At 43.9% G+C, this 72,089-nt stretch overlaps 1 protein-coding gene across 1 annotated transcript; it reads left to right on the forward strand.

The window, feature by feature from the left end:
* The first annotated feature begins 515 nt into the window (after window positions 1-515).
* Window positions 516-44,646, forward strand: CNPY1 (canopy FGF signaling regulator 1). The gene is made up of 4 exons (XM_008068422.1): window positions 516-622; window positions 38,761-38,964; window positions 40,784-40,880; window positions 44,609-44,646. The coding sequence occupies exons 1-4, from the start codon at window positions 524-526 to the stop codon at window positions 44,644-44,646; spliced, it is 438 nt and encodes a 145-aa protein (XP_008066613.1). The 5' UTR covers window positions 516-523.
* The last annotated feature ends 27,443 nt before the right edge of the window (window positions 44,647-72,089 follow it).

Here is a 72,089-nt window from a genome sequence, read left to right on the forward strand (position 1 = left end):
CCCCACAGTACACTTCAGCTCTCCCAAGCAGGGCAACTTCATGAACGTAGGGGAGAAGAGATTTTACGGGGACAAAACGAGCCACATTGCCCAAAAAAGTAAGTTTCAGGGGGTCTCCTTTGAATTCAAATCAGCCAAAATGTATGTTGGGGGTCAGGTCCTAACTTTGGCCAACCTTTCCCATAATGTAGAAGCTACTTGGGTGTAATTAATGCAACCCAAAGGGTTTTGAATCACCTGATGGACTCAGAGCAGGAGTATCTCCATTCTTTTTTTTTTAAGCAAAGTTTAAATGCAAGAGTAAATTGCATATGGCTTTAAAAATCACAAAGGGAACAAAAGGGAATACAAAGAAAAGAAGTCTCAGTCTGGCTATCTCTGAAAAATTTGCAGAGGACACGGGGCTTCCCCAGCTCCTAGCTAGGAAATGGTACGGGGGAGTCACTCTGCCTTTTCTGGAGACACCACTTCCTCCTCCCCTGATCACTGCTGTTTTGTGTCTCGTTTAGCATGCAGAGCTCTGATGGATGAGGTGGAATACGACATCACCAAGGCTCGGCAGAAGAAGACCAAGGTGGGCTCCTTCCGAATAAATCCTGACGGGATGCAGGAGAGGAGAAAGGTAGCAGAAAAGAAATTATGTGCCAGTGTATAATTGCGGATATGGGCAATTACCAACCATTTATCCAAACAGCAGTTGGTCTTAATCGTCTAACCTTTCTCTTGTTCAGGGTATCAGCTCTAAATTGCTTCTGAGTCCTGGGGGACCCAAAGTAATCTTTAAGCTTGAAATTGAAGTATCTCTCTCAGCACCTAAATTTGGTGTCTTGTCGAGTCAGAAGACATTTTGGCAGTGTGGTTCATCGGAATAAAAATAGCGCTTCCATGGTTCTTGGCGAGACCAGCAGGGGGCTCAGAAAGGCTAAAGAGGGCAGCCTAGAGATGCTCAAAGGCGGAGCACCCTCCTCCTGGTACCTAACCCCTCCTCCCTCCCAGATCTGCCAATTTCAAGTGCGGGATGCAGAAGGCAAGACCCACCTCCCGGGACAGCTTGCTGACTCAGATGAGGGGAAAGAAGAAATGTTCTTGCACAACCCAAAGAGGGGCTCACCCCAAGGATCAGATGCTGTGGGCGAGGTGCTGTAAGGGTGAGGTTTGAGAAGCCAGGAGGGCTTGGCCAGGGGCCCCTTTGTCTCTAGCACTCTTTAGAAGACATCCTCATCTCAGACAATACATGCACAGAGCACACAGGTTAATTGCAACATCATTCCCAGAAAAATATTGTTAGTTGTTGCTCAATACCATCCAACTCACTCAAAGCCATACAGAGGTTGATTTGGGATTTCCTGCTGTTTTACTTTGCTTGGTGCACTGTACCTGCCTTAGAGCAGGTAATGAGAGGTAGAGTGTCTGCATCTTCCTCCGCTTTCTAGTATCGTGGACCCAGCTGAAGGGATAGGAACAGGAGTGGAGAAAGTCATAGGAGGAGGCCATAGTGTGTTGAATTGTGGGAATGCAACAGAAAGCGCCATGTTGCTAATTTGCCCAAGTTATGGATGATGGAAGAATTTCCATTTGCTGCAAACTCAGGGGTCTCCCTTGGCCAAGAGGCATCTCTTTGACAATTTCACTGGAAGTACTTTGTACAGATCCACTGGCAGCTCCATTGCAAGTCTGATACCTGCATCCAGGAATCCCAAGGGCTTATGTCACCTGAATGCAGGACATGTCCTTCTGCCTCCCAGAACAGTCCTGGTCCCTGACACTGGCCCAAAGCTAATTCCTACTGTCAAGCAGGGCCAGGAAAGATGTGTGTGTGTGTGTGTGTGTGTGTGTGTGTGAGTGAGTAAAGGCTCCAGCCATACTCCATCTCTGGCCCGGGTGGGCAGCAAGATTCTTGGGGAGGGAGTCTCAGCTTTCCTCAAGTTATGACCCAGTAAGACCTACAAATAATCACTCCATATTCAGTGGGCGGTGAGGGGTGCGGGGACCCTCAAAGTCAGACTCTGTTGGCCTTCTCCACCTGATCTAAGGCTGACCCTTAGTCTGAGTGTGTGTATAACTGTGTATGGTACCTGTAAATATGTCTATGTGTTTGTGAGGGTGTGTGTATGTGGTGTGTGTGTGTTTATGTGTGTGTGAGAGTGAATGCATACAGGTGTGTGATGTGTTCAAATGTGTGCGGTGTGTGTATGTCTATGTGTGAGAGTGTGAGTGCATACATATGTGTGTGGTGTGTGTATGTCTATGTGTGTGAGAATGTGAGTGCATATATGCATATATGTGGTGTGTGTGTCTGTGTGTGTGTGGGCATGTAAGTGTGTGTGGTATGTGTGTGTATGTGTGTGAGAGTAAGAGCGTGTGCGTACACATGCGCATGTGCTGAACAGTCTGGCTTTGAAAATCAACCCAGTATTTTGATAACTTAAAATCTGGGTTATCGGCCCATTGCTGTTGCTCCTGGGCCAGGAGAATGACAAAGGAGAGCAAAGGAACTGAGCTGCAGCAGACCATATGGGCGGAGGCGGTGGGGGGGGGGACGGAGAGAGGCAGCCAGGAAGAGACTGGCTATTCTTTAGCAAGAACCTGTTGGCTGACATCCTGTACGTGATCGCTAATCCTGACAGTGACTCTGCAAGATGAATAGTGTCTCTGTCTTGCTGAGGAGAGCAAGAGGAGTCAGGTGGGGAGGGGGGAGGTGGCCGATCCCACATGGGTGGAGGGCCGTGTGAGGATCGGAATTGCACCAAGGTACGCCTTCCATCCCCCTCACGTCCACACTGCATCCTTGGGTATTTGACCCAGGAGTCCGTGTTCAGGAGTCCTGAGCCTTGCCAGTGAGTCTAATCCCAAAATGGACTTAAATTCACCTGGAGAAAATAGGCCACGACTCTTCCCTGCCTTCTTTTGTCTTTGGAGGCATACCACCTCAGGTGATTGAGCTGAAAGAACATTTCCAATTTGGCCAGAAACACTTGGTCTGCGAAGGTATTTAAAAGAGGTCACTCTGCTACATTCATGATGTGAGCAGAGTGATCTCCGAGTCACAGCTTCAGAGAGCTACTGCTGTCTGGGGTGAGCTTTTCTCCTGAAGCTGCCACCCAGCCAAGGCCAGCTTCCCATGGGACCATTTCTCTGTCAGGCCCAATTCACCCACAGAGATGTGGGTGAGTTGGTGCTGCCCAGAGAACTCGTCTTCAGAGCCCTCGTGGTTTGGAACGGTGTGACCTGGTGGTGGGGCATCGATCAGCTTTCCTGCCTTTGGCTAACTTACAGCAGCATCATCCTGATGCCTCCCATGCTTCAAAGAGCTCCATTGCCTTCCCCAGAAAACTTCTAGAAGGTCTCTCATCTTTTCCACTTAGAAAACCTTCCCTTGCTGTGACTCATAGTCCTGGCGTTGCTTTCTTCAGCCAGCAGGCTACTTGGCCAAACTCGAAATGCAGGGGGATGGCACAGTGTGAAGTGAAGGCTGTGGACTAAGCCCACGCCCGCTTGCCCTGTTGGACGGGGGCCAGGCCGCAGGCACGGGTAGTGCAGCGGAGGCATGTCTTTCCTCCTGCTGGATGGCTCCCGAGTGTGAGCTCAGCTCTGCACCCAGCGAAGAACAAAAGAATATGCATAGCTGCATACCAAATGAGAAGGCAGGTTTGGGTCATCTTGCCTGGAAGGGGCCAGCGGTATTTTGCTGGTCCCTGAGCATGGCTGACCCTGGTGGCAGGACACATCTTTCCTAATTTTTCTTCTTTCTGTATCTCTCTAAGAATGAGATAAAGCACTGATCCACACGCTGTGTCTTCGAAGCTGATAAAGCTGACACTGTAGGGTCCCTGAGCATGTATTCCTTCACGGGAGGGGCAAGGAGGAATCTCCTGGGAATCTCTCAAGTACCGTATGGACCACAAACGAGCAAAGTGGACTGTGTCCATGCGGGGCTATTTGCTCATGATCTGGCCTGTTGTTGGGGTTCATCTGGGGAGGGCAATGTGGACGGGGGTTGTGTGAATCAACTTTTCCAGGGCCAGGTAGGTCTCTGGTATTTAGAAGAGTCAGATGAGGCTGATGTCGCTATTTTGCCCCCAGAGGGCGGCCCACAGGAAAGTTGCTCTATGCAGGGGCTGCAGGCAGGCCACTGCTCCAACTGGTCCAGTCCTTAGCCTGGATGTGCGCCTGGGCAGATGCCCATGAGGACCTGTGTGTCTTCTAAGCAGTGGGTCAGTCTAGGCGCTCAGCTAGGCTGAGAAAGCCCTGGGATCATAGGAATTCTGCACACCCTCTGTGAGCACCAGCAAGCCTCTCCTGCCCTCTTATCTCCTCTCTCTGACATCTTTCTACCTTGCATATTTTGCCATTAGCATCATTTGTGGCTTGTAGAGAACTTGCCAGCCCTGGCACCGTTCAATGGCTCTGTCCCCTTGAATTCTAGCAGTGAAGCCCTAGTTTCAGTCAGGAAACTCAGATGAGCCCCTCAGAATGTGCAGAGACCCCGTGGAAGGACAGTTGCCAAGCCCATGCCTAGGGCTGCAAAAATCGGATCCTAGTCTCACGGCTCAACGACGGCCCCGAGCTTCTTCCACCAGCTTGTCCTGTCATCCTGGGCTTCATCCCTGGTCCCACTTGGCCTTTGTCTTGGCCACTCCATCTTGTCCCTCTCTGGCTCTGAGCCAGCCTTGCTTGAAACTCTTGTTCTGGTCCTTTCTCCCTCCTCCATGCTCCCATGAGGAAGGGGTGCCCTGACTACAGAAGGATAACTTGCTGGAATCTAGTGACCCCTAGACCCCTAGGTCCAGGTGAAGGAGTTGGCAGGACTGAGCAGGACTCAGTTTCCCTTGGGCTCCCCTGACTTCCTGCTGCCCAGATCTGCCTTCTTAGCCTGATATTGTTCTCCTGCTTGGCAGGAAGGGAATAAACTCCATCTGGGGAACCCCAGGGATGGGATTTTAAGTACTCCTCAATGAAAGTACCTCTGAATGTGTTCTGCACCAGCTTCTAGGATGACCCCAGTAGAATGAAGCTCCTTCCACCTGGGTGGCACCCTGCTTGTAAATGCAGCCTTCATGGGGTACCTTCCTACAAAACTCCCCTTCCCCTCCCTTGTTTCCAGAATGTCCCAAATAAACTATCCTGGGAGAATCTCAACTAAGACAGTAGCTAAAAGGCCCCTTCAGGCAAATATTCCTTCTGTGGGTCTGAAGTGGTCTCTGAGCTCCAGAGATATGCACCCTCCCATGCCTGTTGGTGGTAGAGGCCAGTTGAGGCTGGAAATATTTTCTGAGAAGGTCAGCAGGGCATGAGGCTCCATCCGCACTCCATCTCTGGCCTCAGTAGGCAGCAAGATTCTTGGGGAAGGAAGTCTCAGTTTTCTTGAGTTATGACCCAGCAAGACCTGCCAAATAGTTACTTCATACTCAGTGGGTGGTGGCCAGACTCTGTTGGCTTCTCCTCCTGATTTAAGGCTGACCCTTTGAGCAGGCTAGAAGAAGGAAGAAGTGGGTCATGTGGTATGGGAAATTATTAGAAAATGAGGCTCATCAACTTGGATGGATTTAGAGTCTATTATATTTAGTGATCCATCCCAGAAACTAAAAGCTGAATACCACGTGTCCTCACTCATAAGCAGACCCTGAACATTTATCATAATACTATAAAAAGGGTGTGACTGCTGGGGGAGGGGAGGCACATAGCATCAATTAGATCTTACCCAATCTCAAACGAGGCAAAATGGGGTCCAAATGGAGGCCCCAACTTTATCTGTATGATGACCTCTTATCTGCCTAATCCTGAATCGCACCTCACATCTTTAAAACAAATAAAAATAAATTTAAAAAAAAAGGCTCATTTATTTAAATTGACATCTTCCTCAAGATAGCTCAGAGATCTTCAATGTACCTGTAGTTCCAGCTACTTGGAAGACTGAGATGGAAGGATCGCCTGAGCCCAGCAGGTCAAGTCTACGGTGGCCATGAGCATGCCACTGCACTCCAGCCTGGGCGACAGAGTGAGACTCCAACTCAAAAAAATATTTTCCTTAACCAAGGTTTTTGGTGGTGTTCTCCTTTTTTCAAAAGGAGAAATTAAATTCATGTGCAGCAACATTTTGTTGATGTTGTTTGTGATGTGCAGAGTCCTTGGCCTCCACTTGCAAAGATTTCTCTCTACAGAACTGGAGAACAGAAAGGCTCTGCAGAGGCATGCTCATTGAAGTCAGAAGTTCAGAGAGCTGCTGCCTCGGCACTGGGCTGTTGGTGACAGGTAAGAGGCCACCCTGCTGCTGCAGTAAGTGGGAAGGTACGAGTTGACATCTCCCCTGCTTTGTTACTAAGCTATGCCTGTTCAGCAAAATACAACCAGCATTTCAGCTCTGAGGTCACTTCTTCTCTGTTTCTTATTTGTTTTTGTTTTAAACAAACTGGATTAATGGTAGCTTTTGTAAAACACAGCTAGCAACACAGCACGGCACAATTTGGAGGCAGTTACTTGAGATTTGCTTTTCCAGTGAGTGTTTATCCACTTTTACCAGTGATGCTGGAAGGCAGGCCTCTGGGACGAGGGTAGATGTGAATTACTGTTCTCAGGTAGGCACCCAGAGTCTGGGAGCCAGAGTTTGGGGGCTCACATGTGCTTTTACATATTGAAGCTCTGAACTCCAGTCACTGGATACAGAATCACCAGTTTAATGTGCTTGTGACCTAGCAGGGACCCAGGAAGCTCAGTGTCCAAGTAGTGAGTGACCCCAAGGAAGGGTCCTTTACCTTAGCTGGGGGTAAAAATAAGACTATAAAATGTGGAGTGTTTAAGTAGAGAAATGCCAACAATTGATAATAGTGATGATGAGGCCAATATCTCGTGTAGAATAGCCCCTGATGCCTTTAGTGTTTAATTGCTTTTGAACAGCTTTGAGAGGTAAATAGGACCACTTTAATTATAGCTTCATTTTAGAGATGCAGATAAGATTCAGGAAGCTTAAATGCTTCACTTAATTTTGACAAATTGGTATTGGTTTAATTTGCTGATATATTAACTTAGACAAATTCCAATGTCACTTGACATTGTTGGGGTGCAGAGAATGATAGGACCAATTATAGTGCTTTGGCATGCTGAGGACTTTGAATTATAAAAAGTTGGAAGAACTTTCTACTCCCCTTGTTTCCTCCCTGCCAACCCACAAGTTCAGGGAACTCTCTATGGGAGTTTTCTTCTCTGACTAAGGAAACTTCTTTCTCAAAGAAATGCAATTGTCTCAAGGCCCCTCCCTAGGAATCTCATCAAATCGTCCAATGTCACCACCAGAGAAGAGTTTAAAAGTTACCACACCCAGACAGAGTTTTCTTCTATTTTTTGAGAGCAGATTTTAGTGTTCCCTGGGAGACTTTATCTACATAGTAAGAGTGCAGCTCTGCCCCTCACCTTCCCACAGCTTGTTGGTCATTCAGTTTACTAACAGAATTATTTACAAGATAATGTCTGCCTCCTGGGTCCATTCTCTCTTAAGAGTCATTTACTACCCCATAAGATGGCCTAGAGCTTCCCCACTTTCCTCTCCTCCTCTATGAAGAGGGTATTTAATCCACAACCAGATGACTCTTCTTCAAATTCGAGTTTCATATTTTATATGGCTCCCATATTTATACACACTAATAAGCTTGTATACCTTTTTTTCTATTTATCTACGGTCAGTCACTTCAGCAACCCTTCAGAGAGGTAGAAAAGAAGCTTCCCCTCTGCCCCTACCCTATTGGCAGAGGTACTCCATCCTGTTACATACTGTTCAACAACAGGGTACTAAGGCATCCTGGAGTTGCGCAGTGCACGATCTAAACAGTTGTACATGGTCCTTGTTTGCTAACAAAATGGGAAGAGTGGGCAATTATGACAGGCCAGCCAGGAGGTGGAGGAGGATTCAGTTTATTAAGAATTTTCCTACCCACTAGTGGGCTATAAAATCTGTTTAGCAGGGTGCATCCAACATGTAAAAAGATACATAAAATATCAGAGTGCATCTTATAGGAAAGGAAGGTATGCTTTGTGACACTTTAGTAATGGGTTGCAATGTAAAAAGTAGGTCACGTCCAAAAAATTGAAAGCCACTATAGCAGATGGCTGTCCCCAGCATGAGACAGTAGCCTAAAGATATTTCATTTGGGAAGATTATTAATGTCTAAACAACACTACAATTCCTGACTTCTTATACAGAAAAAAAAAAATCAGAACATCTTTGAGTTCTGATGTTACTGCAGTAATAGCTTTGGGTTTAGTGCCTTATGCTTTTATACACCAAGGGGCCAAGACTGGGGAAACCAAGGGCAGGGCCCAGTGGCCTGCCTCCTGGCAGCTTCAGCCTCAGGGCTTGGATTCCTAATTACATACTCTGGCACCGGTCTCTCAGGTCTAAGTGTGGTGTAGACTAGAGAAGGAATTCTTACCCCATGAGTGTTTATACTCTGACCCAGAGACTTCAACTGGAACGAATGAATACCATGTAACAGAGACCGACTGGCAAGTTGTGTGTGGTGGACTTAACAGTGAATAAAAATGGGGTGGGCAGTTCAGCAGACAACAATGATCAGAACAGAAACATGAATAGCTGTGTATTATGTTCCTTTTGTAAGAAGTAGAAAATTTGTCCAGGACCTCCCAAATTCCTCCTCATATCTCATTGTTGATCAGGAAGGCCGCATACACCCATGACTAGATGCATCACCAGGCAAGATGAGCACGCCCAAGTGCACCTCCTCAGTTCCATCTAGATCCAGCCTGTCCCAGGCACTTGAGCAGGCAGCAGAGGCTGGGTTTAGAAGGAAGGGGTGGGAAGATGGCTTTTTGGTAGGTGGCCACAGTCCAGTGTCACACACAGATGAGTGCGAAGAGCTCAGGAGATGGTGAAACCAGCAGATTAGCATTTCTAGTGTGTGTCACAGAGTTTGAAAACAGGGTTGGTGAGAATAGTTTCTTGGACTTTCTTGCATTGTCTTGCAAGCTAGAGAAAGAGATGTGCATATGGATTACAGAGCTGGACACTCTGCCTAGCCTTGGAATTCCAGGGACCACTCCTAAATGCTTTGCAGAGGTTGTCGGCCCATGGATATCACCTTAATAAATAAATTACTTTGGTAACATTTGTGAATAAAATTTCAAATCTGAAAAGCAGCATTGTTCTTAATTAATATGGTGAAAAGCGACACATGGACACAAAATTTTCTTTTGCACAAAATATCCAAATAAAAGCTGTGACATGGCACTCTTTTGATTTGTCCAGCTTCATTCTTGGTGGTCATGCTTGATAGCATTGGGAACTTCTGTAGTGTTCTCCTTTTGCTGCATGCATGTGTCTTTTGGTGTTTGGGAGTCCTAGGAAGGTGTGCTGGATGGGAGGTAGCATCTACTTTTATCTCTGGAGCAACTCTCCCTTCTTTCCCTAACTCTTGTGGGCCAAGCACCTAGTCTGCTGAGACCCCTTGGTCTCATGTCTCTCAGTCATCTATGAGGATATGACCAGATGTTAGTGCTGAGTGTTAAATAACCCTGACTCCTTTACTTAGACTCTTTATGTTTTTCCTCTCATAAAAGAAAAATAAGAATGAATGAATGAGTGCTCTCATTCTCAAAACCATAAGACTTGGGGTTGTATACATTTTTGTTTTTAATTCTTTGGGTGGATTGTGTATCATCTTTTACTTCTCCAGTTCTGTTTTTATTTAAAAAGAGAAACACTATCACACAAATTTTTGAAAAGTTTATTACTATTTTTTTATTATTATTTTTGAGTTGGAGTCTCACTCTGGCATCCAGGTAGGAGTGCAGTGACACACTCTTGGCCACTACAACCTTGACCTGCTGGGCTCAGGCAATCCTTCCCCCTCAGCCTTCCAAGTAGTTGGAACCATAGGCACGTGCCACTGTTCTCAGCTAATTTTAAATTTATTGTAGAGACGATGTCTTGCCAAGTTGCCCAGGCTGGTCTCAAACCCCTGGGTTCAGGTAATCTTCTCACCTCTGTTTCCCAAAGTGCAGGGATTATAGGCGTGAGCCACTGCACCAGGCTTAAAAACTTTAACATTCAAAATGCTGGCATAATTCTTGACTGATTGTATTTGTCAATTTCAGTAAAACCCCATGGTTTCAGTGTGACCACACAATAAGGGTCAACTTCTTGCTCATGTCATATGGTTGTCAGAGGAGTCTGCTCCAGTTGGTCATTCAAGAATCCAGGATCTATCTCATATCTCGTGACTCCACTTCTTCCAGTCCTCAGAGTTCCCTTCATTCAGCAGGTGTATGGGGGAAAGGAATACCTGGAGATTTCCTTAGGAAGTTTTTTTTTTTAATTGGAGTCTCACTGTCACCCAGGCTGGAGTTCAGTGGCACACTCACAGCCACAGCAGCCTTGATCTGCTGGGCTCAGGCGATCCTTCTGCTACAGCCTTCCAAGTAGCTGAAACTACAAGCACACAATACCATGGTCAGCTAATTTTTTGATTTATTGTAGAGACAAGTTATCGCCAAGTTGCCCAGGTTGGTCTTGAACCCCCGGGCTCAGGCGACCTCTCTCCTCCACCTCCTAAAGCACTGGGATCACAGGTGTGAGCCCACTGTGCCTGGCTTCCTTGTGAGGTTTTTATGGGCAGACCTAAACGTGAGACCTTACTTCTGCTCACATTCCATGGCTAGGGCTCCATCACAACTCCACAACTAGTTGCAAGAGGTACCCAGTTCAGCTCAGACTTGTCTACTGCAACAAGTGTTCGTCCTCCACAGCCTCACTTTCCACAGGGACTTCATTGCAAGTGATGATTCAAGTATCTGTTTCTGTTTCACCACTGCACGCTGTAAGTTTACAGGGTTCCACCTTAGGTGGTAACCAGATCCCCACGGCCTCTGAATACCACCAGTGTGAGAACAGCCAAGTCCAGATTTTTATCTAGGAGGGTTTATTGCCAGCAGCCAATTTTTTTTAACAAATAATAAACCAGTCAGCCTCCAGTTGCAGATACAAGAATCACTTGAGTTATTTTAAACAGAAAGGAATGTAATACAGGGATTCAGATGTTTCCACACAACACACTTGGGTCCCCAGGGCGCTGCTCTTGCTTCAGCTACCTGGAGAATGGAGGAGGAGGTCAGGACGGGCACTATTGAATTCAGGAAGACTCTGCCTGAGCTCAGGAAGTGCTTCTGCAGCAACTTTGACTTCAGAGCCATGACGTGCCTACTGGGTTTGCACTTGAGAAGAAAGAAAGAAAAAAAGAAAGGAAGGAAGGAAGGAAAGGAAGGAGAGAAGGAAGAAAAGAAAAGAAAAAGAAAAAGAAAAGCCTCACACCCGCTCCTTTATACCACAAATACTCTCCTTGTACCCAGTTCCCATGAAGTGGTAACAAAGACTGCTCCAGAAAACCCAATGCCTGCAGATAGCACTTAACAGAGACAAAGGCAGAAGCGGTGTGAAGTCTGGCTCTCCCTCCCTCTGCCTCCCAGGTCACCTTCCTGGTAAATACATCCCAAATCCCATAAAGATCTCTAGTTGCAAATGAGTCTTGAAGTGTCATATTTTGCTTTCCAGCCTCTGAAGCCCAGTGGAAGCTGGAATGGGTGCTGCTGCCTCCATATTCACAGCCTTCTAAAATCAAATTGGGGTCTGTTTGTAAGGAAAAAAGGGAGAATGGATACTGGGTAGCTAGCCAGCTGGAGCTGCCTCATGGTGTGTGCTCTGTTTATTCAAGTCTTCCTTTATGCCCCCCAATAAAGCCTTTTCATCTTATTCTTGTGGATTCTGTGCATGTCATCTCTTTAGTCCTATACTTCATATATTTCTGGTTGCTGTTGTGCTGCAGGTATGTACCTATAGGCTCTTGGATCTTCCCATCTTTGGATACTTGTTCATCTATGGCCAAAGTGTCCCCTTGCTCCCCTACCAAAGGACGCAAAGGTTGACAAAGAGAAGCAGAGAGAAGGGCCTTGTCTGAACCTTTGCTGTTTTGCTGCTGGTCTAGCAAAACTCACCCTCCTGGAGGTAGGGCTGGTGGACACAGGGAACAGCTCGCATTGACAGCTCCATGATATGTCCAGACACTAGTGCTGGGTCTGTCCCAGAAGTGTTTGCATGTGGACAGGCCACAACAGCAGGGGCCCTGCAAATGTTGACTCTGGCACTTGGGAATCAGGGTTGTTGGGGAGATTTGCCACTTGTTTGTTTGCTTTGCTTTTGAGTAGGAGGAGCATTCTCGGTCGCTTTGAATGCTGCTACACATCCAGTAGCCTTTTCTGCCCACTCTCATATCAGCCAAGGTCACCCCTGAGCTGTTTCAGCCTCCCCTTCCTCAGGCTGACGTCATGTGCTCCCCAGGCCCAGAGAGTACCGACCTCGGGTACATCCTCCCAGGAAGATAGAGGTGATACCCTCCAGCCTCCCTTGCAGGCAGGACACCCAGCCAGGACTCTGACTCTAGCCCAGGCTTTATCAGTCCCCAGGCTTTATCACTTAGGGTCACCCAAAATTTGCTCCCGCAATGCCTAGCAAGCCTTCTGCTCTGTGTGGTAGTTGTGGCCTGTGACCTTCTTCATCTGAGGCTGGAGTTCTGTCACGTTCCAGTTTTCACAGCAGCCACTTGCAGCTGCCACGGAAGGGTGACCTGTCTAAATTGCCACCAGGACTGCCTTGGGCTCAGTGCAGTTGGTCATCCTCCATCAGAGCAGGCTGGGACAGTGTTCCCTGCAGCCAACCCACCTTCCCGATCAGCCTCACGCGTTAAGGCCTGACGTCACCAGAAAGGCCGGATGGAAACACAAACCCCCGGGAAATAAGAGCAAGTATTTGTATTGAGTGCGTGTGTGCGCACGCATTTGTAAGTGTGCACGTGAGTTTGTGTCTGTGGGTATGTGTTTGTGTGCCTATGTATGTGTGTGTGTCTGTGCATGCACAACACAAACACAGGAACTAGAAGTCACTTAGAGCAGAGAGAGCGTTAGACATGGTCACTAAGTCTGATGGTAGAAGGTGCAGAGTTGCTGTGTGGGCTGGACGGCCTCGTGGACACAAAAGGGGGACACCTTAGGCCATCAGGAGACTGTGCCCGGGGACTGGGGAAAGGGAAGACACATTTCTCAGGCTTATCAGTTCTGAGGACCGTAACCCTCCTGCCTGGGGAGTGCACACACAGGATAAAAATCCCCAGCGGCAGCCTGGGGAGACGGTGCTCTTCCCAGTGGGGCCAGCAGGGGGACCTTTCCCCCTGGGCTTCTGGACCTTTGGTTGCCACCTCAACAAGGGGTTAATGACCCCTCCCCCTTCCCAAACCTCAGGGATTAAAAATTCATGCCATCCCCAGGGGAAGCGGAGAGGAGGGGGTGACACGAAATTAAAAGGGAAAGAGATTATTTTTAATGCTCTTGGTGGGTGTTGAAACAATGCAGGGAGAGCAAAGCTGCTGAAAGTTTGTCCCATTGGATTGAGGCATAAAGGACGGACTTTGCCACCAGGAGCAGGTAATTACAAACCATGCGTTTTTCTCCTTTCAATAAGAAATTCTCCTTAATCCCAGAGATATTGCCTCCCTGATCAAAGGTGCTTGGATTTTCATCTTGCCTGACACTGTGGGCGAGTGGAACTCAAACTTGATATCAACTTTTGCCTCACACTGGACCGGGAGGATGCAGCAAAGCAAGCAGTCCTGTTGAGCTGAGGATTTCCTGAGTGGTGGATGGCAGAGGGGGACTCTGTATTTGCAGTGATAGTCACCCTGCTCTGCGGGGACCCTGTGACCAGCTGGTTGTGCAGATCTCCCTCATGCCCTCGCTTGGGCATAGACTTAAAAATAGAATGAACACACATTCACTTTGCTTCGTGAGTCATGGTGATAGTGGCGCAAACTTCCTTGTTTTCCCCTCCCAGGCATGTTCCCAGCCAGAATATCAGAGCAGTCTCATTTGTTCGCCAACTGAAAATGTCAGGTTCTGAATGGGGGTGCCTGGCCCTTCCTTGACTGGTGTGGAAGGGACTAGGAGGCCGGGAAAGTGAGGCCCCATCAGCTTCTGTCCGGGACATTGTGGGTTTTGAGGATGGTGCCAATGAGAAACCCTGTTTCTGGGTTCCCAGTGTGTGATGGGACATGAATGTTGTCACTCTGTGCCCTGTTCTTAGTTTCTCTCACTGCAGTAGAAGATTCTCTAGAGGTGTCCCGAGCTTTTATCGGTAAGAGTCTTGAGTGTGTGTCAATTTGGGATTTTGGGGTGAATAAGTGTTAAAGGAAAGATGAGCACATTTTGTTTTCTGGCTATAGGACTGAGACAGGTGATATTTGAAGGCATGAATTTTCCTGTCTAATTCATGGGATGAACTTATTCATTTATGATGTTTCCCAAGGAATCTAAACACACACAGTCAGAAGGTATAGCATGTGTGTTGCCAGGTTGAACCCCATTAGCATGACAGTGTTTCCATTTTAATGATATGGGATGATTCATAAAAATGTGAAATTTTTACATTCAAATTATTTTCAGTGGGGTTTGATTGAAAAACATTTCCAGTAACCCTTTTTAGGAGGAGGTGATGGGTACCATAAAATAAAGCAACAGATCACCTAGCATCTTAATTCTAAAGAGATGGGGAACGCTGTCAAAGAATAATAGAGAAAGACACAAAGCCCACAAGGACATATAGAGACACGGCTCTCTACCACGAGTAGAATTGATGGAGTTTTCTTTGTTATACATCCGCTACTAAAAAATTGCATGGAATTTTCAGAACCAATTTTTTCCCCTCCAAGTTTCGGTATCATCTTTACTTATGAAGTATTCTCCTAGACATGGATCTGAGCAAAATCCTACTTACTATTTTGAACAGATGTTTACGCATATTCTATTTTATTTGCTCAAGCTGTCAATCTGGGATTCAAGCTGGTTTGGTGCTTCCACTTTAACACAATGGATACAGTGGGTATGAGGATGTTCACAGCCAGAGGGACACTCATTCTTCCGGGCTTCTTTCTCTTGCTCCCAGGCCCTCTAACTTGACGGTGGCCAGAGGCTCAGGGTTTGTGTACCTCTAGGGTACTGATGAGGCAAAAAACCCTGCTCATCACCTTCGAGGCACTGCCCTGGATGTCTGTCGGGGGCCCTCCCGTTAGCCCATCACCCCTTGGGCCTGACATTCTTGCTGGGATTTCCTGTTTGCTGTCTGCCAGGTTTGATTGTGTGAAGCTGAATGCAGCCAGAGCTCCCAAAGGGTCAACTGAGCAGCTCTTAGGAAACAGAAGTACAAATAAGGAATTATCCCCTCTCTGAATGCCGGCTGTGTCTCGGTCGGCACACCCCCATCTGACAGGGAAGTGCCAATATCCTAAGCTGTGAAGAGAGAGAGGGAGAAAGGACGTGCTTAAGCAGCCTGTTAAGTGAGGGCCAGACCGTTAAAAGCTTGCCGATGCTTCGGCATCACACTGTGTGCTATCCAGACCGTGTTTTAAAACTTCTGCATTGGTTATCTAAACCTCCTAAACTTAAAAATGTTTTCTTTTGGATTTTATTTTAGATTCAGAGAGTATATGTGTAGAATGAATTGAAAATGTTCTTCATTCACCTTGTTGCATGGATATATTGTGTGATGGTGGGGTTTGGGCTTCTATTGAACCTATCACTCAAACAGTGAATGCGGTCCCCAATAGGCAGTCCCTGCCTCTTTTAGAAGCCCCAGTGTGTGTTGTTCCCATCTTTATGTTGGTGTGCACCCAGCATTTAGCTGCCACTTGTAAGTGAGAATAGTTGGTATTTGTAGGCATTCCAGATTAAAACTTCATGACTAATTTAATTACCTGTATGTTGTACGGGTTCTATTCTGTGAATTTCTATTTTAAAGACATAAGCATTTAGTGTAGAAGGCAGAGATGATTACTTGGCAAGAATTTTGGCATAGCATGAGCCCAATTCTTCCTTTTAAAAAAGATATATCTAGAATGAGAAGCCTATCAACACACAGAGAGGCCAGAGTGGATGATCATGCATTTTGCAGCATCCAATATCCATCGAGGCCTGGTGATGCTGGGCATGCGTGTCTTAGGGAGTTAGGCAGGTTGTGTCCAGGATAGTCAGATGGGTTCTGGGCTGGATTTATAGCCAAGGATGTCAAGACATGCTGCATAAAAGGTTCAACCCAAACAAAATAATGTGAAAGGCCAAGGCAGGGGGAGACCATCAGACTGAAGAACAGAGAGCATTCTGTCCTGTTCAAATTATTGAGCAAAAGTTTCTACATTTGGAAACAGGCTCTGAGACAGTGGTTAACAAGTAGGGGTGGGTTTGCTCCCCATGAGACATTTGGCAATGGCTGAAGACATTTTTGGTTTTCATAACTAGAGGAGAAGTGATACTTCTGGCATCTAGTGGGTAGAGGGCAGGGATGCTGCTTAACATCCTACAATGCACAGGGCAGCCTCACAACAGAACTGTGTGGTTTTCCATGTCAATAGTGCTGAGGGCTGAGAAACCTTGTTCTACAAAAATTGAAAATTTTCTTCATTCAGATCCAGAATTCCAGTGCTTAGAGAAGGGATGGCTCTAACCACATGAAGAATGACCTTGTGGAAGCTGCATTTCCAATCTGTGTTTGAAAACTTTTGTTGTCCGTTTAGTGCCTCTGACTTTAGTTAGATCCAATTTGGAGAGGTGCATCAACAAGGTAGAAAGAGGTTAAGGTGCATATATTATAGGACCATGCCCCAAATTTGGCAAAACAGTGCACTGGGTTACATAGTGTCTCCCCAAATTTGCATCTACTCAGAAAGACGTGTGTGACCTTATTTGGAGATAGAATCTTTATAGATGTTATCAGTTAAGATGAGGTTGTACTGGAATAGGGAGGACCCTAATCCAATCACTGGCATCCTTGGGAGAAGATGAGACAAAGCAGAGACACACACAAGGGGGAATATTAAGAAAAGATGGAAGCAGAGATTGGGTGGAGTCATGTGTCTACAAACCAAGGAAAGCCAAGGATTGCCAACAATGAGCAGAACTGGAAAGATGAAAAGAAGGATCTTCCCCTAGAACCTTCAGAGAGAGCACAGCCCTGCGTGCACCTTGATTTTGGACTTCTGGCCTCCAAAACTGTGAGAGGATGAATTACTGTTGTTTAAAAGCATCCAGTTTGTGATGCTTTGTTTTGGTAGGTTTAGGAAACAAAATCCAGGCCCAAAGCATCAAAAATCACACAGCATGGGATAGGGTGATTGCCAAAGGCTCCAGCGGTGTGAGGAACTGAAGGCTCAAGAGGCAAATCCCGTCCACATGGTGTATACAAGATTTCATAGAAAAAGCTGTATTCCTGGTTTTTCAAGGAAGACTGGGAAATGGCCACCCTGGGTCTCTTTTATCCCTCTGGCAACACTTGCTTAGAGCTGACTTGTCCCGGTCCCCCGTCTGTGGTCTCCTCCCAAGCCCACGCACTCATTGTGGGTATGAAGTTGTCTTCTTTGTTTTTTGAGTTGGAGTCTCACTCTGTTGCCCAGGCTGGAGTGCAGTGGCACAATCATGGCTCATCGCAGCCCTGACCTCCTGGGCTCAGGCGATTCTCCCCCCTCAGTCACCTGAGTAGCTGGGACTATGGGTGCATGCCACCAAGTCCAGCTAATTTTTTGATTTGTTGTAGAGATGAGGTCTTGCTGTGTTGCCCAGGCTGGTCTTGAACTCCTGGGCTCAAGCAATCCTCCCATCTCAGCCTCCCAAAGTACTGGGATTACAGGTGTGAACTACCATGCCTGGCCCTGAAATTGTTTTCTTATACATGAAGAATTTTTGCTTATATCCAGGTCTCTAACATAAGAGAGTAATTAAAAAAGACGAGGTTGGCACATGCTTTGAGAAAAAGGAATGCTTTGTGGAGGTGAAGACAGTGTCACGTTCTTCAGCTGGGCTCTAGGAAGCCATGACTCAGCCTATCCTGCCTAGGAGCGGGTGGGGTTTAACTGAGTGCTGCCCTCTCTACCACCCATCCCTACTGGACAGAACGGAGAAACAGTGCCAACCTGGCCTCTGCGAATTCTCCCATGGCTTAATGTGAGACAGAGAAGGAAGAGGGACAGTGACTGATAGACGACTTCATCAGAGCAGTGTGAACCCCAAAATGGCTGGGTTTGGGCTCCGGAGCCTGGCAGCACTAAGGTCCTATGCAGTCAAGGAGATGCATTTGAAGTGATTAAAGGAAGTGCCGGCATGGATAACGCTCCTGTGGAGGGATTTTAAATTTTATATTGAAAGGGGTCTTATTCTCCTGCTCATTGTTTAAGTCAAGTGAAAAAATAATTAGCGTCTTTGGGCCTTTCTTTTTTTTTTTTTTTGGAATTGGAGTTGGAGTCTCACTCTGCCGTCCAGAGGCCGCTCCCGGCCACCGCAGCCTTGACCTACTGGGCTCTGGCGATCCTTCCGCCTCAGCCTTCCAAGTAGTTGGAACTACAGGCATGCGCTACCACGCCCAGCTGATTTTTTAAATTTATTGTAGAGATGAGGTTTTGCCAAGTTGCCCAGGTGGGTCTCAAACCCACAGGCTCAGGAAATTCACTCACCTCCACCTCCCAAGGCGTGGGATTACAGACTAAGCCACCGAGCCCGGCTGTCTTTGGGCCTTTCTTATGCCCCTTTTCTTGAACTTTCTGAAGACATCAGAGGGAAGGAGCCCTCTCTGGCCACATAGGAAATCTCCGAGTTTGGGCATTCTGGAGAGTTCTATTCTCCCTTCTGTATGAAAACGTAGAATTTAGGGTTATCATTAATATTTTAGAAGGTTACTGGGTTCCATAAATAAGATCATCCATATAGCAAGACAGCTTTCAAGTTGCCTGATGCTTCAGGGAAAGACCTGAAGCTCTTCACAGGGTGGTCAGGGCCAGACCTCCAGAGAGGCTGGGTATCCTCAGGCATCCCAGCCTACCAGTGGGCCAGGAACCTTTGACTGGTTTTGAGGGCTTTCCAGGTTCTGTGCAAATTGGACTCATAGAATACTTTTTCCCTGATACCCAGTCCAGCTGCTTCCCTTTTGGTCAATTGAAGACAAGAGGCAGAAACTGGGGGAAAAGTGAGTTTATTTCTGTAATCAGGGACAGGGAGATAGGTGGCATCATTACCAAAAAGTTGATCACCGGCAGTATCACTTATTCAGAGCTTATATGCAATAGCCCCTTACTCACCCCGAGGCTAAGTTACCAAGGGCATGACTCAAGATTTCTTTATTCTCCTTCACCCATCCCTGAGACGGAATTAACAAGGCCTTCAGGCTGTTTTGGTGTGATCCAAAATCTTCTAATCATGCTGGTGTTTCCTTAAGCGGGCGTGGGAAGAAACAACAACCAAAGAAACTACCTTGGTATATTCAGATAGACAATCTGGAATCAAACATGAGAAACATAAGAAATTCCCATTCCCAGAGCCTTGGCCTATAAAATACTCACATGTCTAATTACTCTACCTTGGGTTTTTAAATGTTTCTTCATTAAAAATTTTAAGTATCATGTATTTCAAGTAATTTATGGAACCCAGTAAGAAAAATTTAAGTATCATGTATTACAAAGTAATGTTTTTAACTTAACTGAGAAGTGTAGTGAAAAGATTTGTAATCTACTCTGCCCCTCATCGCCACACACCTGGATAGTCAATGAGATAAGCACATCCTTCCTAGTTGGCTCTGTGCTCTCAGATGTGTGTGAATAGTTATGAGTGTTTAGTATTTTTTTTTGTCATTTTAAAATAATAGTACAATCATGCTATGTATATATTCCTCTGAGGAATGTGGAAACGCTAAGTAAGTTTAAATGTTTTCCTCATGCAATGGACTGAATTATGTTTCCCAACATTCATATGATAAAGCCCTAATCCCCATGTGATTGATTGGAGATAGAACCTTTAAGGGGGTGAAGAATGTTACATGAGGTCATGAGGGTGGATCCCTGATCCAGTAGGATTAGTGCTCTTATAAAAGAGGAAGAGACATCAGAGACCTCTCTCTGCCACATGTGAATATTTCTGCACGAAGGTCACTGTCTCTAAGCCAAGAACAACAACAAAAACAACAATAAAAGCAACAACAACAGCAATAGCAACAAAAACAACAAAACCAACCAGCCAACCAGCCAAGACCTTGATCTTGAACTTTTAGCCTCCAGATCTGTGAGAAAATAAATTTCTGCTTTGTAAAAATTAATAATTTTAGAGATGGGTTCTGACTCTGCTGCCCAGGCTGGAGTGCAGTGGTGCAATCACAGCTCACTGCAGCCTCGAACTCCAGGGCTCAAGTGATCCTCCTACCTCAGATTCCAGAGTTGCTGAGACCTCAGGAGCACACCACAGACCCCAGTTAATTAAAAAAAATTTTTTTTGTGAAGATGTGGACCTTGCTATGTTGCCCAGGCTGATCTCAAACTCCTGGGCTCAAGGGATTCTCCTACCTCAGCCTGTCAAAGTGCTGGGATCACTGGCAGGAGCCACCACTCCTGACAGAATTTCAGCTGTTTAAGCGACCTAGTCTATGGTATTTTGTTATGGCAGCCCTAGCAGACTAAGACACTTGCTTTACAAGAATACAGGCTGAACATCCTCCAAGTCGATAGATACAGATCTAACTCATTTTTTAAAAAATAGCTGCATAATGTATGGATGTGCCCAGTTAAGGGAAACATTCTCCTTAAGATGGAAGTTCCCATTGTTTCCAGAGATCTGCTATTACACAGCAGCATTACAACAAATCACCTTGCTTGTATGTCTTTATGTATTGTTAATTTCATTTCTGTAGGACAGATTCCTGAGGGACATGGGTCAAAGGGTATGTACATTTGAACTTGAATCTATGTTGCTGGGTTTCCCTAATTCCCTTTCCCTCCCAGCAATGAATAAGAGCCTGTGTGCTTGCATATGGGCCAACACTGAATAATAGCATTCTTTTAATTGGTGGTAGTCTAGTAAGTGAAAAATGGTATTTTGTCATTGGCTTAATTTCCCTTTCATTGACTAGTAGTGGGGATAAGCATATTTTCTCTAGTGTGTTGTCTATTTAGAGTTCCTCTTGAGTTGTTCCTTTATAGCTTCTGCCTGTTTGCTATCGGATTTTTAACAATCTTTTTCAGCATTTTTATTTTGAAAATTAGTTTGTAGGGTCAGAACTCTCCATAGGGTGTGTGTGTTTTCCCGGGCTGTGGCTGGCATGTGGTGTGCCCCTCTTCTACAAGGACAACTCCTGTTCATGGTAGCTTTGAGTGCCCTGTTGGATTTGAGAAAGTTCCCTGTTTTTTGAATTTTCTTCCAATAGTTCATGCTTTTGTTTTATGTTTAAATATTGAATCAATAATGTGTCACATGTGCTAGTGCCATTTGTTAAATAAGTCTTGCTCCCCTTCACTGAGTTGAAATGACACTTTGTTACCTTTTTTTTTTTAAAGGTGACTTTGTGGGAAATTAAGATATCAGACATTCCCTCATACTTTCTGAATATCAAATGTATTTTTATGGCATTTTAAAGAACATTTGTGAAGTTCTACATTATATTTTAGTTATTTACATACTGTAGTACATTTCTATCCTTAACTGCGTATTTAATCTTGTACCCCCATTCTCCATACAACATAGAACAATATTTTGCTCACAGTACGTCCTCAATTTCTGTAAAATATAAGAATTTTTAAAAAGGTGGATTATAGCTGGGTCATATTAATTCTGTGAGGTGTTTTGGGAATATTTTTGTGAAGCTCATGGGAAAACAATAGAATGCCAAGAACAAAAGAGCAGTTAATCAGGTATTCATCGACTGGGTATTTAATTTGTTGAGGTTGTGTCTATGATATCAGGTTTTCACTGACCAAAGCCAGCATAATATAAAAGGAATTCATGAAATTAGAGTTGGTGTTTCATAAACAAGACATGAAAAGTGTGACTTTGGAGTCTGGGAAAGCCTGTTGAACCAGAGAGTAGCTTCTTTGTACAGTAAGCCTTGTGGTATGGAGGGGAGACCTGAGATGGATGGGGCACTGCCACTACCTTCCACTATGCTCCCCCACACATGGTGGTCTTACTGGTATCTTCTGGGACAATCCTCAACATTGATATATGTGTGTATGTATATATATTGTGAGCATAGGTGGAGGACAGTGGCTCACGCCTGTAGCCCCAGCATTTGGGAGGCCAAGGCAAGAGGCTTGCTTGAGCGAAGGAGTTGAAGATCAGACCAGGCAACATAGCGAGACCTCATCTCTACAAATATGCAAAAAATATGAGCTGGGCATGGTGGCGTATGCCTGTAGTCCCAGCTACTCAGAAGGCTGAGGTGGAAGTATCACCTGAGCACAGCCCAGCAGGTCCAGACTGCGGTAAGCTGTGATCATGCCACTGCACTTCAGCCTGGGCAACAGAGTGAGACCCCAACTCAAAGCAAAAACAAAACCATGAGAAGAGCCACAATGTTCTGATTAGTGAAATATTCTGTTTAAGAAGGGAAACATTGCATTTAGGATTTGGGCATATAGAAAGATTAAATGCTATGCTTTCCTCAGGGAGAAGAAATAAAACAGATGATTCAATACTCCTGAGCAGATAAAAAATAATAATCATGAAGTGATGGGAGAGAATTAAAGATTACAGTAGCTTAGCACAGAATTAAGATTAATTATCCAAGTGCATGTGTTTCATTTTATAAATACACACAAAAGACTCGATTGTATACCTCTATGTGCTAATGGCTATGCTTGCTGCCAGCTAACTGACTTGAATCTTCTCTTGAACCCCTTAGAGGGAAGAAACCCCCTTTTTGTCACTTGACTTTGGAGGAAAAATGAATTAACTCTTCTGCATCTGTGGCTTTTGAAGTGCCTCAGTCTACAACTCTGCCTCTAACCTTGCAGTAGAAGATGAGGCTATTGAATTTCTTTCATTAATTCCTCATTTCTGAAATCAGGCTTGTGTTAATGCTCTTGGGTGGCCATAACAAAGTACTACAAACCAGGTGGCTTATACAGAAGTGTATTCTCTCCCAGCTCGGGAGGCCAGAAATCCAAAATCAAGTATTATAGGGGTGGTTCTTTCTTGGGAATTCAGAGGGAAGTTTTATCTCATGACTCTTTTTAGCTCCTGATGGTGGCAACAATGCTTGGTGCTACCGGGTTTGGAGATGTGTCACCCAGTTTCTGCCTCTGTAGTCACAAGGCCATCTTCCCTCCTTGGGCATCTGTGTCTCTTCTTTTCCTATAAGGACACCAGACATACTGGATTAGAACCCATCCTGGTTGAATAGGACCTCATCTAACTAATTACACCTACAAAGGCCCCTTTTTTGAATGAGGTCATGTTCACAGGTACCAGGGTTAGGACCTGAGCATATATATTTCTTTGGGGGACACAACTTGACCCATTTTACACTCTATGGATGGACAACCCTAGGACCCTCCCCACTCTGATTCCAAGGCTGTGTAGGCTCATTTTTCCCACCACGCCTTCCTTTGGGATGTTCTTAGGCATCAGGGATGTTGGCAGGACCAACACAGCACCCGTTGTCGCTCGGGTCCCTCTGTGGTCTCTTTATATTCTGATACCACTAAGCTGTGGGGTGAGAACTGACTCCTGGGGGCTGGTACTTCCCACCCTTCCCCATAGCCCCAGTGGCCAGCAGTGTGCCCTCCCTTCCCCACCCCCCGATCAATAATGAAGATGTTACGGGAAACAAACCCTAACATTGACCTTTATGGCCCCTCCTGAAACACCACTCCCTTTTTCCGCCATCCCTGACCCCCATCTGGATACGAGACTGAATGTCATTTATCCTTTGTCTCTGATCTTTGAGTCAGTTTCTGCTACATGAGACTGTTCTCATGCAAGCTGGTTCAGACCATTTGGCAAGAATCATTTCACAAGCCTGGTATTAGATGCTGCACAAAAGTCTAAATACATAATGCATCTAACCTCGGATTTTGTAATTCTGTCACACTCAAAACAAGCTGTCAAAACTGTCTGGCATGACTTATCCTTAATAAATCCTTAGTCCTGTTAATTGCTCCTTATTCCACTGAATAAGAATTGTTTGAATCCACAAATCGGGTAAAGAATGGGGGATAATGGGATGTGTTTAGAGGATTGGACTGTTTTTCTCCCAGGACAAAAGGAGCCATAAGACACCATGGGCCCCATGCGGCTTCCATAGAAGGAAGCTGGGGCGTCAAGTGTGGCTGTTTTAAAATAATTCTTTCCAAAGAACCTTCCGGGGAAAAGTGATGCATCAGCGGTCTTGGAGAAAGATCGTTGAGAGGGGAGACAGTTCCATGGCACTGATTGTTCTAGAACCTGTGACACAGAAGAAACATGCTTGGTGCTAGACATGACTTATGTGCTATAAGGAGCAGTCCAGGGAAGTAAGCTTGGCAGTGTTGACAGGTGCAGGCAGCCCAGGGGAGTAAGCATGGCAGGGTAGACAGGTGCAGGCAGCTCTCACAAGGACTGCTAGGGTATCCTGACACCTCCATGAGGACGAGAGTGTGTCCACTCCCTCTGACCCTGAAACTCAGATGAGGACTCTGGCATCAAATAGAGACCCAGTTTATCTTCTGGCTTCAGCTTATAAACTCATTTGGTGCCAGCCTCGGCAGCATAGCAAGACCTCGTCACTACAAAAAATAAAAATAAACAAAATTAGCTGGGTATGGTAGTATGTGCCTATAGTCCCAGCTACTTGGGAGGCTGAGTGAAAGGATCACCTGAGCCTAGGAGGTTGAGGCTGCGGTGAGCCGGGATCGTGCCACTGCCCTCCAACCTGGATGACAGAGTGAGACCGTGACTCCAAACAACACAACTCATTTCGCAACCCTGAGTAAGAGACCTACCCTCTCAGAGTCTGTGTTTCCTCCTCTGTGAATTGCGACGGGACTGCCAGCCTTGTGTTATGAACTGGAGCGGGGATGGAGACCTCCAGCAGGGGCACCCTGGCATTGTCATCCCCCACCCACTTTCGGCCCTGAAGACAAAAGGGCCAAGAGGAAATCAGGTTGATGGGTGTTTACAGAGTGTGTGCCCTGGACTCAGGGCTTAGTGGCATGGGCAGAGGCCTGGTGTGGGGAATAAGTCCCATCTTGGGCCTCCCCTACCCCGGGGTGTGTCTTTAGGCCTCTGTTTCCTGGCCTACAACACGAGATAGTATTAATCACTTCCCCAGGCTGTCATGGAGGACTGGACCATGTAATGTGTGCAAAGCTCCATTCCTGGCGCCTGGCCCAGGTGTCCTCCATTAGTGCCAGTAGGTGGGAAATGCAGCACCTGGGTAGATGCGTTTCTATTCTCCAGTGGGGTGCTGCGGCTGTCTCAGAGAGAGATAGAGAGAGAGAGAGAGCGTGCGCGCGCGCGTGTGTGTGTGTGTGTGTACACACGTATGCACATGTGTGTTCAACACACCTAGAGGAACTTCGGTTCCATCCACTAGGAGAAAAGTGCTGTTGGCCTCCAGATTTGGCAGGGACATGAGCAGTTGGGGACTTGCACCTGAGGAGGCAGGTGATGTCCCATGTGGAGTGGGGCCGCAGGGTGAAAGCTGCTAGTTTGTGGGCACCTGGAGCAAGACTCTGGTACTACAGAGCCGGGCAAGTGTCTTCTGTGAAGACAGTTGATACCTCAACACCCCAGGCCCCTGTCACTACCACCCCACTCAGCGGGACAATATGCGACTGCATGTGTGTGCTGCATCCCACAAAACTCTATTTATGGACTCTGAAATTTGGATTTTGTATGTTTTTCACCTGTCATGAAATGCTATTCTTTTGAACTTTTTTCCAACCCTTTATGAATGCAAAAACCAATCTTGGCTCATGGGCTGTATGTAATCAGGTTGCGACTGGGGACCCTGCACTAGAGGAAGGATGCATTCCTACGCCACTTGCCCCTGGGTGATTGCAGGCCCTGGCCACCCATACTGGGAGGACAGGAACCCTTTGTAGTGTTCACTGCTGTATCCTCATGTCTAGTCAAATCTGAGCACAGAGCAGGTGCTCAGGAGACAGTGATCAAGGGAGGGAATGCCAGCATGTAGGTTTGTGAGTTGTACTCGACCATTTCAGATGTTTCTTTGTCATTCTTTGGTCTCTTGCCTGTGAAGAAACCTGGTCTTGCCTGCTAGAAAATATCACCGAGCCTGGGTGCAGTGGCTCATGCCTGTAATCCCAACAGTTTGGGAGGCTGAGATGGGGGGACTGTTTGAAGCTAGGAGTTTGAGATCAGCCTGGGCAACACAGCAAGACCTTATCTTTACCCCCGCCAAAATAAAAATAAATACATAAAAATTAGCTGTATGTGGTGGCACACGCTTATAGTCCTAGTTACTCTGGAGACCTAGGCAGAAGGATTGCCTGAGCCCAGGAGTTCGAGGCTGCGGTGAGCTGTGGTCCTGCCACTATACTCTAGCATGTGTGGCAGAGTGAGACCCTGATTCAGGTTTTAAAAAGAAAGAAAGAAAATGCCACTTTATTTTGTGTTCATCAGTCCTAGCACAGAGATCCTGGGTGAAATATTTCAAATGCACGTGGCCACCATAGCCATAGAGCCCCACTGGCAACTTTTCTGGAAGGTTCAGTCCACCCACAGCCAAGGATTCTCCCACTGGAAGAACACTGGGCTAGAATTTCTTCTCTTCGGGAACTTTATAGAGAATTTCTTATCCCAAATTTAGAAACATAATCCTCTTCTAAGGTCTTGGTATTAACTCACAGAAAGACAATATTTATCCACGAGGACACAGAATCAAGAAGGAAAAACAATGAATGTCATTTCTTAGGATTATTCATTTTTAAATAGTGAAAAAAAAATTTGCTGAAATGGAACAAAATCATCTCACATCTCTCAACTTAAAAAAAAAAATTAGCAGGAACCCAAGTGGAAACAAACGATGGGCAGGATTTCAAGGGACGACTGGTACTCACGAACAAAAGGTGACAAGAAAAGCCTTCGGCTCGTGTGTGGTTGGTTCCTCTCAGCCAACACGATAAAGTCCACGCTGTTTGTCCTTCCGCCATCTGCTCTCATCTCACAGTGACAAGGAGAAACAATGGCCAAAGCTTTCTGAGGCATCCTGATAGATGAACCACTGTTGCTGTAGCTGCTCCTCTTTAGAAACTATTAAAGAAATTCACATTGTAATCTGGCTTATAGCTTATTTTATAGATGTCTTTCTGTGACTGAATATGGTTCCACACCTTGACCAGAAACATGAGCATATAAGACAAAACATATGGGATTGTACATCAAGAATGGCCTGGTTACCTCCAATTTAAGAATATGTCTTGAGAAACTCATCCAACAGGAAAAAAAAAGTCACATAGGCAAAAATTCTCAGAGCAGAGTTATTAATCAATTTTCAAATGTTGACCAGGTATGGTGGCTCACAGCACTTTGTAATCCTGTAATCCCAGCATTTTGGGAGGCTGAAGTGGAAGGATTGCTTAAGCCCAGGAGTTTGAGACCAGTCTGGGTAGCATAGACAGCCTCATCTCTAAAAATAATTAATTAATTAAAATTTTTAAAATGTAGTCAAGACCCCAAATTTCCAAAAGTCAAGGAAATATAAGATGCAGCATGAATTCATGAATTCTTATAGAGGACTCTATTTCCATTAACATGGACATGAGGTTAAGTCATACCAGGAAAATGTAACTTAGTATTAATATGTGAAATGCAGAGTACAAAGTCGGGGTTACATGGGGATGAATGCTAGAAAGGTGCAGTCTCATTTGTCAGGATGCTGAAACTGTGAGCTGATTTTTTTCCCTTCATGTTTAAATTTTATTACTTGAGCAAAAATAACATTTTACTGTGAAAATGTTGATTCCTAGAGGCTCATGGTCACCGATAGCCCTAAATGAGGTAAACAAAACAAATTGATTTAATTGAGCAAGAATCACATTGATTTTAAAAAAATTTATTTTATTGTTTAATTTTTTGTGGAGACAAGGTCTCCCTATGTTGCCAAGACTGGTATCGAGCTCCTGGATTCAAGCAATCCTCCTTCCTTAGCCTTCCAAAATGCTGAGACTATAGGCATGGGTCACTGGACCCGGCCTAATACTTATTTCTTAATAGTCTCCTTTTCTTTGCTGCTGATACAGGTTGGGTTTGGTCTCTATCAGTTCTTTGCAGTTTGCACCCATTCTTTTGGGTCTAGCAGAGGCAGTATAGACTTGGAATTTAGGAACCATTACACAAGCAGAGACACAGGGAACCCTTTCCCCAGCTCCTGAGGTATGGTAGTCTTTCAAACACTTCAAGAGTTTACTGATGACCTCCTCTCCACCTGAAGGATGACTTGTCTGGTCACAATCTGCTTAAAATTGGGTGTTTCTGAGATAAGAACACTGAGTCAGGAGAAGGCACAACATCTTAAATGTTAAGCATTAAAAAATTGTTTCTAAATGGCTTGGAATTTCTAGAATAACCTGAATTTGATGGAATGGAGAAAGCATGACCCCTTTCTCTTCATGACGCTTCTTCCTTGGACATGCATCAAACATGCAACCCATGCAGAGGGTGGGTACTGCCACGTGGGCCACTCAGCCCTGGTGGGGAGAACACAGCCTCGCAGTGCATGACCTCAGACTCAGCTGGTCTGCCTGGAACATGTTCTGGAGAAGACCAGAAATGCAAGAGAGAAAACAATGACACAGGGAAGGATCTAAACAATTTTGAGAAAATGTTCAGCCCTATAGTAGAATAAACGATTTTACTCTTCAGACAGGTGCCAGAAACTGCTGAAATGCCATCGATCATTCTCTGCTTTGCTTGATTCTCTCTGAGCATCAGAGAAGAATTTCCATTTTATTTTATTTTATTTTTTTAATTATTTTTTATTTTTATTTTTATTTTTTTGAGTTGGAGTCTCACTCTGTCACCCAGACTGGAGTGCAGTGGCCGCTCCCAGCTACCGCAGCCTCGACCTGCTGGGCTCCGGCGATCCTTCCGTCTCAGCCTTCCGAGTAGCCGGAATTACAGGCATGCACTACCACGCCCGGTTGATTTTTTGATTTATTGTAGAGATGAGGTATCGCCTGCACAGGCGGGTCTCGAACCCGCGGGCTCAGGCAATCCACTCACCTCAGCCTCCCAAAGGTGCGGGATTTTATTTTAATTAGAGATGAGGTCTTGTTATGTTGCCTAGGCAAATCTTGAATTTCTCACCTCAAGCGTTCCACCCTCCTTGGCTTCTCAAAGTGCTGGGATTACAGGCATGAGCCACCACACCCAAACCAGGATTTCCATTCTTGAACTGGGCTTTCTCATTAGCGATATGATGTCTCACGAAGTCTGGCACTCATCGAGATATTGGGAGTGACTGGCTCTCCCAAATCTGCACTTTGTACCATTTGCATCTGAGAACAGAGGCACCTTCCTCAGCTCATTCCAATGATTTTTTTTTTAAGCAGGACAAGCCAGTGAATCAGCATCTCTCTGTAGCTAAGGCCCTTCTTACAGTCTCTGCTGCACGCCCTTTCTAGACAATGCACAAAAGCAGAAAAGAAAAAAGTCATCTCGGATAGCTATCTACTTCTTCTCATCATCATCCTAAACCGGCACTTCTCAAACCTGGCTGTGCACACAGATCACCTGGGATTTAGTAGTCCCAGGTGGGCCTGGATGCTCTATTCCCAGCAGTCCTGGGGCAGCCTGTGCTGCTGGTCCATGGACCACACTTTGGGAACTGAGGATCAGGATGTCCATCCTGGCAGCTCCCTGATCCTTAGAAGATGGAAGGAAAAGGGCATGAACAGAAAGAGCTTCATGGGTCATCGCTTCAAGGCACACTGATGCAGATGCAACCATTTGGCTTTACTTCTCGGACTTATGAAGGACAGTGTCTCACCTCCCTCTCACCCAACAGTAGGGAGAATATGGAAATCACTGTGTGCTGCTTAAATGTGTGTCATGTTAAAGGTATTGGAAATCTAAAACAATTATGGTCCATCAGAGAGAAAATAATAACAGCACTTCAGTTTTATGTTTCTCATCAAATGCTTTGAAGGGTTTTCCTATCAATTACCTGACTTGATCAATTTTACAGAAGATTTGGGTGTTTTGGTGAACCCTGAGTCTACTGCCCCCTATTTCACCATGTTTCCAGGAGAAAGGTTAATGAGTAATCATTTTACAAACCTGCAGGTGCAGACCAGATGGCACCTTTGTGTCGCTCAGCATGTGGATCTGGTCTCGCCGGCCATCTCCTTGGGGTGGCTGGGCTCCCTGGCAGACCAGAGTCATCTCTTGGTAGTGCACATTCAGTTTGAGAAGACTGGGCTGTAGCTAGCAAGGGTTGAGGCTGGAGAGGCTGGAGAACTTCATGCTCTGTGCATAGCTGGTGCTGCCATAAGTCCCATAGCTGGGGCAGCATGGAACACAAAAATTCATTGCCTCATGGTTCTGGAGGCTGGAAGTCAACATCATGGTGTTGGCAGAATTGGTATCTCCTGAGGCCTCTCTCCTTGCTTTGTAGAAGCATCTTCTCCCCCACATGGTCATCCCTCTGAATGTGTCTGTGTCCTAATCTCCTCTTCTAAGGATACCAATCAGATTGGAAAAGGGTTCACCCTAATGACCTTATTTGACCATAATCACCTCCTTAAAGTCCCCGTCTCCAGATGTGGTCCCGTGCTGAGGTCTTAGGGTTTAGGATTTCAACATATGGATCCTGGGGGACACAATTTAGCTTGTAACCGTGGTCATGTGGGGGAGGGCATGCCATGTGCAGTCACTGCTACAGAAGTTGATTAGAACATCGAATGTTCCAAGGACTAGCAGGCCACATCTCGGTGCTCAAGGCCAGGGTGGCAGGCCACCCCAGTGTAGCAGAAACCTTGGCCTTAAAGACGCCAGGCACCCCAGTCACACAGCAGTGACAGCCCATCTCCCAGGTCAGCAGAGGAAATGCATGGGACAGCTCAACCCAAGGGCTTCCAGGAGGACTGGTGAGGTTCTTGGAGGCGAGGCACCAGGAGGGGTATGGGAGGTGTCCAGGCAGGGCTGAGGGAATGGTCAGATCACCATCCTGGAATGAGAGGAAGGAGACTCCCTGCCGGGCCATCACGAGCTTCCCAGTCAACTGTGACCTTGACTGAGGTCACTGTTGCTCCAGCCAGGTTGCCAAGTGTTCCAGAGGCACCAGGTGGGCCTCAGACTGGGGTCAGGACTTCCTGTGCTGGATTTCTGACTCTGCCTGTGACCCCAGGCATGTCACTTCTTGTCTCTGTGCCTCAGTTTCCTCATCTGAAAATGATGGATCTACCATGGGGTCTTCAAGCCTCTAATATCTGTGTTGCTGGAAGGTGGAGTGGTGATGCAGGGGTCTAGAAACATGAAGAGACAGCCACTGAAGGAGGAATCCTGGGCTGGTTTAACATGCTGCCCCACCCATCAGAACTAGCCTCTAACTCCCTACGGCCTCATCTGGGAAGTGAGGGTAAAAACCCTGGTCCTGTTTCACTCAAAACTATTGTTTTGTGATAGAACAGGTACATGTTATCCAAAACACCTCAAATACTGTTACTAAAACAGCAAAGCTGGTTTTAAACAAATGTTCTGGCCATATGTGGTCACCCCTCGCGATGTGTTGGGGCTCCTGTCTTGAAATTGTGCTCCAGGTTGATGGCACTCTGTGAAACTGTCTCCCAGGGGAGTGGGCTGAAGTTTTGAACTGGCTTCTTTCTGGGAATGGTCCGTAGACTGCCCCTTTCATATCCTGGACATGAATGAGCCCTCTTAGCTCCGAGATCTATCAAGTGAGAAAGAAAACAATGGCTGAACGGTGTGTGTGTTCTGCTCAACCTGTGTAAAAAGAGGAAGACGCCACATGTGTACATGAATTCTTGAGCATGCTCATTCGCTCATACATGTAGGCATACATCTAGAATATGCCTAGAGAGAAGAGATCTGGGGCACGAGGAGTCTGGGGTTAGGTATGATCCTCACTTTTTACTTTATCTTTTTTTTATTTTAAAAAAAGAAATCAATGGATGTATTCTTTTTTCCATGTGAAATGTATTTAGGCTGGGCAAACGGCCTCACACCAGTGACCCCAGCACTTTGGGGGACTGAGGCAGAAGGATCACTCAAGCCCGGGAGTTTGAGACCAGCCTGGGTAACATAGTGAGACCTCATCACCTCAACAAAAAAGAAAATAAAAAAATAAGCCAGGCATGGTGGGTGGTGTGGGCCTGTAGTCCCAGTACTTGGGAGGCTGAGGCAGAAGGATCGCCTGAGCCTAGGAGGTCGAGGCTGTGGTGAGGTTGTAGTGAGCCCTGATTGTACCACCGTATTCCAACCTGGACAACACAGTGACTCTGACTAAAAAAAAAAATTGATTTTTTTTTTTTTTTTGGTTTGTTTTTTTTAAAGCTATCTTTCTAGCCACTGGGAACCAGGAAATGAGGAATGTTCCTTGAAAAGAGGCCCTGCCCTCCCTGCTGTAAAAAGGCCCCACCTCACCTCAGTTCCAGATCTTTTCTCTGTTCTCCCTCCCCCTCATTCGTAGTCATTAATACAAACCTACCTAGAAAGACGGAACCTTGAAGAAGTCACGAAATCCCGTTTCCCCAAGTGACTCCACAGTCAGCTTTGTCTCTGCTTCTGTCCCCCAAGCCACATTGCTTGTGATAAGACATCAGGGTCTCAGTCGGGCATCTCTAGGCTCCCTGGGAGGGGGAGGTGAATGGTGCCCTTTCTAGTGGGTGGGGCACCTCCCATGGGCGGGTCAAGTACCCTGCAGCCCCTCTCCAGGTGTGGCTTCAGACTTGGGCTGGCCTTTGGGGACACGGGATGGCTTTTGGTTCGAATCGCCAGGGCCTGTTCTTAGGATGTGAAAATGTCCCTGGAGCTTGGGGCTTGAGACCAAGATGAGAGCATGAAGGCCGTCTGCGTGGGATCTCTCCTGAGGTGCCAGTCACGAGTGGACAGTAGGTCAGGGTAAGCAGGGTATCAGGAAACCTTGCAGCCCCTCTGCTGGCAGCTGTCTCTGGCCTTACCCAGAAGGCATGCAATGTTATCTGGTTTGCTTGCCAGAGGCCAGCTGGCCCCTTCTGCATAATCTGTGTGGTTGTGTGCATGCCTGCATGCATGTGTGTGTGTCATGGTGTGTGCATGCATGTGCATAGTGTGTGAGCGGTTATGCCTGTCTGTGTGTGTATGGTGTGTGCGTGCGTGTGTGCAGTATGTGAGTGTGTGTGCATGCCTGTGTGTATGTGTGTGTGTGGTATGGAGTGTGCATGTGTGTCCATCGCATATGTGTGTGCGTGCCTGTATGTGAGTGTGTGTGGTACGGTGTGTGCATATGTGTGTGTGTAGTATGTAAGTGTTCGCCTTCACATCTGTGAGATGAAGCACCCATAGTTTCTGAACTCACCCTGCAGTTCAACTGCCTCGTTTTCTCTTAGATGTCTATCATTTTACAAGGAAATTTTGCCATTTGCCCACAAGTATTCAGAAGACACAACTGGGACATGCCTTCACAGATTCCCGAAATGAGACTTTTCACCATTTCCGTTTTGGGAAGGTGTTTTGCAGAGGTGGTTCTCAACAGATAACCACTCGCCAGCCCTCATGTTCTCAGTAACAAGATGGTGAAAAGCCTAGACCTTTGTTGGGCAGAAAATTTTTAATAAGGAAACAGCTCTTCTATTGAAGTCATCTTAAGCTCAACTGATAGACAAAGGGTCATATTATCATCAATTAATGTCTTGTTGGACCTCCACTAAGGAGCATATGTGCTTTTTCAAAAATTTGAGTTTTTATGCAGAACAACAGAGGAGTCCTTTTTTAAGAAGTCTGATTTAGAGAGGAGCATGCAGCTCCGTAAACATTTGTTGAATGAATGAACACATTGCCATTGCACTCCATTTATGCTGCAGCATTGTTGCTTCTGCCCTGTTAGGCACTATACTTTCTCCTACTAGGTGTTTTTTTCAAGACCGGTAAAATCCTTCGGAGCCATGCCAATGAGGAAGAGCCCGGAAGCACAATGTGAACAGGGCACAACGTCCCTGCTTAGAAGGTTTTTAACAGAGGCTAAACGTTGTAGCATTTTTCATGAGGGTAGTTGTATTTCTTTACATTTTTCCTAAAAAGTTTGAAAATCAAACTTTCTTTTTTAAATACCAGAATACTTTTGAAAATGGGTAACCAAGTGGTAGTGCCAATTTTCGTATTTAATAATAAAAGAAAAAAAATTTTTTTTTAACTTCGGGAAAAAGTCAAGTTGGGTTAGATGACCCCTATTTAAAGACCATTCATGCTGACCCATTATGCCTTTTTTTTTCTGTCACTGTTAAATTGAAAATAGGCTCCAGAATAAAAAATGATTAAATTCTGGAAAAATCTTCCCCAATCACATTGTTCTTATTTTATTACAATTTTTTCAACCTAAGTATGTCCATGAGTAATAAAAACAAGAAACGCTTCCAAAAAATACTTCAAGTAAGAATAACTTATTTCTACTATTCAAATTAGAGGAGGCAAATTTTAGATGTTATTTTCTCAAATATACCATTATTTGTGGTAAATTGTACTGAAATATTTGTATTTTTCTGCCCCCCCCATTTTATGGATAGCACAAATTCACCTGTTTAAACATAGGGTTTATGGTAGCTAGGAGCATTAATATTAATTGTTTTATGTTGGCCAGTTGTGGCTCCCTAAATAAAGGCTAGCTAAAATCTCTCTTATTGGTTGTCCAAATGCAATTCATTTTTTCTGATGTGCAGAACACTGGAAATTTACCAACCTTTATTATTCCTCATCAAAATGAGTTCCTTTAGATTTCTAATTATATTGTCTAATAAAACTAAACAGTCAATGCTATTTGCATATTATATGAAGTGTCCTACAACAAACTTATAGCAGTCAATTAACATAAAAGCTAATTATATATCTCATCAGCTTACAAGAGTTTCTGAATTCATGCCTTCCCTGTTGTAGCCTAGAGCAAAGGAGCTTTGAATTTTCACTTCTAAATATTGACTTTTAACTAATATCAGCAGTGATTTCAATTTTTATGGATGAAAAGTTAGTGATTAAACCAGATGCAATATTGCTACAATGCAATTAAAACTGTACATTAACCAAACTGCTAGGAAGAAGATCTTTCACAACAATGTGAAATTAATTATCAGTCAGTAAACAGCTAAGTACTGGTTCCATATCTGAAGGACACTCTAAAATAACAACAAAGATGAGTGAAATTTATTGGAGACTGTCATAGCAGAGACAGATATAGCACAACGACAGTTTCCACTGTAACATAATTGTATTCCTGCTGATTGTGATAGCTATCAAGCAAGAAATTTACTACAAGATTAACAGAGACACAGTAATGAACAAACATGGGAAGCATCCTGTAATTGTCTGTTATTAAAGTGTTGTCATAGTGGTCTGTAATAAACTCCCTCACTCCAGTTTTCTAGAGTTGAAAGCCAGAACTTTCAACTATCTTTTTTCAATTTTGGGATGTGGGTATTCCCCACCCCCATTCCACTACTCATATAACAAGCTCATGGTCAGAAGAAATGTTAAAGGGGGAAAAAACTATATATAGGAAGTATGATTTAGAGTTATAGGTGGGTTTCAAAATTTTTGAAAAGTTAGGATTTACTTTGACCAAGGTACTCCAAGATAGGAATGAAATTATCATGGATCATTTTCTATTTTTAACTTGTATCAAACGAGTACAAGTTAAGTGCAATGGTAGATAAGAAAATTGTGCCAGCCAGCGAGTTGGTTTTTTCCGATGCAATGATGGCAGGCCTTTTCATTCATATTTTAATGAGGTTAGTATCTCTGAGACAGTCCTTGGAGGGCAGAGGCAAGGCTCCCGTAAGATTACAATGGGAGATGCTTTATTGACAAGTACTATTCAAAATCTTCACAGTATAGAAAGAAGGACTTTGTTTTATTCCACTTGTCCCTATACTTATTGCATTCTTATAATCAAAACACTGTGAGGGGGAAAAGAGGCTCAATTATTCTATGAACAGTCTTTAAATTTAGGAAGATAGTATTGCTAAGTTGGATCATTTTAAACTCTAGTCATGTACATTTAAATAAATGTATGAAGAACTATAGTGCATAAGCATCTTTTTCTTATTTTCTCATAAAATCCAATGCTTTTTAAATTTAAAAAAATTTTTTAAATTTATATCTTCTGTAAAATGAACACTGCTCTTCACATGTTAGGTGTTTTCTCATTTTCTGTTTTTAGGGAACACTGTAATGTAGTGCCTTCTAAGTTATCCGCCTGCAAACAGTTTTTACTTTTAAAGAATGTTTACTCCAAAGAGCTAGCTAATTACATTCGCAAGGCAGTTAGCCTTCACAGACTTAAAAATGATCGAAATTCACAGGTTGATCCTTGCTATAACATATTTGCTTCAAAATAGGCACAACAGAACTATATTCAAACATGTAAAAACCACACTTTCAAAATCAAAACAATCGACTCCCAACTGGAAAGTTTTAACATGGGGGACTATTTTCAAAAAGTGCAACCCAGAAAATAAATCAAACGACCCTCAAAAGTAAGTTGTGGAAAGCCTTCCACACATGAACATCATAATTAGATCAAAACTTAGATACTCAGCAAATTTTGCAAGCAGTACATAATGTTCTGTCAGTTACAAAAAAAAGTTTCTAGAGTAGCCTCTGCTCTACATGAATTAGGTGGTGGATTAGGGTGGAGTTTGGCATTTTAACAGGAAGGTTAAATTTTTAAAAGCCCTCTATAAGCCATCAGACCCTCATCCCTCCTGGCTCTGTCCCTCATCCCCCCAAGTATCAAGTATGTTTACTTTGGGGGGGAGGGGAAGAGGGAGGGAGAGACAGAATGAATTTCTCGATCAGTTAGATTTTTTAAATGAAAGAGTCCACTCTTCACTTTCAAGTACAATGTTGCTTTGTTGACATACAGAAACCACTGTGCATATATTTTATACGTATCCGATAAGGAAATAATCCTTAAAACACATGTCTTGCAGAAGAAAATAAAAACCTCACAATCTTTCTGTTGATGATCTCCCTTGATTAATTTTAAAAATTTGCTCCTGCATTTTATACTTTTTCCAGTGATTAATACATGCTTAATCCTTAGTTTCTGTAAATTAATAAGCAGACTTTCAGTGCTGTTTGTTAATCTATGTACTGTGTGTGTTTTACAATTTAACGACGCTTGCAAGGCATAATTAAAGCATAAGTAAAATGCAGCTTGTCTTTGGACTGTGCACTTGAAACCATGTCTACTGCAGTTTTTGACTGTAGAAAATGTTAAAGGTTAAAATATCCATGCGTTTTAAAAACTTGACGTTTTAGTGACTAAATACACGTTGTAGTATAGTCTAGTTCCATCAACGATGTAACTGCGAATTCGAATGCACAGGCCTTGAGGGCAGTTCAAAATCAAACTCGTCAAGTTTTGGGGGAGAGAGGGGTTATTATTATTACCTGTGCACAAACAAGTGCGGTTGATGGTAAATCGGCGGCCGTATTTTCTGACTCTTCCCTCTTCCCAAGTTTCTTTCAAATTGTTTTTACAAAGCTGATTCCTTATTGAAACGGGGAGGACGGCGGCAGTGATACTGGGGTGGCTTATAATGGAACCTAGATTTAAAGAACACAAGCGCACACCCCACCACCCTGCGCTTTCATGTTAATTCCACCGCTCCGGCTGATCAGATTTGTGGCCAGATGGCGGTGAAGCGCGGAGACCCTTTGTGCGCCCCGAGCGCGCATGTGAATGTAGCGCGGTCGTTGGCACCGGAAGGGTTCATACTGCGTCTGAAAGGGGACAATGGAGGCTGGATATATCAACACTGCAGAAATCGAGTTCATTTGTGATTCAGCCCCTTTCACTATGGTTGTCATGCAAACTTCCTACTTTGATCAGCAGAGGGTGGAGAGGGAAAAAGCCCGCAAAGGCCGCGGGCTGCGACGCGGTCCGGGCGCCCTTGGCGGCTCCACGCCCCCTTCCGGAAGAAGCCGCGGGGACGCAGCATCCTGCACCTTGACCTGTCTAGACGGCCCACAAGTTTTTGTCTCCGTTACCAAGGGCGAGGGGTGCTCTTTGACCCGCGCCCGGGGCGGAGGTGGTGGCCAAGGGGTCCTGCTGAACCCGTGTTGAATTCCGGAGGGAGAGGGGCGCACGGGGACGTGCACCAGCTGTCCCCAAAGAAAGCAGCCGCAGAGCCCGCCTGGGAGAGGTGACATTCCGTAAGCCCCTCTTCCTCTCTTTGCCCCACTTCCACTTCAGCCTTGGGCATCGTGCAGCTGCCCCGGAATGAACCGACCCCTAAGAGAAGCGATCAGAACAGCAAGACGCGGCTTCTCCAACTTCTGAGCGCTTCTCTCTCTCTCTCTCTCTCTCTCTCTCTCTCTCTCTCTCTCTCTCCCCCCCCTTCTCTCCTCCGTCTCTCTCTGACAAGTAGATAGATAACAGCAACCGCTTTCTGTGTTTCATGGTTATTCTGCAAGTTCAGTGATTTTTAAAAAATAATTGTGCATGTGGGTATCGTTTCCAGTTTGAACGTGAGTTGTTTTTCTGCCCACTTTCAAATACATGCACTTTTTAGAAGCTAGAATTTAAGCTAACCCCTCGCATCCTGAAAATACTATAGTTGTATACATATGGTATTAGAACAGTGTTACATGTTTGCACTGATTGGGGTTGTGCATGTTTCTCTAAGTACGCACTGGAAGGTCTTCGAAGTAATAACATTAAGCCACTTTTCATGGCCCTGTCTTTCTTCCTAGATTCCCCTAGCCCAGTCGGAGGCCTTCTTAACGGACCTTCTGGATAAGGTCTGTGAGCGAATGAACAACTACAAGCTTGAAGAAGATCCTGTGACGAAGGAGAGAACTTTTAGGAGATTTGCTCCAAGAAAAGGAGACAAAATATACAAAGAATTTAAAAAATTCTATTTTTATTCTGATGCTTACAGACCTTTGAAATTTGCGGTAAGCTCTCTTCTTCACAGATTTCACAGATGAATCCTATGATCCATGAACGTGTTTGTGGTCCTCTTTTTTGGTTGCTTGCTACTCTTTTGTTGTTGAGTTTCAAGACATTGAATATCAAAATGCACATTAAAATGCCATCTGTTTACTTTGTTGTCTTACTGCTTTTTTAAGTGCTAACCATGCATTTAGTAACTTGCCTTTTGAGACACCAAAGGAGTTGTGGTATTTTGTGGTGATCAATGGAGACATTTAAGTGATATTTTACAGAAAGTACTGTTCACACATCCCAGGGACTCTAAGACACAGTTTGTATGATGTTTTGCTTGTGTGGGGACTTAGGAGGGTCTCTCCTAGGTTTCCACACAAGAACTCAGGGACTGTGGTTTCTAGGTTAAGATAAAAATTAAAGCAAATGTTGTTTTCAAATACTTATAGACAAATGATGGAGGGAGAGTGATGTAATCATCTCTCTGTCTCTGTCTCTGTCTCTCTCTCTGTCTTTCTCTCTCTCTCTCTCTGTGTGTGTGTGTGTGTGTGTGTGTGTATTTGTGGGTAAGTCTTCACAGAGGATAATTCTTTTCTTAGTTAATTCAAGTATTCTAGCACAAACTAAGTTAAACAAAGGCTGAGGTATGATAGTTGGCTTAATGCCAAATTTCCCTTCAGTAGAATGTTTATTTTTCATGAATGCTGGCCTCTGGCTTGCTAGAATGTGCCTGGCAAGATATATTGCAATATATTTCACTTTGCTTAATGCTGTTGAATCAAAGTGATGGGCAAGCCTGTTTTTAAAAATGTATAAGTTCACACGTTGGCCAAAATGTCAGGCATGCTGAAACTTTGAAACACAGGCTTTAGCTGACTTTTGAAGATTTCATTTTAATTAAAAAGTAAGGGCAATAATTCAGGGTTAAAACACCATGGAATAGGAATGGCAATGAGTAAGTATGTTTGTATTTCACAGGTTTAAATAAACACATTATAGTTGAATGTAAATATTTTAAAATGCCATTTAACATTTTTAGAGTCTTGTTTAATGAACTCAGAAGTAATTTAAAGTGTATAGTGAGCATCCTTCAGTAACTTCACAATTCTTAGAAGTGTAACCTGGTAGTTCTGTAACTATAACATACTAAACATACTCCAGTTAGAATTTAAGATTTTCAAATGCAGGGGCACATTTGAGCACCCTCATCTCTAAAATGTCAGATTTTTTTTTCTTTGAAATGTGAAGTGAAATTTTGAATGGATCTAAGTGGTATGAAAAGAAACTTCCCTAAGTATCTGTCAAGCATCCTCTCCACAGTGAAATTGAAGATGTATTTGTGTTGATTGCTGAGAAAGTTTATAATTGTTTTCACACTTTCAAACCACAAAATGGATTATTATGTTAAATCTGAAGGAAACTGGTTTAACCATTTCAAGGACCTGTGTTCTTTACATTTTTTAATTAAAGAAACAACGAAGACTTTCCAGCCCCTTAATTAGGAGTCCCGTTGCTAACTATGACTTGCATTCCAATGTAAGGAAGAGAAAAAAAATACAGTACAAAGAACCACATTCTTTCTTCAGCCTTCCACATCTTTCAACAGGACTCATCATTTAGTTAAGTTCCAGGAAAATGATGCAATTAACATTCTGGGAAGAGGGTTAATCCAATGCAATGATGTATTAAACCAAAAGGGCTAATAAAAAAAGGAACACCTTGGTTCCATGATTTCATATTTTTAGCTAATAAAATGTTGCTAAGTCCTTCCTAACAAGTTGCCCTGTGAGTGTGTATCTATACGCATATGTTGTTATTATGTTTCTACAGTGTGAAATTATAATAGAAGAGTATGAAGATGAAATATTCTCACTTATCGCCCAGGAGGCACACTATCTAGCTGACAAGCTGTGCAGTGAAAAATCAGGTACTGTGTCTGATGTAACATGTGCTCATTGCCTGTTCTCTCTCTCTCTCTCTCTCTCTCTCTCTCTCTCTCTCTCTCTCAGCCTGGCAGTGTCTTGTTTGCAGACTGAGCCTCGCTGCCTGCCTCCCTGCAAGCCCGGACTCTGACACAGGGTTTTGCGGGTCTCTCCTGAGTCAGAAACGACACCATGTGAAAAAAAAAAAAAACAGATAAACAGGACCTACAGGGCTGTGTGGCTTTTCTCTTGGCAGTTTCTTTCCTCTACATTTGAAATGAGTTTGAAAATTCTTGATTTCTAATTGTTAAGGAACAAACCTTGTTCAGAATTAGATGAATCCAAAGCACTTTCTTTTTTAAAACTTGTAGAGATTGGATTTTCCATCCTGAACCGGGAAAGGAGAATCTCATTTTTTGACTTGATTATTTGCTACACCAGCAGAAGGTGGGATTTTTATTTTGTAAGAGATTTTAAAAGTTTTTTTGTTTGGATGGGGGAGAGATGCTGGATTTTTTTTTTTCAGGTTCCTTTCCTGAATCTATTTCTTAAACATTTTGTTTTCTGACTCAGAGGGTGGAAAATTATGGTTGACTCATGTTCTTTAACATACACACATTCTCAGAAGCTAGAAAAATTAGCAGAATTTTACCTATTATATACAAAGTTGAAAGCCATTGTCACTGGCCCTCCCATCTGTGTGGTTGAACATACATCTATCATTTGGATCCTTGTTTAATACTTTTATAAGAATGGAGTACAAGTTGCACATTCTTTTTGGAGCTCCTTGGGAAGAAAATGAATGAGTATGCATGAAAACAATGATTCAAAGCCAGTGTAGTACTTTTGAGCAATGTGCAAGCATGAGATATTTAGCATTTAGCAGCTGTTCACAAGAAAGTATAATACATTTACTTTCCTTGTATCAAATTTACTGCCCAAGTCCTTAAAATAATAGTTACTGCACATGTGTAAATAGATATTTATGTCATCAGAAATTATTAAGCAAGAAGGACATAAATCTCTTACTAACAGATCAGGCAAAGTTTCTTACTCTGAGTAGATAGCTGGCTTGTTTCTGATTAAAATTCAGTTTTAATGGATCATGCCAAAGAGTGCAGTAGAATGATGTCATCAGGATCGTTTAGGAGTTTGAGATTTTTTTCTTTAATGTGGGATATACAATGTGGACAGCACAACTTCCCAAAGAAAATGTTTTTGAAGTTTTTCAAACAATTCAGAAGTATATGAATGCATTAAGATATAAACAAAAAGATAATGAACAATATTTGAAATATTTGTTTTCCTTTTTTTCTCATAAAGGATGTGGACTATTATCATCTATGACAAATGCAAATCATTTGCTACATGAACACTTGCTCAAATGTCCCACAAGGACTAGAGAGAGTTCCATCAATGTTTACAGCAGTGGTTGCCCCGAATACTAAGAATCTAGGGAAAGACTCTGCACCCAAGTTCAGCAATTTGATTTAATTTCAGTAATATTAATGACCTCCTTTTCATTCCTTTTGCATATTTGTCAGTGGGATCAAAATTAACACTAATCTTGAGAAAATACAGGCTGAAAGAATAAACTAAAGATATGTGCAATATTGCCAGGGTAAAATAAGACCTGATTCGATAGTTCTTGCTCAGCGTTTGATTTTAAAAACTGATTACATACTTGCCACTGTAAAAAGAACTACTGAGAGTAAAAGATAGCCACTCAAGAGCACAAGCCACCACGTGGCTGCTACACACTGAAGTGCAGTGAGTTATTTCAGGGTATGTTTCTCCATAAGTTAAAAATTGAGCATAAATCCATTCTAAGACACTAGACTCACCCCCATCCCCCCCCAAAAAAACCCCTACTGTTAGAGTTAGCACCACAATAACAAAGAAAGAAGGTCTTTTCCAATTTAAACATTTTGTCCAGGAAAAGCCAAAGCAACATATCACTGATAAAAACCCCAAAGAATGACTGTGCAACAAAGAAGCAATACATTTTAACATATTGGAATGGTTTCAAACAACTGTGCAATGGTGAGACTTTGTATCATAGAGAAACTCCAGATGCCCTCAAACATAGCCTAAAATGCACGTATATGTGTGGAAGTTTCCTACTGGAGCATGACATTCCTAGTCTGCTTTGTAAAGGCAGTACTTTATCTTGCTATATTATGCAACAGCTTTGCTATGACGTGATCTTCACAGTTTAAGTGATGTTTCGAAGATGTTACTGTGTGTGCACATGTGAGGTTTTAAACTATCCATTAACCAATAACTATTTACTTAGTGTATACCATAAGACACTGTACTGTTAATATGTTCATATATCACTTTTAGGAAAATAATTACTTAGAACTTATTTGTAGAACTAAATATTTTTTGGAAGTTTTGTTTCTTTCTGTACTTTGTATACACTTCGTTTATATATGAATTTTGCTTTATTCTACTTAATGTATGTTGTTTCACTTTATTTGCAACAAGTACAAGTAAGTGAATGCACATTCACAGACTCTTCAAAATATTAAGGTTGTGACATTCACCTACACACACAAAAATAAATGGAAATCATGGAGAAAACATATGTCGCATAATTGTGTTTGGATGCAAAAATTACCCATCAGTAAGATTTTCATAAACATTATGTGTCATCTTTTTGATGAGTGAGAAAAATCTCAATGAAAAGTTATAGACTGCAGATGAATCTGTGGATGCCACTACAATTTTATATACTCAATAGAATAATACACTCTGTTCTTGGAGTGTCAGATAGAGTAATAATCTTGCATAATTTCTTTTTTTCTATGCAAAAAATAAAAGCAAGTTCATTCGATTTTCCTGGTGTAATATATTTTGGGTCATGACACCCAGGCTTCTCTAAATTGTCATTTTGGTGTTTTGAAGTCACAATGATTAAAATCTTAATATGATTTGGGTCACGATTAAAAGCACAGTTATTTTCCACTCAAAGCATGGACATATCACTGAAAATTATAAATGAATGGATACCTTTATGTTCATGGAAGTATTTGTTAAATAGACTGTGCGAGGGTATAAATATAAGTACATAAATACATTCTATAAACATCACCTCTGCTTTGATATCAAATCTTAGCGTTTAGAAACATCATGACTGACAAATTTGCCACGTAACCATCTTGAATGCAATAGATGAATACAATATCAAGTATCTAAAACGTTTAGCCTACATTCAAGTTTAAAGCATTTTTACCTTTTTTTACATAAACTTCCCAATACTGATGCGGGTGTTAACCTCTAATATGTAAATAATAACTTTCAATAGCTATTTTAAATAAATTATGTAGCCAAAATAATCCATAGCCTTTTTTCAGTAGAGTTGACATTAATTGCCTCCAATTGTAAAAGTAGTATGCCTCAAAGTGTCTAGTTGCCCCTGGTTCTTGTATTAATTTCCAGGTGTACTGAACCCCTTACAAGCTGTGACCCATCTCTGAGTGGAGCCATGGGTGAAATGACACAATACCTTGGCCTTGCTTTAAAATCCTCCAGCCAAAAAAAGACTGGAAAATGAGACAAGCATAGCACATTAAAGGGGGAATATATTACACCCTTCTTTCTACTTTTGTACATATTTGAACATTTTCATTAACACATACTTCCACCAGAATGTAGTTTTTGCTTAATGTAAATTACTTCATGGGCTGGTATTTAATTCTATTCTGATGTTATCTAATTTTTTTTCCAGGTCTGTGTGAAACTTCTACTCATCATACTGAACTCTAGGAATGACGTGCTGCTAGTTATACAGAGGAGTACAGTCACATTCCCAAAGGTCAAAGTCTGCATTTTATGTTTGCATGTTGTCTCATGATAAGACATTTGGTCTCTTATTTATACCATGCTGGTTTTATGTCTGATATTTTTTTTGGAAAACCTCTTGTTTGGCATCATTACTAACACCAAATCTTTAATAGGTGAAGCTGAGGAGTACTTACAACTTAAATTAACTTTGCAGAATTTGAGAAAACAGTCTTGGCATTTAGTTTTGCATTGGGGGGAAAAAGTGAAGACATTTTATACACAAAACAGGGTTTTCATAATGTTTGCTGTATATTTTACAGCTTGTGTATTTATTATGTGTTAGGGTTAGGGTTAGAGTTATGTTATGTACTAAGAACTTGATTGGCTTTCTCAATACTTGGTTGGCTACAAATGTAAGGAAATGTATTGCAAAAGTTCCAAATTTGGCCTTCTGGATTAGATATGACTATTGGTGGAAGAAATAAACCTACTTGTTATCAGGAATGAAATTTAAATTTTTAGAAACCATAAATTTCAAATTTCTTCATCCCTAAAACTTAGTGAAATGTGTAAAAAAGTGAATATTTGTAGTAAACACTAATAATGTTGGCCTCTCGTAAGCATGCATTCTGAGTCCAAATGATTTATAAAGTTGATTTATTCTTACATCATGTATTAAAAGATAGCACCAACAACTGTGTTTTGTTTTGCTCTGAGCTCTCCTGTGTTTTTTGTTAATGATTTCCAGCTAACATTTAGTTTGTAGATTTTACTACAAAATAATCTATCATTTATCTACAGGGATTTTTTTGGAGGCATGGAGATGGAAGGGGAGGTGGGACCTAACAGGAAATTAGGTTTTGATCACACTTAATATAAAACAAGGTATAGAAACAATCACTCTTGGGCATCTCATTATCTCTGTAAAATTTGCTTTCAATGGAATCCAATTTTAGTTATTTAAAATGTCAGGATATAGTCTATGCCTGTTTTAAAAAATAAATTCTCATTGTTGTCAGTGAGAATTGAGTGGCTCGAGCGATGTAAATTCTGCCCTAAAAGAGCGAAAACTGCTACATTTTTACATAACTGCCTAGAAAGCACACTACATATTTACACCATTCAGCTGACCCTTTAGCAGGAAACAATTCTTAAATTTAGGAAGATTAACCAAAATTAAGGAGAAGAGATTTCTACCCACATCTCATTCTTATACAAAAGTCAGATTTTTAAGTTAGTGTCAATTATTTGGGAAACTGAGAAAATGTATGCTTTTTTTGGTATGTATGTAGCTGCTTAAGTATTCTAGATCCTATATAACCCAGTGAGCCTGCATTCTAGCTAATGACAATGGAAATAGGATTTGAGGCCATTTAGCATCATTTTTTTAGTAGGGTAGTAAAATTGTTATTTAAAACATAGTCTCTGTAGCTTTATTTAAGAGTAATATGGTATTAGAAATGGTAAATCATAAACATTTTCTTAACATGGGCTTTCTTGGTAAATGCACGAAACAGGAACATAATTTCTTAAAACGTAAGTGACCTTCACAGGAACGTGGTGGGAGCCATGACAATAAGTAAGCGTCCGTGAAAAATGTCACAGTTGTAATTGTAGAAATGGTATCAAATTTGTTTTCATACTGTCATTGGTAATCACTAAAAATTCTCAAATGCAGACAATGCTAATACCAATCATAGAAGTTATGAAAATATGGGCTCCTGTCCATTATCTAAATGAACAAGGAGAGGTGTACCTTCTTTTTACTGAGGGATGCTCTTCATGGATGGCGATGCTTTTGCTTTGAAGGGAGACAACCAGGCTTTTTGACTCTTTTAGAGAATATCTAAGGTTTTGCTAAATAGGGCTTTTTTCCCTTATATTTTCCATCGAAAATGGTCTTGTATCTTGAAGGATTTTAGTATCTCATGACTTGCATATATTTTTCTTTCCAGAAATTTTTTCCAGATCAAACTTTCTAAATGAAAGCTTTCTATATGTAAATATTTGTAGTTTACCAAGTTACTGATTAAAACTACATTTGAGTGACAATACACAAATCACTGCATTTTCTTATGGCTGTAATGATTCTTAGGTTTCCCTCTGGGTCAGTGTTAGATTGCCCTGCTTTTGCTAATGAACAATAGTAAGATAGAGTAGCTACTCACTTTAGCATCCCTCCTAACTATATTCCTGCCTTTACAATGACAATTACTGATCACCACCACCACCAACAATAACAACAAAAACCAAGAAAAAAAAATCCCCAAAACAAAAGAAGCACTAGGGTGTGAGAGAAAAGTTACTCAGACTTGATGAAAAGCTAACTACCTCTAGGTCCCCCCAAATTTCCTGGAGAAACATGTGGGTGGGTAATGCTTTGTAAAATAATAAGGAGAGAAGACACATTTGAGGCTGGATAGTTTCAAGCAAATTGTCTTTTTATAAGATGGTTTGTTTGGGTCTCAACGAAAACATGTGTATCTGTTCTTATAAAGAAAAGACCAAATTGGCTGCGATGCAGAGTTTATTTTTTGTTATGTGGATTACTCTTTGCTAAGAATAAGCCAAAGCCGATGAATCTATTTCACTGAGGAGTGGAGAGTGGAATTGAGCCAAAGTCCCAAACGGGAAAGATCAATACTTTATTTACTAAGACAAGCCCTAAAAAAATAGAGTCAATAGCTGGTTATGTTTTTTATATCTGTTTCTCGGCATAGGCTGATATTTATTCACATATGTAATAGCTTTATCTAAATACAGATTTTTAAACTTTATATCTATCTTAAAATTCAGATTATAATGGAATATGAGACAAAGCCATCATTTAATGTGACCTCACGGTCTGTTTTAAAATTTGAGACAAATTTGTGAGCTAATCTTAAATGTGTTGGAGCCCACTCAATAGAATGTTGTAGTTTGGTACCAAATGCAATTATCAATGATATTACATCATCATCATAAAAATATACCTGTTAGATACAAGTGCTTTTTAATTGTTGTTTTATACCTGTAACTTAATTCTCCTTTATCATTTTCCGAAATTCCTCATAAAAGATTATTTGCTTTTAGGGCAAAAAACCAACTGGATGAAAAGATCAAATGCTATAAATGAAATTGAAATATGTAAGCTGCAAAAATGTATTGCCCTTAAATGACCTAGGAAAAGATGCAGTGATATTTTTCTTTCTTGGAGTTTAACTTGTTGCCCTCCCCCTTAAACATGTGCTTGCTGAGGAGAAAAGGTCCACTCTTTGTAGTTCATTCTTTATGATCTTCCCTGAATGAAGGAGATAGTGATTACACTTAATCTAATATTGGCTCATTTGCCTGTAGGGACATCACCAGAAAAATGAGGCTTTGCTTCAGAAGGAGAGTTTGTGGAAGAGGAATCTTAAATGTCAAATGTGACTCTCTATCCTTCTGGGTTCTCCAGGAAAGCTAAAAAAATGGATGGATGATCGGATGGATGGAAAGAAACATAGATATGTAGATACACACATACAAACACACGTACATAGGTGTAAATAAAACTGAGACACTGCAGAGTGAGCTAGAGCTTTTTTTTTTTTTTGAGTTGGAGTCTCACTCTGTCGCCCAGACTGGAGTGCAGTGGCCACTCCCGGCCACCGCAGCCTCGACCTGCTGGGCTCCGGCGATCCTTCTGCCTCAGCCTTCCAAGTAGCTGGAACTACAGGCGCATGCTACTACGCCCGGCTAATTTTTTGATTTATTATAGAGATGAGGTCTCGCCAAGTTGCCCAGGCAGGTCTCGAACCCGTGGGCTCAGGCAATCCACTCATCACAGCCTCCCAAAGGCGCGGGGAGCTAGGGCTTTGATTGTTCCAGGGTGGCGATCTCAGAGAAAAGGGGTCTGAAATTTTAAAAAATTCCTTAAGGAAAACATTCTTATGCTCTTAATCTTGAAGCATTATCTTAAGATTTTTATGAAAGAAAAAAACTCTGAACTACAATGGACATAAAAAAATAGTCTGCCCCACAAGAGCAAGATAATTACAAAACATATGTAATCTGTTAAGGAGTTGCAAAAATGTATGAGGTTACACTGGAAATATATTGGAATATTACAATATGTCATTGTTATGGACCATGAATTTCAAGAAAATATGGACCAACTTGTTTCTTCCCAAAATATAGTAGCACAAAATAAAAATCCCAGTGCAATATGGTAAGCAATTGAATAAATAGTCCTGTTCCTTCAAAGCCAGAGTGTAGGAGAAAGCTCCTGAATCACAAACTTGGTTAATCCATGATGCAACTCACAGACGTACATGACCTCCCCTTAAAGCAAATAAGAACTCTAGTAACTTGCTTCTCCCTTCAGGATGGGAATATACCAATATCTAAGTAATGCGAGTTACATAATGGAGCATTGGATACCCAAAGTCAGCTAATTCAGCATGGCTGGGACTCAGAAGGAGCCTATAAGCTTTAAGTTAAAATATTAATACCAACTTCAAACTTTATAAGTAGCAAGGTTGGCATCTGAAGAGTTAGAATGTACTCCTGACATTTTCTATTAAGGGTCTGCCTCATAGCAGCTTTCTGAACAAGTGGGAATTTCTCTACAGCATATTCTCTGATATTGGCCGATAGAGGGTGACGATAATCCTTGAGGTGACACCATTGTCAACACAGAGAGAGAAGATTTCAATCAGGAGATATTCATTGTCTGATAGAAGTAATCTTTATGGCTCTGTTGTTCTTCATCCAAGGGCACTGATGAAGCACCTTCATGCTCTGTGGTTTATAGAAGAAAGCGGAGAACCAAAAAATAGACTATTTGGTCCCTATTTTAAAAAACAGACCGTATTTAAAGCAGCATGGTATTAAAACGGAGTGAAATTTAATGCAAATGTGGGTTCGGTAAGTGTTATTAAATTATTAGACCTTTAGGTAAAAATATATCCTTGAACTACTTTTATATGCAATCAAAGCCATGATTAAATATTAATGCCCTAAGATTAAAGGGTCACGAGTGTGTGCATATTTGGAAGCCATACCCCTAAATGATAAACCAGAGATGTAGCAAATTAGCTCAATTTCATATATTTTGTGGGTGCTGACACTTTGACCAATTTTGAGAGCGGGAGTCCCACTGGAACACCTCAGTGAATTCCAGGGGCTTGGGTCAGCCATGCCTGGGCAGTTATTTCGTTCCTGGGCTGATTCTCTCTTACCAAACCACGAAAAGCTCAGTGGTTCTCAGAACACCCTCTAGACCCATAGCAAAGTCCTTCTATGGAAATAAATGCATCAGTGTTGGAAGAAAGGGTTGAGCTGTTTGGAGCAGCGTGGGTGTCACAACAAACACCTTAAAACAAAGTCAGATAAAAGATGCTGATTTGCCCTACAAATGTGTGTGATTCACTGGGGCTTAAAAAAGAAACATGTTTGGGTTTTTTTGTTTTTTTTAATTTAAGAAATGTTTTTCCTTCTACCTGATGACTGAGTCTCAAAACCAGGAATACCTTAGTCTCTCTGATTTCTGTTTCCCTTCTAGTTACTAGTGATTTATTCTCAGACAATGAAGTTTTCTCCTGTGCACTGACACAGTGTTAAGTAATGGTACCACTGGCCTCTTGCCACAGGGCAGGCAGCAGCAGGAGCAGGGGTGCCAGACCTGGGCTCCCCTTAGGGAGGCCACACTGTGACTGAGCCCGAGGATGCAGGCAGTGAGGGCAGGGGGCCCAGACTGGCGGCTCCAGTGTCTGTGGTGTTGGGTTTCCCTGGTCATCCTGTATTCCTGCTCTGAGCAACCTATGCCCTTGAGCGACAGGCTGTTCTCACCGTGGTCAATATGAATCCCAGAGGAACAAACACGGTGGTATTAGGCTCAAACCAAGCATTATCTCAGAAAGGAGTGATAAGTTGTTTCCTTCCTATTTATGCCTACATTGATGCGTACCTTGGAGAGCCCCAAGCACAGCTCGGAGCTCTTCCTGTGGGTGGCAGCGTCCATCCTGGCTTTGCGTTTAGATCTGAGCTACTGCTGTGTCCCCACTTGAGATGCATTCCCCCTGGAAGTGATCTGAATAAAACCCTCGTGCAGAATCCCCTGAAAGGGAGAAGCCTCCAGGTGATCTGATCCAGTAGCCCCGGCTTTGAGGGCAGTGCACACAGGCCCCTGTAGGACTTCCAGACAGCTGGGAGCAGTTGATGGTTTTTGAATTATCCCTTCCTCTCTGAGATTCCTCTCTGTTTAATCCTTCCCACCCAGAACTTAACTGCGTGGTGGGCCCTTCTGAGTGCCCAGCCACCCAAGAGCTCTGTCTGTGCACACTGCTCTTAACACACGTGACTTTGTCCTTGTCCTTCTGGGTTTGTGCTCAAATCAGCAAATATTCACGAAACACTTGTGTACTGTAGGACCCCAGAAGGATATAAGGATGGCAGAGGAGGAAACACAGAGGGCCTCGTGGGCAGAGAAATGCCCAAGGTCAGCCCCATGTGCCAGGAGAGATGCTGCAGAGGGATGCTAGTGTGGAAGGTCGCGCTTTGCGTAGTTGCACTGGGACTCGTTCCTGAGGGGCGGGCACCTCTTCCTGGGAGATGCTCAGCCAGTGCCAGGAAAAGTAGCGACCAGGGACCCAGCCCCACGATCGCCCGAGCCCTTGTCCGCTGCAGATGGGCTTGGACCTTCCCAGTGGCCCTCTCCCACACTTCCACAGCAGCAGGATGGGCCTGCATGTTCATGCTCTGGGACCCACAGTGCTCTGACCCTCTGGAGGTGTGTTCAGAACAGACCAGGCTGCTGGTCATAGGAAATGCTAACACAGAACACTGCGATGGGAGAATCTTACCTTGGAAAATGTGTTCTCTGGTCAGTGTCACTGGTAGAAATGAGGGAAAGAAGCCCAGCTGGGAGCTCTAGTGATGGGAGGAAATGATAGAGACTCTTGATTTCTCTTGCCTGAGAACTAAAGAGTATATCAGAAAGACTCGATGCCCAACGGGAAGACTGAGGAGGGAGGGTCCTGTCCTCTCACCCCTGTGGCAACCCTGAACACCTCCCTTGAGTGTTTCTCTCTCCCCAGTGTGCTTACCCAGACGAGTGTTCCTGGGCCATGTAACAGATAACTTTCCTGATCTCAGGTCAGCTCTTGTTTTTGCGGGAGGACTAAAAGTGTTGAGAATACCCAGCTCCACTCATCACCCACAACACCGTGGACAACCCAGAGGCCATGCCTGGTGCAGGATGTCTTATAGGAAGTATTTTTTTTTTTTTTTTGAGTTGGAGTCTCACTCGGTCGCCCAGACTGGAGTGCAATGGCCACTCCCGGCCACTGCAGCCTCGACCTGCTGGGCTCCAGCGATCCTTCCACCTCAGCCTTCCAAGTAGCTGGAACTACAGCCGCGCGCTACCACGCCTGGCTCATTTTGATTTCTTGTAGAGATGAGGTCTCGCCAAGTTGCCCAGGTGGGTCTCGAACCCGCGGGCTCAGGCAATCCACTCACCTCAGCCTCCCAAAGGCGCGGGATTACAGGCTGAGCCACCGAGCCCGGCTGGAAATATTCTTATAGGAAGTATTCTGACTGCCCTTGGGCATTGCAGGATGGGTTTTTAAGAATTTCAAGCTAAACACAAACTCTGGTTATACATTCATTTTTATCTATTTCTGTTAACTTCATTTTTAATTGCTAATAAAAATGGGGTGACGGGGTGCATGAGAGGAGAGCAAATTCTTTTTATCTCTTTAGAGTTTTTAATATAGAAATAGATATAGATATAGATACAGATATAGATATAGTTGATTCCGTGCCTGGGCCAGTTTGCCTTCCAGTGGTTTTCCCTCTGGAAACCTCACACAGGAAGTGCATCTTCAGTGTGAGAGATAAAGACTGAGGATCCTCGGTCAAAGGACTCTTTTGTGAAGATGTCTGCATGGAGCTCCCCACAGTGGCCTGTTAATTGGTCAGTGGGCTCCACCTTCTTGGTTTGTGCCCACTGAGGGGTTGTTTCTGATTCTTTCTCCTGCATACACTCCAGGGACCCAACCCCACGATTGCCTGAGCCCTCGCCCGCTGCAGACGGGCCTGAACCTTCTCAGTGGCCCTCTCCGGTTCTTCTGCAGTTGCAGGATGGGTTTGCGTGTTTGTGCTCTGAGACCCTTGGTGCTTCTATCCTCTGGAAGGGCATTCAGACCAGAGCAGGCCCAGGCCAGACGGGTCAAAGGAAAAAGGCAATCAGTCTGTTTAGCTTGGATTTCTTTATTTAAAACCAGACCACCCCCCCAAAAAAGAAAAATGCAAAAAACTATGAAAAATAACTAAAAAAATACAAAATATACAGAAAATTGTAAATTTAAAAATAAGAAAATAAAAATTCTCTCAAATCCCATAACTTGGATAAGTGTTTACATCATATACAAATATATATACATGCATACATACAAATACATTTTTTGTGTGTATATAAGTATATGTACATGCATATGTAAATTACATTATATCTTATCTGCTGTTTTTTTTCCCCTGGTCTTTTCCCTCAATGTACTGTGAATTTCTTTTCACGTTATTCGATCTTCTTCTACAACCTAAACTTTAATGGATGCAGATACACATAGAGTAGGCCACAAATATTTAACTAATCTCCTATGTTAGGTCATTCAGATGATTTTCAAGTTTTTATTATTGAGAACAATGCAGAGATTAATTTTTATAAGTTACTATTTAGCAAACTTAAGGGAAATTTTCTTAGATAAAATTGCAGAGGTGGAAGTGCCCAGTTTAGGAAGTTGGTGACAGTGGGAATGGCCGATTCAGGCCACTGAGGCTTCCCCCAAGTCCTGCCAGGGTTTCTCACTGTTCTAGGAAGGTCTTAGGGAGACATGGAACCACATTTCCAGTGATGCTATCTGCATCCTCCAGGGTGATCTGACACTCCCGAGAGGGGTCCTGCCGGTGGGAAATTCCCTTGTGTTCAGTTCTAGGACTAAGGCACCTTGGGTTCCTCAGCAGGACCATCAGCTGGGCCTCCAGCCATGTGATATGGGCTCCTCTAAGCATTCCACGGCTCTTGCTATCACAGTGATGGCGGTGGACATTAGCACAGCCCTTTATAGTTTATAAACCCCTTCCACAGCACTGTTTCATTTCTCCCTCACAACAACCTTGTACAGAAATATTGTTAGTATCTCCACCTTGTGGATGAATAGTGTAGGGTCTGGAGACTTATAAGTGGCCAAGGTCAAAGGCCAGACTCCTGACTGCAGCTCCAGCAGGTCTTCCTCGGGGTTTCTGCCCTTGCTGCTGCCAGGAATCAGGTCCTGAAAATGCAGTGACTGGACCAGCAGTTCCCGTGGCTCTTGGTTTGGTGACAGAAGCAGGATGTTGGGAGAACCAGGCTGCTGGGCTTCTTGTCTGTATGTGGTGAGGCAGCCCAGTGCGATGTATCAACTCTGAAGCATCTCCTACAAAAAGACTAGGGTTTTCCGGCAGTGTGGCGGTGCTCGTTAAGACAGGTGGGACGTGGGCTTGTCCATGGTGACATCTCTCTTGAAGATCGTGGCATGAACACGTATGTCAACAAAAGACAGGAGGGCACCGTAGTGAATATGTGCTTCATAGGTGTGTCAGGGCTTAGCTTAGAGACATGGGCTGCAGGCAAATCAGACTGGCAGGTCTTCATGGCCAGGCTGGACTTTTGAATTTTATTTTCTTGCAGCCCCATGCAGCCAGGTGGTGGCAAACAGACCTGGCACCCACATCTCCCAGCAGAGTCAGAGCAAGTGGATCAGAACTCAGAAGCGAGTAGATCAGAAGTCACCCTTGCGGAGACTGACTCCTTTGAATACAAATAGTTTTGGGGTGTTGCCACAGGGTCAAGCCTTTTAACTCTTCATAGCTATCTTATGGATTGTTTGCCATGGTAATAATAACAGTATTCTTTGAACTTGCCTTTTTCCTTTTTTTTTTGCCCTAGAGAGCCCACAGTCCTTTCAGCAAACATTCGTTTTGCCTTTCAACATTCCTTAAATCAGAGCTTTTAACCTTCTTAAAGTCATGGATCCTTTCAACAGCCTTGGGAGGTTTACGGACATACCCTTCTTAGATGAACATATTTAAATGCATAAATTAAAATATACAAGATTACATAGAAACTAGTCGATTAAAATAGTTGTACAATATATTTTCACTTGATGTGTTTTTCCTTGCAAATGCATTTAATAACAAAGTCTAACAGCCGGACTATCGACACATTTTGAAGTAGTGATGAGCAAAAATGATATTCTGAGATATCTACAATGATAATGTGACATGAAAATATCTGTGGTGTAAATTGGCTATAATGTCACAGGTGTTACTAAATACTCTTATGGTTTGATGTCTATTTCATAATGAAAAGAACCAATAGATTTTAGTTAGAGATAGAAAGGGAAAAAAAAGAATACATTTTTTCCCACCTAAGTTCACAGGATGCCAGACTAAGAACTCCTGCTTTAAACTAAACAGAAATAAGTAATCCTGTTTAAGTAAGCCTGAAGCACAGAGAGGCTACATGTTTGGTCCCAGAAAACACAGCAAATTCGAGCTTCGTTTAATGCATTGACCTACTGGTGCTGCCTCCAACTTTTGTCTTATTAGCTCTTGATCTTAAAATGAATACCAATCCAGAGATTTCAATCTAAAATGCTTCCAAAAGAATTAATTGACAACATTGACTGTTCCAATGATGAAGGCTATTGGTAAAACAGCAAGAAGGTCTAAAAAGTATTTTAGGAAACAGGGGAAGAGTTACTGACAGTATAAAATTCAAACCTAAACTACATTAACAGAATTACTCAATTAGAAAAAAATTAGAAGATTCATTTTATCAGAGAAAATCTCAAAAACTTAATACCTAGAGTTCATTTTTGGTATCATTAACAATTACTAACAGTACTGCTTGAAAAAAATCCTTCAGATCAACATTTACATGTAAAAGAAATAGATATTTATAAATAAGCTAACTGTAAGTCCCACTTATATTTTGACGGTAAAAGAGGATGTGACCGTTGGGTCCTGCTGTCAAAATTCTTCACACAACAAAGTGCTTTTAGGGAAATAGACCTCCAGAATACAGGTTAATTTCATAAATTTCTAGAATAAACACCAAAAAGAATGGAACAGCACGTGATTATTTCCTCATTTAACTAACAATCTAAATGAAAAGGCAGTCATTTGACTCCCTCACCCTTTTCATAAGCAAAAAAGTATACTTCTCCCAGATATTTCCTTCCCAGTCATTTGTTTTTCAATCTCCATGACTTACTGCTTGATAACACAGAGTCATCTTTCCTATAATAAAGACAGTCTAACCCATTCACAGTGAACTTTCCCCAGAAGAAGTGAACTCGCTCTCTGCCTCTTCTGGCAGGCTTCCTTTCTCACATGTCCTGGTGTTACGCATCTCTGTTCCATTTCTGCTCACCTTACATCCCTACCTCGGCCCCCCAATCTTAGCGGTGGAATGATCCATCTCTTCTGCCGGTGGAATGACCATCTCTTCTGCCGGCTCCTGTTCCCACACTAACACTGAGGGAGGAAGGTGTGGGCTTGAACTTGATAGTTAGCCATGTACAAAGATGGCTTCTAAAGCTCCTAGGATTCCCCACCATGCCTTCAGCCCTCATCCTCTCTAGCTGTCCTCCCTGGAAACAGGGTCCCTTTCTTCTCTGCACTCTCCCTCCCCAGCTTCCTCTCACAGCCAAGTGCTGCCCCTTCCTGCTTCCTATCCTATTTGTTTCTTCCCACCCAGATGAACCCTTCTCCCTCTCTCGGCATTTTCCTTTCTCCTTCCAGGTTGATTTATCCCAATATTCAGGTAGTTCTGTAAAGGCAAGTCAGGTGGGGCCAGGAGAGGAGATGGCCGCAGAGACCTGGTATTGGGCAGGCCCTGCTTCAGGCCGTCAGGGGGGCCTTGGGCTGTCCAGTGGATCCCCTGGTTTTCAGTTTCTGTAAAAACCCAGTATCCACAAGATTCAACTGACTGGTTTCTGAGCTCCTTTGATGATCCCACGATGCCATGAAATCCCAGTCCTACTCCCATGTATCTGTTGTTGTTGTTTTGTTGTTGTCCTTGACGCCCCAGCTTGTATCTCGCTTCTTGGCCTGAGCCATGAGCATCCCATCCACCTGTTTCTGACCCCATGTGTCCCCTCCCCATCCTCTTCTGGTTCTCACACCCTTGGTTCAGGCACCCTTTGCAGACACTCCTTCTCTACCCTGGCTCTCCTTGCCTTTTCCTTTGCTGGGGATGATGATTGAGATTCCCTGTCTGCGCCAGCCCCTCGCCTTTCCTCCTCCTCACTTGTCCTGGTAGCTTCATCTCGTTACTGATTCTCTCTTGGCTCTTCCGGCCTTTGTAGATTTTTAAAAATTTTTTCCCCTTTTGTTTCGATGGGGTTCACTAAACTGTTTGCTCATCTTTAAAAGAAAGCCCTGTGTTCCACATTACCCCGTTCTCTCCTGCCCTATCAAGTCCTACAAGCGTGTTTCCTGTAAGCCTTGGTGGATGCCTGAGCCTTCCCATGGCAACAGCAGGATCCAAGGGGGTGGTGCCTGGGAGCCACACAGGGTTGCTCACCCTGTGCCTCAGCTTCCCCTTCTTGTGGAGGGAGAGCTAGCAGGAGCAACCTGGACCCCCAGGTCACAAAGGAAGAACATTCCAGAAGCCCAGGCCCTTGTGCCAGGCATTTAGGTTGCTAAAAAGTAACAGGCCCTTGTAAGTATATGAAAGTAACACCTTAATGCCAACATCAAGAGGAAACAATATTCGGGAGCAATCCTGGCGCTAAGGAAGAATTTCAGCCTCAGTCAGAGACTGATTTGCCCTTCATGTTAAAACTTTCCTTCTTGGGAAAGCTCAGCTCCCCAAAGCCTTATCCTTCCTCTGACTTGACTGCAAGGGCTACCCTGGAACTGTTGCTGGATCCTCATTGTCCCCTTAAGCCCTGAAGGCAGGGGCAGGACACTCCCCAGCCTTGGACTCCTGATTAGAAATTTAAAATAATTTCTCCTGTGAGAGCAGATGCCCTGACCACTTCCTGAGATTTCCTTCCCTTTTTTCTTCAAGCTCGGCTCTTCCCACTCTTAAAGACACACAGCACACAGAAGATGCAGCCATGCATGCAGCCCCAGTGGGCCATTCAGTGTCTTAGCCCCTTCCTAGGGCTCACCTCAGTGTTCTGGGAACGGCGGCCATTCACCCTTTGCCTTCTGGTGGCTTCTGAACCATGAAGGCCTGGGCAGGGATGCTCGGGACAATCCCTCCTTGAGAAGGGTGGGGCCAGGAGCCCGGGACCCCAGGAGTGGGGAGCTGGGGCTCCTCTGGCCCCTTCTTCCTATCCCCACGGATTCCTGCTTCCCTCTGGATGGGTCCCGGCTGTGGGTGGGAGAGCCTCACATGTGGGGTGTGAACATGAACACCAATAACGCGGAGTGACAAAATGGTGTGCTTTGCTCATGGCAGGGAAGCTTGGCGATCCCAGCCGGTGCTGCACCCCCAGTGAATGGGACGGGGCACCTTGATGCAGCCTCTCTCCTGGAGTCAGGATGCAGCCTGGGCCCAATGAGAACAGACATAGGACCTCGGTGGAAGCCAGTCTACCCACCGGCCAACGTGCAGCTTTGCCACCACTCTCTGCTGTTGTGGCTTTGAGCTCAGCCTCGGTTGGCTTCATATTCCATGCAGGACCGTACCCTTCTCTCCTGGTCTCTTGCAGTGGCTGCCTCTCTCCAGTATACCCTTCCATCTGCTGCCAGAGAAGTCTCCAGAAGTATGTGTTTGACCACATCACCCTACAAAGCCTACAGTGGCTCTTGATGCATCCAAATAAGCCCGGGGCTCCTTGCCAGCTTGGAGCCCTGTCTCCTTTGTATGCAGTCATTGTGTTTCATTTCTGACTCTCCTTGGGCAATGCCTGCACTTGTCCCTTCCTGTCCGGCCAGACCCACTGGCAGCCCCACCCCCTGCCATCAATTTCACATGTACAGATCCTCATCCATCCACAGTATCCAGGACCCTGTTCCTGGGCAAGACAGAGCGGGGCACCTCCAGGGTGGGCCATGACAACATTCCAGGGAGGTTGAGGCCTGGGTGAAGGGGAGGAAGTGGGTGCCTGGGCAGAGTGTCCCATGCTGGAACATGTGCACATGTATTCTCACCCCGAGAGAGTCTATGGCCCTAGTGGATGGAAAAATCTGGTTTGGCTTGCTCCCCTAGCCTAGTGCTTCACATACCAGGAGGGAAAATTCAGCCCTTAAATCCCAGTCTTTGCTGGAGCCTCAGTTTCTCCACCTGTAAAAAGGACAGAAATAGTACTGACCTCATAGGTTGTGGTGAGGAGTTGAGAGAACTTCAAAGTGCTCAGCACAACACTTGGGTCATGGGAAATATTTGGGTCGGTTCTAAGATGCTCATAGAATGTATCATCCACACAGAACCACTTGAGAGGGGCCGGCTGTTAGTGACGATGTTGGGGAATGGGGACAGGCACCAGAGAGTAGGGCTAAGGAAGGCGAGAGGGTTCTCAACCCCCAGGGCAGGTCAGGAAACCAAAGGAACCTGGGGTAAGAAGGAAGAAGATCTTTGAGTGTGCAGCCCCCAGGACACCCTCAGGGCTTCCTACGCAAGGCTAGGGGACCATAGAGAGGTGTGGGGCATGGTAGCAGAGAGTGGGTTTGTAAACAGAGATCAAAAACTGCAGGATACTAAAAATAATAATGTCTTACATTTCTTGAGCCCTTTACACTGTTTCAGGTGCCATCCTAAGCTTTTTATGAAAATAATCTCCTTTAAACTTTATACCAACCATGTAAAGTAGACATTATCATCTGTTCTTTACAGATGAGGAAACTGAAGCATGAAAGGGCTGGTGGCTGGACTCAGCCTGGGGCTGGCTCCAAGCCTTGTCACTCTCCTGCCTGTCCTGGCTCCTGTGCGCCCTTCCTCCTTGGAGAAGCCAACTCTTTAGATGGGACTGGAGGGGAGGGACTGGGCACCTGCAGTTCCTCAAAGTTAGGGCTCACAGGGTGCCAACTGAACACCTGCTCAGGGAACAACACAGCCAGGTCCTAAGAGACAGACAGAATGAAACAAGGTCTCTGTCTGCGGGGAGACTAACATGCAATGCCCAGAGGTCCAGATCACCGCTACCATAAAACCAGACAATAGCAAGCTTTGGTGAAGAGATGGAGAAATCAGAGTCCTGTGCATTGTTGATGGGAATGCAAAACGGTGCCACTTCTGATGAAATCAGTATGATGACTTTTTAAAATATTAGACATAGAATTATCACATGAAGGCCGGTGGCTCACACTTGTAATCCCAGCACTCTGGAAGACTGAGGTGGGAGGATAACTTGAGCCCAGGCATTTGAGACCAGCCTAGGCAACATAGCAAGACCTCATCTCTACAAAAAAGTTAGCCAGGTGTGGTGGTACGCTTGTAGTCCCAGCTACTGGGGAGGCTGAAGATTCAACTGACCCCAGGAGGTCGAGGCGGCCGTGACTCATGATCGTGCCACTGCACTCCAGCCTGGGCAACAGAGTGAGACTCCGACTCAAAAAGAAAAGAAAAAGAATTACCATGTGATTTAGCATTTCCACTTCTCGTATAGGTCCAAAAGAACTGAAAGCAGGGCTAGAGAGATATTTGCATATTATCCTTCCATCCACACAGTGAAAAAGACTCAGCCTCAAAGAGGAAGGAAACCCTGACATACGCTATGACTAACCTTGAGGACAGTATGCTGGGTGAGAAATAAGCCAGTCACAAAGGACAAATACGCTACAATTCCACTTATATGAGGTCCCTAGAGTAGTAAGATTCATAGAGAGAGGAAGTGAAATGGCAGGGCTTTGGGTGGGGGGAATGGGGAGTTAGTGTCCAGCAGGGACAGAGTTTTAGTTTGGGAAGATAAGAATTCTGGAGATGGACAGTAGTGATGGTTGTAGGATGATACCAATGTGCTTAATGCCACTGAAGTGTACACTTAAAGATGGTAAAGATGGCGAATTTTATGTTATGTGTATTTCTTTTTTTTTGAGTTGGAGTCTCACTCTGTCACCCAGAGTGACCCGGTACTGGAGTGCAGTGGCCGCTCCTGGCCACCGCAGCCTCGACCTGCTGGGCTCCGGCGATCCTTCCACCTCAGCCTTCCAAGTAGCTGGAACTACAAGCACGTGCTACCACGCCCGGCTAATTTTTTGATTTATTGTAGAGCTAAGGTCTCGCCAAGTTGCCCAGGCGGGTCTCGAACCTGTGGGCTCAGGCAATTCACTCACCTCAGCCTCCTAAGGTGCAGGATTACAGGCTGAGCCACCGAGCCTGGCTATTATGTGTATTTCAACACAATTTTTTAAAAGATGTCTAAGATTACAGAATATATATTAGTGCCAATGGCAAGATCAGTGCCGGAAGTCGAAGGGGATCAGAAAAGGGTCAGTGATGGGGGGAGACTGTGTCGTTTCTTGGTGGCACTCTCTGGGTCCTGCACCCAGCTCACAAGATCTGCAATGTCACTGAGTAAATGAGGAGCTGGGTGCTGACTAGACGGTCCTCACCCTCCAACCACAGAACCTTAGGGGTAGCCCTGCCAAGGTCCTGCAAATTCGTATTCTCACCGGTTAGTTTTGAGGATGGAACAGTTAATATCTATTAGGTTTATATTGCTTGGTTTGGACAGATAGTTGCACCAGAATTTCTTCTCTACATTCTCAGTAACACTATTGTGACCCGGTACTTGGCTGCCTGGTCAGAGCACAATCTCCGACCTCCTTGCACTTGGGTGTGATAATGTGATGACATTTTCTAAAGGAAGGTCAGAGAGAGAAAGAGCTCCTCTGGCAGGCCTGAGCACTGAGACGCCGGGCTTGCCACTTCTCCCCGCTTCCAGCTGGGCAGAGTCTAGACAGGGAGGCAGCTCACAATTTTGCTGGGCAGATGGCCATGAGGCCCCGGGGATGGAGAAGTGCCGTGCTGCCCAGCACAGTGGCCGTGAGCCCCATGTGGCAGTTCATTTAAATTAATTAAAATAAAATGCGAATTCATTTCTTCAGTGGCACTAGCCTAATTCAAATGCCCAGTAGCCACAGGGACTAGTGGTGACTGCACTGGACAACCCACGTATAGAATGTTTTTATCATCATGGAATGTTCTCTTGGGTCACACTGGGAAGGAGTCTGATTTCTAAATGACCCCTAGGGACAGAGCTGTCCTGAGGATCTGAGACTGGGTCATAGCAGGAGCATGTCATAAGAGAAGTTTCTCAAAGTTTCTGTTTTCTCAAAATCACTAAGTTTTGGGGGCTCTTCTTTATGACACCATAGCTTTACATATATGTATTTGTGGATGAACATGTTTATACCTATAGGGGGATGGATGCCAAAGAATGTATACACATTTTAAGACATGTTATCTATGTATTACTTTCTGAAGTTGAATTGAATTACAGTAGCAATGTGTAGATAATGTTTGCTCAACCATGCTTCTGTCATTTTCTTTGACTGTCTTGCCTGTCATATGGTGATGCTAGCATTCATTTGATTAACGCCATCTTTTGAGCAAACATAATACTTAAAATATGTATAACTTAAACATTTTGGCACCCCCTGTATATTTGAGGATGTATACATTTCTGAATATATATGTATTTGTGTGCATTCATATGTACACAGATATAAATTAGGTCTCAAATATATATTGGTGCTATGTGATTGACAAAATCCAAAGTCATTTATTTTTTATTTTATTTTTTATTTTTTTTTGAGTTGGAGACTCACTTTGTCGCCCAGACTGGAGTGCAGTGGCACGCTTCTGGCCACCGCAGCCTCGACCTGCTGGGCTCCGGTGATCCTTCCGCCTCAGCCTTCCAAGTAGCTGGAACTACAGGTGCACACTACCATGCCTGGTTAATTTTTATAAGTTCTTGTAGAGATAAGGTCTCGCCAAGTTGCCCAGGTGGGTCTCGAACCTGCGGGCTCAGGCAATCCACTCACCTTGGCCTCTCAAAGCATGGGATTACAGACTGAGCCACCGAGCCCAACATGCAAAGTCATTTAAAAGCCCCCAGAAACCCAGAGTTGCTTTTTGTCTTTATATGTTTTCTCAGAAGGTACTAAAAATATAACTACCACTGGTTGCAAAGCTCAAAGTCTTTGGAAGTTGAAAACAGATCTTCCTACCTGAAAAGCTTGAGAATCATTGAACCAGGCACGATCAAGTCAACTCTGTGGAGAAAGACACAGAAGACTCTCAGTGGAGATATGCTGGTGGATGCTGACTGCTTATACCCTGGTGTGCCAGGAGTTCCGGAAGCACAGCGAGTTTGACCTCTGACCTTGGTCTGAAGCAATATGCCCAACCCGGCTTTGGAAGTACAGTATTTCAAGCAGGCAAGGCAAACAACAGTTCAGTCCTCCAACAATTTGATGAAGAAAGTACCAATTCTTGTTCCTGTTTTACAGTTGCAAAGACTGAGGCACAGGTAGGTTAAGGATCACACAGCACACTCAAGAGTCAGAGCCAGCTGCTCTGATCCCAGCACCTGCCCCTGACCTCCCAGGCAGCGGAGGATGAAGGAGCAAAAATGGAGGTGTGCTTTGCTTCTTTAAGGTCTCACCACCTGGCTAGGAAAAATCTCCCTTCACCCCAGGTGTCCCCAACTCTTCACCTGCTGGCCTTTGTTCAGGCTGTCAAGTAGCAGGCAATTATGCTCTTAGTTCTCTCTGATGTGCAAACACCTCTCCTGGGAATTCAGCAACAGTCAAGAAATTAATTTTGTATAGGTCACTGAGCACCTTTTGCTAAGTGACAATAGTTCACTGTCCTTCCTGGGCCTCAGTGATGGGAGCACCATGAACACAGCCACATCTGTCCAGTGGGACCTTATTGTGGCCCTCTCTGTATCTCACCTCTCAGAGCCCTGGAACTCCGGTAGCCAGGGTCTTTGGGCCTCGGACCCCAGAAGACTCCTTCCCCATGAAGATCATCTGACTGCCCCCTCTTGCTTGAGACTCCATCTGACCTGACTGAAGTCACAGCAGTGCTGCAATGTGCCACTTGAGGAGGTTGAGGAGAGGGAGCATTCGGGACCCTGATGGGGGTGGTGCCTTCAGGACAGATATGTGAACATGAATGTCTCTGGGTCATCGTGACTTTAGAGAAGACAAAAGAACCCAGCAGGGGAGTGACCGACTGGCTTGCTAAAGCCAAAGGAAAACCCAGGGCACTGATCAGATAGATTTCACAGGTTGACACATTTCAGTAAATCTGAGCCCAAAGGCAGGTGGCAAAGAGGTTTTGCCCCTCCTAAGGTGAAAACAGGGCCCCAGGGAACTAGCAACACAGGACAGTGCCCTTTGGAGTGAGGCCAGAGGAGGGGACAGTAACTGCACAGGAGTACACAGGAGACCTTGACAGGCACAGATGTCTACCTCAGCTAAATGTCAGGCCAACCCGCTAGCTCTATCCCTCCTGCTAAGTAAGGCTCCCAGTTTCCAGGGCTGAGGTTTGCAGGGCTGGTCCCACCCTAGCTCAGGAAGGGTTCTGAATGGGTTGGTCAGTCCACACATTACTCAACTCAGAAAAAGCACATAACCTCATGTGAGTCAATGAGGCCTCATAAATGTCCACTGGGAGCTGATGGGTACCTGGTGGGGTGGAAGTCCCTCTCTCCAAGTTGCGAACCAAGAAACTCATGGCAGATTTTGTTGAAAGTCAACTTGTATCCATGCAAGGAGGAAGTCTTAGGATGAAGACTACAATTTGAAAGGCAAAGGAAAGAGTCCAAAGGAAACCAGTCGCTGATGACATTGTTAAGCCTTGGTCAAGCCTTACCTAAAGTTCATCTCGCTGCTGGACTTTGAGATTCATAGGACAGTAAATCCCTTTTGTTGTCTAAGTCCATTTGAGTCGGTCTTTTCTCCAACTCGTGATGATGGTGTCCTAACTGGTGTCCTAGCTGTAGATTCAGTTTTTTGTGAATTAATGCCTACGGGTTGGACCAAGGAAAGGTCTCACATTTAGACAGCAGTACTCTGTCAATGGCCTCAGATGCTGGTGTGCTCATTGCATTTAAAAGCTTGTTTAGTTCATCCTGCAAGCTTATCACAGACTTCCTCAGTGAGCAGGAGGTCAAGTTCACCTTTCATCAGGCTGTGGCCCTCACGTTTGGGTGTTTAAGAAAGCCTTCCTACTGGTGGTAGGAACCAGCCACCTCAAGAAAGACAATTAGAATATGCATAGAAAAAAAGGGGGGGCTATTTATATTTTTCAGAATTATTTTCAAATGTGGTTTCTCCTGCCCACCTTGAAAGTTGATGTCCCCAGGGCACAGTGGGTGGGACTGCTGATTGTGCTGGAGTGCACCAGCCTGGTGGGAGTGTGCTGGGGGGTCCCTGAGACACTGCCCCATCCTGGATGCCTGGGTATTCGTCCTCAGCTTCCCTCCCTGGCCTTGATGAGGGGTAGTTGTCCAGTTCATCCCCAAAATACCAGTGGGAACTAGGTCTTGTTCACTTTTTGGCTAAATCATGGTTTGAGTTCAGGTTCTCAAAGCAATAACATTTGGTATCAAACACAGAAGCAGGTAGAGCTTGGACCCCCAAACACCTTGCTCACACGTGTGCATGCACATGTGGTGTACACACTGCCACATGCCACGAATGTGGCTTGCCTTTCCTGACTCCAGGTGTTATGGAATTCCATCTCTCCTCCAACCTGTTCATAATGCCAAGCAGAAGCAGCCCCACCACTCACCCCTGCATGTACGGACATCTGTGGCATTCCCAAATGAGACCTCTGCCCTCAGTCAGGATACTGTGTCACCAGCCTCTGTGGCTGAGCATTGAAGTCACGCAGCTCTGGTCTAGTGGCCAACTGTGGACCTCACTCCTCCGCCCGGCACGGCACATCACCCCCTGGTTAGAGTCCTCAAGGCCCTCCCAGCAGCAGACCTGAGCCTGTCTACCTGAATCCCACCAGGAGGATCTTCAGGCTGGCTTCCAGCCCTCCAATCTATATCCCACACCCTCCCCCATCCTCTCCCCACCTGCCATAGTGAGGGGCCTGCCCCAAGGATGCCTGCTTAGATGATTGTGCTTAGATGATGTGCTTCCCAGAGAGGCAGTCCAGGCCTAGGGTAGACCCCCTATGTGAACTGTCAGCTCCCAGATGACCAGGTCTTAGGCCATGGCAATGAGGTATGGCCACAGGAGACCCAGGTGCTGCCTTGGCTATCCACAGTCACCTGGACCTCAGACAGTATCCTCCAGCAGAGTGGCTCAGATATGGCTAGATTTTTTTTTTAAAGAAATATGAAGCTCAGTCAGTGGTCAAAGGTGTAGTTTGCTGCAGTACTCAAGGCAGAATTCCCATGTAGGCTATTCCTCTTACCTAGGGTGCAAGGCTACACAAGGTAGTGCAGTGTGCTTTGGTCTTTTTCTGGTCTCTTTTTCTCCCTCCAGACAAGACTCCATTTATGTGCTGGGCTTTGAAAGACTGGGTGTACCAAAAGGAAATAATCAAAATGCAGCCTTACTGAACATATTTTGAGCTGACTTTTCTAACATCATAGCAGTTCCTCCTATCATGGAATATTGCTGGTGCTTACCCCCAATCCTTCCCCTCATAGGATTCGGCAGAAGGAGGCATCAGCCTCTGCACACACCTTAGACTCACCTAGCTCTCCCTGTGGGCTGAAGGATGGGCTTCTGTTATGATGAGTAGTAATTTTGTTATTGTCTTTTTTTTTCTTTTTGAGTTGGGGGTCTCACTCTTTTACCCAGGCTAGAGTGCACTGGCACGACCACAGCTCACAGCCTCCTTGACCTCCTGGGCTCAAGAGATCCTTTCACCTCCGCAGCCTGAGTAATTAGGACTATAGGTGCATGCCACCACTGTTGGCTAATTTTTTTGATTTTTTTGTAGAGATGAGGTCTCACTTATGTTGCCTAGGTTGGCCTCGAGCTCCTGGGCTCAAGTGATTCTCCTGCCTCGTCCTCCATAAGTATTGGGATTACAGGCATGAGCCACCACACATGGTTCTTATTATTCTTTGTATATTGATTTGGAACATCATTTTATATTTGAAATGCTGACATAAAACAAACAAACAGGAAGAGTTGCTTCTGCTCAATTTTCTCTTCAAATCTGACACTAACTGAATGATAAGATTTGCTGAACAAAGGCCTCCCCCCATTAGTTCCTCATGGCCTGACCTCATTCCCCCAAATCCTGCTATTAACCTCCTCACTGGAATAAAGAAAGGCATTAGCACACAAGGCTGGGGGAGGGGGGAATGCAGGGAGAAAATCAATACAGTGCAGAAGAGAGAGCATGAAGCCGTGGTGGGTCCAGAACTGAGTAGGAAGGGGAGAGACAGAGCCAGTGACTGGAAGAACTTAGTCTGTGATTAGAAAAGGTAGAAAAAGAAGAGAGAAGGAAAAGTTGCCCTACATGTCAGGTCTCTACGTCAAAGGAATGGACATCCTAGGACAGGCCTAAATTAAGGGTGGCAAATATGTGTGACAAAATCCTTCTTTCCTGTTTTGGGGTGACATCAACCTCAGCCTTGCACCTTGTAAGTGACCAGTGTTCCCCAAGTGACTCTGTCTTGGAGCTTCACTGAAACATAAGCCCTGCGAAAGCTGAGACCGTAGGTGGCCAAGCCTCCCCTGCACTCAGTGCTGAGGCCAGCGTCTGGCACATGCAGGACACTCAGTGGAGGTTTGTGGCATGGATGAATGGCCTTCTCCATCTGCCCCTTGAAAATGATGCAGCCGCCTTCTTCTACAACTACCCATTTCACATACCAGACAAACATCTGTCAAGTCCTCTCCTGAAGATTTTAGTATTTTATTTGCCTCTTTATGATATTATAAATTTTTCTGCATGACAGTATTCTTGCAATGGAAAGAGGCTTGAAGGAAGAATCGGAAACCCCCAGCTTGTCTCTGAAGGTGTCATGGGCAGACAGCTGCCCAGGAAACTGGCACTGAGCAGAGCTGAGTGTGTTCTGGTTCTCATAGACCACATGGTATGAGAAAAAAAGACATGGCACCGGGCAGTGGATGTCATCACAGTCCCAGTCCAGACCACTGCTGGAACCCTGAAGCTGAACTATGGGCAACAAGGAAATAAAGGAACTCTGGGGTAGGTATGGAACTTTGAGAAATCATTTGATCCTGTTTTAGGGAATACCATAGACTAAGCTTATTACAATGCTTGGAACAGGTACATGGATCACACACACAAAAGTCATCATCCAGAAAGGTAAAAAAAAAAAAACCTTTATATAGTGGGAATCCACTGGTGAGGGCTTAGCCTAGGCACCATGAGGTTCACAATGGTGTTCAGCCTCATTTCATATCTAATGACCATTCTGAGACACATAGACTATACGCATTGGAAGAGAACCATGAGAAATTACACTGATGAGTTTTGTGGTGGCAAACAGAATTGGTGAGATTCATAGGTGATCCTGAATGACTAGCATATAAACACCATTAAGAGCCAAGAATTTACATAGAAATCAGAAATTTTGAAATGTCAAACATAAACCTTACACAGAATCTAAAATAAATACTGAGATAGGGTGATTAGTTCAAACCCTCCAAAAATCAGTCCCTAAATCCCATAGGTGTTCAAGGAATACATCTTGAAAGAGGCTACCTGGCTCAGCTATTACCATTATAGTGTTGCATCAAGAAAGCACTACAAAACTCAGTGACTGGAAAGAGTAAGCATTTATTCCTCTGCCTATAGGCCACCTGCCTAATCCAGCCTGGGCTCAGCAGAGTGGTTCTGCTGCTGTGACAGGTTAGCTGGGTCTGCCTCATGCTGCAGGAGAGGTTTGGGTCTGCATTACATGTGTTCATCCTGGAGTCTAGGCTACTTGGAGCATCCTTTCCTCATGGCCAACCACCAAAGTGAGAGAGTGAAGCCAAAGATATCTGCAAAGGTTTCATTCACCAAAGCAACTCACATAGCCAAGCTCAACTTCAAAGAGGCTGGAGAAGTATGCTTCATCCCAAGGAGGGTGGAAAGGAGGAATGTTGACTGAAAAATATGTATTCTATATATAAATATATACAGGCATACCTTGGAAATATTGTGGGTTCAGTTCTAAACCACAGCAATAAAGTGAATATTGTAATAAATCAAGTCTCATGGATTTTTTTGGGTTCTCAGTGTATATGAAAGTCATGGTTTTTTTTACACTATACTGGAATCTATTATGTATGCACTAACAGTATTTTGAAAAATAATGTGCATATCGTAATTTGATACTTTATTGCTAACCAATGCTAGTGATCATCTGAACCTTCAGCAAGATGTAATCTTTTTGCTGGGGGACTTTCTTACCTTGATATGGATAACTGCTGACTGGTCATGGTGGTGGCTTCTGAAGGTTGGAGCTGCTGTGGAAATTTCTTAAAATAAGACAACAATGAAGTTTGTCACAATGGTTGACTCTTCCTTTCACGAAAGCTTTCACCATAGCAAGTGATACTGTTTGGTAGCGTTTTACCCACAGTAGAACTTCTTTTAAAATTGGAGTCAATCCTCTGATACCAAACCACTGCTTTAACTAAGTTTATGTCATATTATAAATCATTTGTTGTCATTTCAACAGTGTTCACAGTATCTTCACCAAGAGGAGATTCCATCTCAAGATATCACCTTATTCATTCCTAAGAAGCAAATGTTTATCTGTTCAAGTTTTATCATGAGATTATAGCAATTCAGCCACATCTTCATATTCTACTTCGAATTCCAGTTCTCTTGCTATTTCTACCACATCTGCAGTGACTTCCTCCACTGACATCCTAAATCCCTCAGAGTTATATGTGAGGGTTGAGTCACTTCTTTTTGTTAATGTTGATACTTTGACCTCCCTTCATAAATCACAAATGTTCTTAACACCATCTCAGATGACAACTTCTTTCCAGAAGGTTTTCAATTTACTTTGTCCAGATTCATCAGAGGCATCACTATCTATGGCAGCTATGGTCTTATGAAATGTGTTTTTTAAATAAGAAGACTTGAAAGTTGAAATTATTTTTTAATCCATGGGCTGCAGAATACATATTGTGCTAGCATAAAAACAACATTCATCTCCTTGTATGTTTCTATCAGAGTTCTTGGGTGACTAGGTAGATTGTCAATGAGCAGTGACACTTTAAGAGGAATCTTCTACTTCTTCTTCTTCTTCTTCTTTTCTTTTCCTTTCCTTTCTTTTTTTTTTTTGAGTAGTAGGTCTCAACAGTAAGCTTAAAATATTTAGTAAACCATGTTGTAAACAGATATGCTGTCATCCAAGCTTTGTTTTTCCATTTCTAGAATACAGGCAAAGTAGTTTTAGCCTCATTCTTAAGGATTCTAGGATTTTTGGAATGGCAAATGAGCACTGGTTTCAACTTAAAATCACCAGCTGCATTAGCCCCTAACCAGAGAGTCAGTCTGTCTTTTGACTTTAAAATTTAGCCTTGATTTATCTAACTCTGCAAGCACTAGATGGCATCTTCTTTTTAGAAAGCTGTTTTATCTGCATTGAAAATTTGTTGTTTAGTGTAGCCACCTTCATCAATGATCTTAACTAGTTCTTCTGCAATTTCTACATCAGCACTTGCTTCTTTACCTTGCACATTTATGGTATAGAGAATGTTTTTTTTCCTTAAACTTCATGAACTGACCTCTGCTAGCTTCTAGATTTTCTTCTGTAGTTTCCTCATCTCTCTCAGCCTTCAGAACTGAAGAGAGTTAGGGTTGTGCTCTGGGTTAGGTTTTAGCTTAAAAGGGAATGTTGTGGCTAATTTGAGCTTCTATCCAGAGCACTAAAGCTTTCACCATATCAACAATAAGCTTGTTTCTCTTTCTCATCATTTATGTGTTCGCTGGAGTAGCAATTTTAATTTCCTTCATGAACTTTTCCTTTGCATTCATAACCTGGTTAACTGTTTGGTGCAAGAGGCTTAGCTTTCAGCCTATCTTGACTTTCCACCTACCTTTTTCACTAAGCTTAATCATTTCTGGTTTTGATTTGAAGTGAGAGATGAGACATAGGACTCTTCCTCTCACTTAAACACTTAGAGGCCATTGTGGGGTTATCATTAGCCTAATTTCTGGAGAAGCCTATGGAAGGGAAAGAAATGGGGGAACAGCTGGTCAGTGGAGCAGTCAGAACACACACAAATATTGATCCATTAAGTTAGCCATGGGCAGTTTGCGGCGCCCCAAAATAATTACTGTAGTAATATTACAGATCATTGATCACAGATCACTGTTACAGATACAAAGAGTTTGAAATAGTGAGAGAATCCCCAAAATGTGACACAGAGACACGAAGTGAGCACTTGCTGTTGAAAAAAAAAAGTTGATTGTTGATCATGGGGTTACCACAGACCTACAATTTGTAAAAACAAAACAGTATCTTCAAAGCATGATAAAATAAAGTGCATTAAAATGGGGTATCCTGCATATGCACCCTAATTATAAAATATAACCCTACCTGTCATGCAACCTATGTAGTGGTTGCTATTGTGTAGCTGTTTGAATTTTTTGAGTTTTGACTTGTTTTGGTTTTAAATAAAAATGAGGTGCTGGAACTTTTGCCTTGATCCTGCTTGTCCCCTCTTTATCTCCTTTTTCTGTACTCCTTGAACCTACTCGATCAGGGCTGCCCCTGATCTCTTTGTGCCAATTAGAGGATATCTTCCTCTTTGGGCATTCACAGTGTCAGGGACACAAAACATGCCATTTAGAAAATGCACTCCTTCTTTGAGATGAATGCAACCCTATGCCAGGATGCTGAGCTTGGCACACAGAACACAAGCTGGGTTTTAACTTGACCACCTTGGCAGTGAACAACCTGTGCAGTATGCAGTGAACAACCTGCTCAACTGTGTATGGCAGCCTGTTTCTCTGCTACTCTTCTGTCTCTATACTAGCAGATATCATGAAACACCAAATGTTGATCGATGAATGTTCTGTGGAAAACAAGAAAGAACAGCAAAATCTCATATCTTTTTGGCCTAACTCTATGTGGTCAAAGTGAGTTGGAGACACTCTGCTCCACATGGTTATAAAGGGATCCAGAGCATGTGCACTTCATTGTCCTGTGACCACATCATCTAACTTGAGGCATCCAGAGTTGTAGCAGCAGGTAATCAGTAGTGTGTAAACAATTTATATTTTTGGGTAGGGAGAGTCATACAAGTCCATGCAAACATGTTGCTTTCTCCGAACGAGTTTGTAGAGATGAAGATGTAAATTTATTTGAGTTAGACAAGTGTCACCCAATGGCAAAGGAGGAGCATGGTAATAACATTGAACTACATCAGTCTTGAATTTTTACTGTATTGAGAAAATGGCAAGAATGGTGCTAAAAACAACATGTTCAAATAGTATCATGTCAGTA

This window comes from Carlito syrichta, unplaced genomic scaffold (assembly GCF_000164805.1).
Source record: "Carlito syrichta isolate Samal-C Ts95f unplaced genomic scaffold, Tarsius_syrichta-2.0.1 Scaffold310863, whole genome shotgun sequence".
NCBI classification, from domain to species: Eukaryota; Metazoa; Chordata; class Mammalia; order Primates; family Tarsiidae; genus Carlito; species Carlito syrichta.

Coding starts and splice junctions, on each gene's coding strand:
- CNPY1 (XM_008068422.1), top strand. CDS start 524: ATGGATGAGGTGGAATACGACATCACCAAGGCTCGGCAGAAGAAGACC. Junction 623..38,760: donor GGATGCAGGAGAGGAGAAAG/GTAGCAGAAAAG, acceptor CTTTCTTCCTAG/ATTCCCCTAGCCCAGTCGGA. Junction 38,965..40,783: donor ACAGACCTTTGAAATTTGCG/GTAAGCTCTCTT, acceptor ATGTTTCTACAG/TGTGAAATTATAATAGAAGA.